This window comes from Borostomias antarcticus (genome assembly GCF_949987555.1).
Source record: "Borostomias antarcticus genome assembly, chromosome: 3".
NCBI lineage: Eukaryota > Metazoa > Chordata > Actinopteri > Stomiiformes > Stomiidae > Borostomias > Borostomias antarcticus.
This window is the reverse complement of record NC_140236.1, coordinates 24,045,272-24,117,360: the sequence shown is the minus strand read 5'-3', so window position 1 is coordinate 24,117,360 and position 72,089 is coordinate 24,045,272. Positions and strand designations below refer to the sequence as shown.

General features: G+C 45.5%; 1 protein-coding gene across 1 annotated transcript; it reads left to right on the top strand.

Annotated features, from left to right (window-relative positions):
* Window positions 1–57,279: 57,279 nt before the first annotated feature.
* Window positions 57,280–65,399, top strand: gata5 (GATA binding protein 5; the record flags this gene model as incomplete). Its single annotated transcript, XM_084462051.1, has 6 exons — window positions 57,280–57,796; window positions 59,996–60,165; window positions 62,496–62,624; window positions 64,493–64,577; window positions 64,726–64,856; window positions 65,271–65,399. 6 exons carry the CDS (start codon window positions 57,280–57,282, stop codon window positions 65,388–65,390), a joined length of 1,152 nt encoding a protein of 383 aa, XP_084318177.1. The 3' UTR covers window positions 65,391–65,399.
* Between the last annotated feature and the right edge of the window lie 6,690 nt (window positions 65,400–72,089).

Here is a 72,089-nt window from a genome sequence, read left to right as displayed (position 1 = left end):
ACACACTCACCAGCCCAACACTGTCCACACACTCACCAGCCCAGCCCTGTCCACACACTCACCAGCCCAACACTGTCCACACACTCACCAGCCAAACGCTGTCCACACACTCACCAACCCAGCCCAGTCCACACACTCACCAGCCCAACGCTGTCCACACACTCACCAACCCAGCCCTGTCCACACACTCACCAGCCCAGCCCAGTCCACACACTCACCAGCCCAACGCTGTCCACACACTCACCAGCCCAGCCCTGTCCACACACTCACCAGCCCAACGCTGTCCACACACTCACCAGCCCAGTCCATACATTCACCAGCCCAGCCCCGTCCACACACTCACCAGCCCAACGCTGTCCACACACTCACCAGCCCAGTCCACACACTCACCAGCCCAACGCTGTCCACACACTCACCAGCCCAGCCCAGTCCACACACTCACCAGCCCAACACTGTCCACACACTCACCAGCCCAGCCCTGTCCACACACTCACCAGCCTTACGCTGTCCACACACTCACCAGCCCAGTCCACACACTCACCAGCCAAACGCTGTCCACACACTCACCAACCCAGCCCTGTCCACACACTCACCAGCCCAACGCTGTCCACACTCACCAGCCCAGCCCTGTCCAAACACTCACCAGCCCAACGCTGTCCACACACTCACCAACCCAGTCCACACACTCACCAGCCCAGCCCTGTCCACACTCACCAGCCCAACACTGTCCACACACTCACCAGCCCAGCCCTGTCCACACACTCACCAGCCCAACGTTGTCCACACACTCACCAGCCCAGTCCACACACTCACCAGCCCAACGCTGTCCACACACTCACCAACCCAGCCCTGTCCACACACTCACCAGCCCAACGCTGTCCACACACTCACCAGCCCAACGCTGTCCACACACTCACCAGCCCAGTCCATACACTCCCCAGCCCAGCCCAGTCCACACACTCACCAGCCCAACGCTGTCCACACACTCACCAGCCCAGCCCTGTCCACACACTCACCAGCCCAACGCTGTCCACACACTCACCAGCCCAACGCTGTCCACACACTCACCAGCCCAGTCCACACACTCACCAGCCCAACGCTGTCCACACACTCACCAGCCCAGCCCAGTCCACACACACCAGCCCAGTCCACGCACTCACCAGCCCAACGCTGTCCACACACTCACCAGCCCAGCCCTGTCCACACACTCACCAGCCCAACGCTGTCCACACACTCACCAGCCCAGTCCATACACTCACCAGCCCAGCCCAGTCCACACACTCACCAGCCCAACGCTGTCCACACACTCACCAGCCCAGTCCACACACTCACCAGCCCAACGCTGTCCACACACTCACCAGCCCAGCCCAGTCCACACACTCACCAGCCCAGTCCACGCACTCACCAGCCCAACGCTGTCCACACACTCACCAGCCCAGCCCTGTCCACACACTCACCAGCCCAACGCTGTCCACACACTCACCAGCCCAACTCTGTCCACACACTCACCAGCCCAACGCTGTCCACACACTCACCAGCCCAGCCCAGCCCTGTCCACACACTCACCAGCCCAACGCTGTCCACACTCACCAGCCCAGTCCACACACTCACCAGCCCAACGCTGTCCACACACTCACCAGCCCAGCCCTGTCCACACACTCACCAGCCCAACGCTGTCCACACACTCACCAGCCCAGCCCTGTCCACACACTCGCCAGCCCAACGCTGTCCACACTCACCAGCCCAGTCCACACACTCACCAGCCCAGCCCTGTCCACACACTCACCAGCCCAACGCTGTCCACACACTCACCAGCCCACACACTCACCAGCCCAGCCTAGCCCACACACTCACCAGCCCAGCCCAGCCCACACACTCACCAGCCCAACGCTGTCCACACACTCACCAGGGTTGCCAACTCTCCCCAGACAAACAAATAACTGCAGCTTCAAAAACAAGCCACAATAACATGTGAAAACAAGCCCACAATAACGTGAAAACAAGCCCACAATAACATGTGAAAACGGGATACAAAACCAGGGCCCATATGCAAACTTTTATTTAGCGAATTGACATATTTCAAAATATGGACAGTGCCATAAACGGTTCTTTAGACTAAGACCCTGACAAGTTTGGTTAAAACAAATAAGTCAAAACAGGTGAAAGTAGTTGTAGTCCACTCCCAGATGAAGGCTAGGAGAGCCTAGATGGAATCTGTTCACTTCCCAGAGAAGCGCTCAGTTTAAGTGAACAGACAGAGGTTTCAAAACACAAAAGCTTTTATTTACAAACTAGTATGGATAATTGTACAGAGCATTTTAAAAGCGTTTAGGTAATAAACAAATGCAAAGAAACACTCATCCAACCTTATACGTGACTAAAACAGTGCCATTTAGAGGGAGCCATTCATGGAGGTGGATTATACAATACTTTGTCTACTCCACTTTGTTGGCTTGTTCTGTAGAATAAGACAGAATCGTAAGGATGCTAGTGACAAAATGGCATGATAACTCCTGATTCCTAAAAGTTATTTAATAAGATGGGAGGGTACAGGATAGGTCAACGTGGGGATTTGTTGTCGGAGGGCAAATTACAGCACTGATATTACTGGCTGTAAGCAAACAGCATCAGAGCTGTGCCTGTGCATAGCCTTGGCCGTGCCTGAGTGTAGCCTTGCCCCCCCCTGTACCCGGCCACACCCACACACCCCTGCCTGCTCCAGATGCTCCCAGTAGGCTGGAGGACCACAGGCAACACACTGCTTTCTCAGCTTGGGTCAGGGAAAGAGTACCGCACACACACGGTGAACACAGAGACACCCAAGAAGAGCTTCTTCCCCCAAGCTATCCGACATGTAGCGACAAGGGACATGGCGAATATCGTCCTACGGTGGGACAATCGCACAACGTGCCATGCTCAGCCAGTGCCATCAGGTTCTAATCCATGACCCTGGAACCCCAGGGAGGTCATGGAATAGGGCGCTTACTGTTCACTATCAGCCATTCATTAACAACCAACATCCTGCTGGGCCATTAGGCCAAAAGATCTAATGCAATCATCTTTCAGGACGCCTGTGACAAGATACAGGCCCCACCAGACAAGGGATACATACAGTACAGTTCCTTTGGGCCTGCTAAAAGAATGATCCTCTATCTATGAGAGACATCAAACACTCAATCAGACCAGCCCTTCTGGGTCTGAGAGGGACTCAATCAGACCAGCCCTTCTGGGTCTGAGAGGGACTCAATCAGACCAGCCCTTCTGGGTCTGAGAGGGACTCAATCAATCAGACCAGCCCTTCTGGGTCTGAGTGGGACTCAATCAGACCAGCCCTTCTGGGTCTGAGTGGGACTCAATCAGACCAGCCCTTCTGGGTCTGAGAGGGACTCAATCAGACCAGCCCTTCTGGGTCTGAGAGGTACTCAATCAATCAGACCAGCCCTTCTGGGTCTGAGAGGGACTCAATCAATCAGACCAGCCCTTCTGGGTCTGAGAGGGATTCAATCAATCAGACCAGCCCTTCTGGGTCTGAGTGGGACTCAATCAGACCAGCCCTTCTGGGTCTGAGAGGGACTCAATCAGACCAGCCCTTCTGGGTCTGAGTGCTGGAGTGTGAGATTGAATACCTGTCTCAAAATGCCCCTTCTCCCTCTCTCTCCTCCTTCCTGCAGTGACATTCCACAAATACATTGGTTACTCAGCACAAATGGAAACCCGGTTTTAAACTGCTAATTCAGTGATGGAACTGAGTTATTCCAAAGGGTAACTATTGAATGCATACTGTGAGGTCTATCAGTGTGGGTAACATGGTCCTGGGGACAGAATGGTTTTGTGTAAGTAGATAAATAGCTTTGAGAACCAATGGTTCTTGAACCTAGTGGCCCATAGGGCAGGAGCCTATCTCCTGATTATGTAGCGTGAGGCATCTTGATGTACAAGTACACCCCTGGACATGACGCTAGTATGTCACAGGGACTTACCCCCAATCCAACCCCTGATGCTGAGGTCCAAGCAGGGAGCCATTTTGGTACCATTGGCTGGAGATTGAACGCCCAATCTCCCAATCTCAGGCAAGGCAAGGCAAGTTTATTTGTATAGCACATTTCAGCAACAAGGCAATTCAAAGTGCTTCACATGAGACATTAAAAGCATCAAGGCAAAGTGCAAGGGTGGACACTCTTAACCACAAGGCCACTGAGCTTGCTGAATGGTTTTGTGTGACGTGATTTAATTGTGAATCCAACATGCTTGTGTGATTAAAGATGGCATGTTTGGATTTTATTTACTTGAAAAAAGGAGAGACCGGCACTCATGGTAGGCTATATTAAATTGCCATTTTAATTTTAATTTTAATGAAACGTTCTCTTTCTGCCCATTAAAATGGCAATTTAATATAGCCTACCATGAGTGCCGGTCTCTCCTTTTTTCATTTGAACTTCACCAACCGGGCACCGGGACACTGTTACTCATTCAGGAGTTGTGCACTTTACCTCTTTTTCTATGGATTTTATTTACTCCCACTACTCGATATGAATATGCCACATACCCCGATGTCTAATGTATCGTGAATATTTATTAAATGTTCAGGGATTAAATGATTGGGACAAAATTCTGATAGCTGGATATCAGTTATCAATTGATCCTGGGAGGGGCTAGTAAGGGAAGCCCTCCCGTACTAGAGTGACTGACCGATCAGATGGGTTTATTTCCAATCGAACCAACCCCTTTTCCTGGAAGATATAATCCCTAGACACAGTAGAATCGGCCTTGTGTTTAGTTTTTTCTTGTAACGTAAAGGATCAAGTTGACGAATTAAATCTGAATGTGAATCTGACTCTTCCCCAGGATCAGAGCCACATGCCTGGCCACACATCACAACTGCTCCCCCAAAGCCCAGATAAGATAGACAAGACAAGACCAGACTAGACTAGACCAGACTAGCCCAAGATAGACCAGACCAGACTAGACCAGACCAGATCAGACCAGACCAAACCAGACCACACTTGACTAAACCAGACCAGACTAGACCAGACTACACTAGACCAGACCAGATCAGACCAGACTTGACTAAACCAGGCCAGACCAGACTAGTCCAGACTATACCGTAACCAGACTAAACTAGACCAGGCCAGAACAGACTGGTTCAGACTATACCAGACTAGACTAGACTAGAACAGAGCTTACTAGACCGGACCAGGTCAGGCCAGGATAGACCACAGTAGACTGGACCAGGTCAGGCCAGGATAGACCAGAGTAGACCGGACCAGGTCAGGTCAGCCTAGTCCAGAGTAGACCGGACCAGGTCAGGCCAGGATAGACCAGAGTAGACCGGACCAGGACAGGATAGACCAGAGTAGACCGGACCAGGTCAGGCCAGGATAGACCACAGTAGACCGGACCAGGTCGAGGCCAGGCTAGACCAGAGTATACCGGACCAGGCCAGGCCAGGCTATCCCAGAGCAGGTCAGGCCAGGCTATCCCAGAGCAGGTCAGGTCAGGCCAGGCTGGCGCGGCAGCCCAGTGTGGCTCTGTTAACAAAGCAGGAATATCAGTAAAGATTCAACATTCAGCATCCTTCATTGGTTCCATCCATCATAAAAGTATAATAGCATTCCTGGTTCCGGCTCCTCAGCCTCGCAGCAATAACAGAATACAATACTAGATAATAATAAACAGTTCAACATAATACAATTGAACAATTCATGTTAGCATGTGTGTGTGTGTATGGACAGTGTGATGCACACACACACATGCACGCATGCACACACACACAGAAAAAGAAAGTCCTTCGAATTTACTTGATTTTAATGTGTACATCGGTCCCATATCATCAGAATGTAGACAACTAATTATTGCTTGTCAAACCAAAATTTCATTCACATTAGACTGTTACATACAAACATATTGTCAGTTACTGTAATATCAATTTATTGTGTAATATTAAAGTAATTTCATCTTGTCCGGGGTACACGATTTTCAACTGTAACTCCAACTTGATTTCTTAATTCTAATATTGGCCAAAGGTATTGTGTAACTTCAAATCAATTTCATTATGTCCCTAATACCCAAGTTAGGTCTCTAAATCTAACTTGATTTTTTCAAGTTAATTCTATACAAATGTATTATCAGTGTATTGTAGACATCAGGTTCCAAGTTTAAATGTGAGCAAATATAAAATGTAAAACAATTTCTTTGCATTGATGAAAAAGGCACAGAGTCAGAGTTCTGTACTAATATTTGCTTCTGTACATTTATTTTTGAAACATTGTTACATTACAGTCATATGATCGTTATATGTAACAGCCGCCATTTACACCAACAGCCATTTAAATCAGCTTGAGGCTTCTGGCAGTGGTATCACACTAATGCCATTTTGCAAGCCATGAGGGCAGACTGTTGGGAAAATATCAAATTAGAAAGGCACAGGCCCTAGCAGCAAATGTCCAACATGAGTGTTAGAGAGAGTTGCTAAACCATGGACTAGACTGCATGTACAGTATGGACTGTGTTTGTGTGTGTGTGTGTGTGTGTGTGTGTGTGTGTGTGTGTGGTGTGTGTGTGAAAGGTATGGGTATGGTAGGGATCTAGGTATGGGAGACTGAACACAGAGCAGCAAATGTCCAGAGTGTTAGAGAAACAGGGGTTGCTCTAATCGACTGCATGTATACACTATAAAAGCATTGAACATGTGACACGTGTGTAAAACCTAAACGTCAGCTGTTTATTTATGGCCATAAGTGTTCTCTTCTTCAACAATTGTGTTTTTATTGCAGTCAAGCTTTTTCTTTTTTTTTCTTTTTAAAACCATGAGAACGCCTCAAACTAATAAGTGTTCTATTGTAAATACACGTTTCCTTGGACCTTCTGTCTAGTGTTCTTGGTCTGAAGATTCTATACCTTTATGAATTCCTCATGTCTAACGTTCCTATTCTCTCACCCTAACACCAAAGAAACCATAGCAATACATGTGAAAACCATCCATTGAATGCATTCTGGAGTCAAAGGCTCTTTAATGGAAGTGTGGTCAAACATCCAATGATCCACTGTCCTGAGGGTGGTCTACAGAATATGGAACAGCTATTTAAAATGGACATGCTTTTTACATTTAGATTCCACTTTAAAACACAAATGCATACCCTTTTGTAGAAGATTTAAAGAAAAGCTGTGCCAGCGTTTATGCATGCTATAGCCTACTCATGTAAGTTTTGAATTTGAAACTGTTTCTAATTTGTATTATTGTGCCTGTTCAAAGCTAAATTAGAAAATGTATGAATGAGATTTGTATCCAAACGTATAAATTGTATTTATTGCAATCACAATGTGCTGGCTACAGCAGGCTTCATTATGCATTTTACTGCAAGTTCAGGTGAAGCGATGGTTACGTATTGTAACTCTAGTTCTATGAGTGGAGCGAAGCCCCACAGGGCTAGCTCCTATTGGCTTGTGAAACCTCGCCAGCTACATTTTACTGAGAAAAAAAAAACATACACGCAACTGTGTCCAACCAGGTCCGGTGCACCACTGTATAAATGGGCTTTGTCTGCACAACTGCTCCTAGCCAAAACTTTCAGCGAGCAGACTGGGGTTCAGCAAAGTCTGCGCCATGTGGGGCTTCGCTCCACTCATAGAGTTACAATAAATAACCGTAATTCTATTTTGCGGAGCTTCACCCCACAGGGCTAGCTCCTACTGGCATAAGCAGAGTTACACAACCGCACCATATACTCTTGCTGGACCCGTTAACAAAACTGGCCAGCCAGGACACAAGCCAGCGCTCCAAGGTTAGACCATACTAAAAGTTAGCCCAACCCAAGCACTGGCCCTTACCTGCCACACTCAGCGCATCCCAGGTGAGGGCAAGGAAAGGCATGTGAAAAGAGAGCCAGACGGGAAGCGGTTTCCCCGTAACATAACCCGTCCGAACCTCTCCCAAAGGACAGGAGCATACGTCCACTCACCAGGCGGCCCCGTCCTGTAACATCATGTATAACGGTGACTCCCGCTGGTAGCTGTGCCCAGCACAGACGACGCCACAGAGACAGACGACATAGATAAAAGATAATAGCGGACAAAAGGAGACGTTGACGACCAAGTCGCCACCGCACAAATGTCCGCCACCAACACACCATTGAACAGGGCAACCAACGTGGCCACGGCCCTCATATAGTGTGCCCGTGTAGCCCCAGGCAGAGGGCAACCCGCAGACTCATAAGACTTGGAGATGCCCTCACAAATCCTGTGCACTGAACGTGCCCCGGACCACTTTCGGAAAAAAAATTGATCCATGCGCAAAACAGCCTTGCTCTCATCACCCGTGATGAGAAAAACTGTCAGCACTCTCAAAACTCTGACCCGTTTGCCCAATCTCAAAGCGAGGACTAACAACGCAGTCTTGATAGAGAGACACTTGAGGGAAACCTGCTCCATTGGTTCAAATGACACTCCACATAGCACGTTCAGAACCCAAGCCGTAGCCTTGCACACAGGGCGAAGACGACAGTAAGAAAACACTTTACCAGGGGATGTCCATGAACCGTGGTTTTGGCAAACCCCTCATGACACGGAAATAGAGCATGCATACACTTTGATAGGGGATGCCGCTAGACCATCCTCATGATCAACCAAGTGTTGGAGAAATTCCAGAATCATCTCAACCGAGCAGGACTCGAGAGCGATGTCCCTCTCTCCACACCAGTGCGTAAAAGCGGCCCACTTACCAAAGTAAACCCTAGCAGTGGACCCCGCGCGCACTCTGAATAGTACTGATCACTGCTGGAGAGAATCCTCTACCAGACAATCTCCGCCGTTCAAGAGCCAGGCTACCAGCGGCCACCCCAGAACCGGAGACACAGAAATCGAGCCCTCTGCCTGTGACAGTGCGTCCGGCCACTGAGGGATGAGTCACGGTTCCACAGATGTCATGGCCATCATCTCTGCATACCATCTCGCCCAGTGCTGGTCCGGTGCTATCAGTATCACTGATATGACTCTGGCTAACAATGGTAGGATTAATCCCACTGGTGGGAAGGCATATGCAGCGCCTTCAGCCAGGGGGCATGTGCAAATGCGTCCACCCCCACCAGGCTGATCCCGCTGACTCAGAGAGAACCAGAGGGGACACTTCATGTTCTCTCTCAAAGTGAAGAGATCCACCTTGGCCTTTCCAAACTGAGCCTAGAGCTGAGCCACAATCAGAGGATGTAGGCTCCACTCGTTTGGATGCGGCCCACCTCGGGACATCAAGTCCACCCTCCACACAAATGGAGAAGGTCCTGGGGGCGAGCGCATATCCAAACAGGAGTCTGGTATTCGTACGCCACCCCCTGGAAGGCAAAACGCAAATACATCTGATGCCGAGGAGTTATCGGCACATGGAAGTAAGCGTCTTTCAGGTCTACTGTATACTGTATACAAAAGTCACCAGGAAGGAACGTTTCCAGCCTCTGCCGCACCGCATGTGGAAGTTCAATTTAGCCACCACCTTGTTGAAAAGGTGGAGGTCCAGAATCGGTCTCATGCCTCCTGTCTTCTTTGGCACAAGGAAGTAGAGGGAATGATATGCCTTGTTCCCCTGTTCCAATGGGACCACAGTCACCGTTCGTTTCGATAAAAGCTTTGCAATCTTTGCTGACAGAGCTGCGGCTTGATCGGGACGCGGCATCACAATCTCGACAATGCCCATGAAGGATGGAGGAGAGCAGTGAAACTGAATTGAATAACCTTCTGTCAGAATACGCTGTAACCAGCTGCCCAGGAGGCACTTCTCCTGCCAGACTGCTAAGCAGTTCGAGAGGCTGTGCCGGAGATTGTGGCATCAAATCGAGGAATCTGCCGTAGTCCACCTGGGCCCTGATCACCACCGGACAGCGGAGAAACTTGAAAGGGACATGAAAAATCCCCACAGGATTTCCCATGCCTTGCTTCTGTAACACAGGGAATCTTGCCACCTAATTTGCATATCCAATATGAAGGTAAAATGTAATGGGATACAGAAAGAGCAGCTGGACCCTCTTGAACATAGACATTTTCCCAGTCTTGAACTGTTGAGTCCAGTGGTTGTCACATCTGCTTTGATAACAGGGGAAGACACCGCAGCTCAAACTGGAGACATCAATGTTTTCAGATGGGGCAGTAGCTAATAGCTGGACCCATCATACTCACAACACAACCCCCCCCCCCTCCCCTCCGTGCAATGGAGCTACAGTACAATACTAGACTAGGTCAGCGACAACCACAGATGGCGTTATTGGACGACAGAGGTGGCCATAAGCCCATCGGGGCAGGCAGCGGAGGCTCTCACAAGCTGGGCAACACCCCCGTTGCAGGAAAGCCAGGAATATTACTTCATTCCAGCCGGCAATTAAGTAATTGCCAGCTTAATTGCCTGACTACTAGCTCATTTGGAGTCACGCGGTTGTTTTGAGGTAAGCGTTTTTTGTGTTTTGACGGGAGTTGGCCAGTGTTTTGGGGTTGCTGTTGGTGCCAGGTGGCGCTGATTTTGGTTAATTGGACACTCCCCTGTCGTAGGCATAGCGGCGCGTCCTCTTTAAGGGGCGTCAGTTTGTTGTTTTCTGTTAATGTTGTGGTAAGCGTGGTTGGAGACTTGCTCGGGAGCGCGGCTAGGGCTGCAGGAGGGTTGCCATTTATTGGTCGCTTTTCCGGGCCTCTGGTATTTGGTGCGTAAATACCCGCCATCGTATCCACGTGAAGACCAGGGTTGAGCTGGTTGGCAGGTTAGATTGGGTAGGCAGTTTAAGTAGAGGGGTGTGTGTGTTTTTTTGGGGGGGGGGTTGTTTGGCCCTGTTTTGCATCTCCTGACACCGCGTTGGTGTTGGTTCGCGTGCGCGCAGTAGCCTTTTTGGTAGGGAGCGTGTTTGATGTTTTGCCGGGTGGGGCCTGTGATTCTGTTTTGCCCTATGTGTTTCCCTGGCTGTTGTCTGGAGGTAGTGGTTATCGGTTATCGCCAGTGGACATTGTTATTCGTCGGGTCTTAACTTCCAGCGTCCCTCAGAGGAGGGCTTGGATAGTTTCACCAAGGGCCAGTTGTTACAGTTGGCCGGGCACTATAATGTGGCAATTGCAGATACAGATCTGCGGTTCAAGGACACGGTTAAAAGCGCATTCAAGGCCGGATTGATGGCGAGAGGCATTTTGACCATGGCTGTGCGCAAGCCGGTTGGTGATGTTGAGCGGGTCCCGGACTTACGGGGGTGGCCGGATGCAGAGCGCACGCTCATGCTTCAGTGCATGCTAACCGGGAAAACCCAAGAGGCTTATTCTTTGTTGTCTGCTGCCGATAGCGGGAAATATCAATTGGTTAAGGCCGCGGTGTTGAAGGCCTATGAGTTGCGTTTTAGGACATGGAAACGGAAGGATAATCAGACTCATTTCGAGTTTGCACATGATTTGACGCACCATTTTACGCACTGGCATGTCGCACTTGAGGTGAATAGTTTCGAGGGGCTCTGCGAGCTGATTGATTTGGAGCAGTTTAAAAATGCTGCTCGAGAAGGTTTGAGAAGAGAGATCGGGGGGGACTGAGAGGCTCGGATACAGTGTGTCATTTTTGTAACAAGAAGGGGCACATTAAGTCTGAGTGTTTCGTTCTCAAGGCAGTCTAAAATGCATGGCGCTCCCAGGCAGGCTAAAGGGGCCCGGTCAGCCTGCGGTGGAGGGCGTAAGGTTAAGCAGAAAGTGGGGCTACCTAGTGAGTTGGGAGTGTTCTTACCTTTTGTCTCTGACAGAGAACTTCCCTGACCTGGTGTTGAAGGTGGCGCACAATGATTCGGGACACTCAGGCGTTAGAAAAACCTATGATGGTTCTTCGCCATTTCTTTTGGCCTCGGGTTAAGCGAGATGTAGCCACGTATATCAAAACCTGTCACACGTGTCAGCTAACAAGCAACCTAACCAGGTTATAGCCCCGGCTCCACTGTCCCCTATTCCCGTTAGTAGTGGTCCTTTTGAACAACTGATTATTGACTGTGTAGGTCCGCTTCCCCGGTCTTGTTTCGGGGCGCTTTATCTCCTGACGGTCATGTGTCAATGCACGCGACATCCCGCGGCGTATCCATTACGCATGATAACGGCTTGTTCAGTGGTGCAGGCTTTGACACAATTTATCTCCACATTCGGTGGTCAGGGCTCAAACTTTACCTCTCATCTCTTCGCGCAGGTACTTAAACAGCTTCGGGTTAAGCACAATAGGCGTCCCAGGAGGTGACGCAGGAGAGTACAGGGTTCAGCCCAAACGAGCTTGCGTTTGGACACAAGGTGTGTGGTCCATTGACTCTGCTGTACGATCAGTGGAGAGAGGCAGAGCCTCCGGCAAATATCCCAGAGTATGTTCATGGTTTCCGGCGTAAGCTGTATGCCGCGGGAGAGCTAGCTAAACAACGTCTAGCCACCGTTCAGGGAAATATGAAAAAACTTCATGACCGGCAGGCTGAGCGCCGTGTGTTCAGCCCGGGGGACCAGGTTTTTGTAGACTCCTTTTCAGGCCAAGTTCACGGGTCCATATGTGGTGGTGGAGCAATCATCTGACCTTAACTATGTCATTGCTACTCCTGGACATAGAAAGGCAATGTGTTTCACGTGAACTTGTTGAAACCGTATAACGGGCGCGAGTCGAAACTGGGCCGTGGTATCCCAGTATTTTTGGGGACACTCCTACTCACACACATACACCATGCTGCCACTCATCCATTCACTTGCTCCACACTACTGACATACTGATTTACACACCCCATCTGACGCACTTTAAATAAACTTTTGTTACTTTTTTTTTATCTACAACCGTGTCAGCTCCATTTTTGTCATTGGCCTTAGAGCCGGGTCATCATCAGACGGAGGGAGGGACATCTATGCAGGCTGCTGAAGCGAAACGCCGCCATCTTCACCCCCGTTTGAGCTGGTACAGGATCAGGCAATTGAAGAACTGTGCCCGGCGATGCCTCTCCAGAGGCTCACATTGAACGCAGGTCTGGCAGTCAGAGGACGGCACCAGACCCGCCCTGGTGTACTGCGGCCCCATGCAGCGGAGCAGAGTGGATGTCCCACGTCGCTATAGAGGGCAACGCAACCTCAATTTTTCAGGCAGACTAGGCAGCGTCAGCCGGGGTGTCCCGAGGGACACTGCTGGCTCTACGGTGAGTTGCTGGCTAGTCATCTTCTTTCTTCTCAGTCGTCTTGCGAGCTGAAAGTTTTTAGGAGCAGTTGTCCAGGCGAAGCCTGCTCATACAGTCGTGCACCGGACCTAGTTGGACACATGTTCGTGTATGTTTTTTTTTCTTTACTAAAATGTAGCTGGCTAGGTTTCACAAGCCAATAGGAGCTTGCCCTGTGGGGCGGAGCTCCAAGAAAAAGAACCATGGATATAAGGTGAGAGGCGAGCAAAGTTATTGAGCAAAACTTTGAGCAGCACTCGAGCGCAGTTTTCATGTTATCGACGCGACCCTGGCGCGTGTTGTCAGTGCTCGCGAAATCACAAAGGCTCAGTCAAACCAACTTCCCATGACTAAGTACTAAAAAAAGTTTTCTTGATAGATTATTTCAGGTAATGTTAAATTTGTAAACAATATAGTCAATATATGTAGCTAACTTCACACTTCACATTAAATAGCGCTAGCGAATGGCAACCTATGTAGCTAACATTACTAAGAGGCAGCTGTAGCTCAGTTGGTAGAGCGGATCGTTCAATGATCGAAGGGTCAGCGGTTCGAATCCCAGCTCCGACTGTCCACATGTCGAAATGTCCTTGAGCAAGACACCTAAGCCCAAATTGCTCCCAATGAGCAGGTTAGCACCTTGTATGGCAGCTACCGCCATTGGTGTGTGAATGGGTGAATGAGAGGCCATTGTAAAGCGCTTGGAGTGCCGCTAAGGTGGAAAAGCGCTATATAAGTTAAGTGCAGTCCATTTACCATTTACATGTTATATTTACTGTGAAGTAGCTAGCTACCTAACGTTAGCTAACTTAGCCAACTTAGCTATTTACATTACAGTCTTGATATCGTGCTAGCCTCTTGACTGCCTACCGGCACCACTGGGGAACGAAGATCTAGCTAGATGTCAGCTCGGTATCAAAACAGTAATGATATCTAGTTACCCGGAGGGCCATGGCAAATCCAACTGTATGTCAAGCCCTGCGTAGTAACGTTAACTGTGCCACAGTTGCTTTTTCCTCTCTAATGCAATCCCCTCCCCTCTCTAATGCAACTCCCTTCCCCAGGCTCTGCACGTCTCCCTCATCCCCTCTTAGTTGCTATGTTACCCGAGTAAGTAATAACTACATTACACAAGTATAATTAAACATTTATTGTAGCATCCCGGAGGAAATTGGACTGCATTTTCTAGCATGTCCCGTGCAAGAGGAGGGGTTGATGGGGGAAAAGGTGAAAGTTGTGTGTTTGACTAGCTAGTTTTGAAGAGGTTCACTGTTCTGTGAGTTGAATGTATGTTTATAAAAAAGAAAAAAAAACACTTTGGTTTTGTATTCAAGCAGTCCGTGACAACATAATTTACAATATACTGACAGTGAAACTAGTGCTGTCCATTGCATATTGAATCCATTTGTACTGTGGATCTTAAAGGTGATTATTTATTTCCATACATTGCATTGACTTCAACTTGGTTGAATTCAAGACAACACAATCTGAAGGTAATGTGAACTTTTTCTTCTATTTTATATATATATATATATATAAATAATTTAAGAGCTCGAATGTTTTATCTTTGACAATGAGCCATCTCTGTCTTTGTTTTACTGCAGCTGTTCCTGTAAATATTTTTTTGAGCCCAGAATTAATTTAATTTTAATAACATGCTAATATTCAAGTCGATCACATACATATATAGGTGATACCACTCCATTGTTCATGTGTTTTCTCTCAACATCAATTCTAAGAAAATTCAAATCTCATATAGTTATAACTCACAGACATGACCCAGATTTCTTTGAAATCTGAACAATTTCTAACTGTAGCAATGCTACAAAACGTTGGAGTGCATACAAAGCACATTTATGAAGAAACATAAACACAAACAACATGAAATAGACCCTCAAATCGAAAATGAGCCCCAGAATGCAATTATCGATGGATGGACTGAAACAGAGGAAGAAGAGCAAACCCCAGATCCCCCCAGAGCTCTTGGCTGGGAAATATGCAATGGCACTCAATGCCAGACACAATGTCGCTGAAATGGCATGGACAACATAATAGCCGCAACAACATCCATGATTAAAGGAGAATTCAAGTCTATGATTTTGTAGCCTCTAAACACATGTAATATGTGTCTTGTTTACAATTAACTTAAACCAAATAATTTCATAATTTTTTAGTAATACGTTAAATAAACAGAACGTGGTGGTTACAGACAGTTATTTATATAAGACTAAATTAACCAGCATGCATTGTGTGAAACTGAGCTATCGGGAGGAGGCAAACAGTCGGAATTTGCCAGAACAGCGGTAGCCATCATTATCTCTTGAGCAAACATTTGTCACTCGGAACATTTGTCAGACCTTGTATCTAGCTATATTTGCTATTGAAGAAAAACACAGACAATGCCAAAATACTGTGCAATTTGTGGAATCAAGGATTCACCTGGACTGGCGGGAGTGAGTTTCCATTGGTTGCCAGAATGCCGCAAAAAGTCCAAAGCACTCTGGTAAATGAAACATCTGTGCGTCGGTTGTCATCTTGTGTGCGATCGCATATTTTTTTGTTTTGTTGAATTAACTTTATATAGTAGGCTAGAGCTAGAGGGTTAGCATGGTGCAGCCGCCTTGAGTCGCTGCCCTCCATTTTTGTTGTTGTAGTCCGCATTATTCTTGTCGGCGCACTTTCGGCGTGGAAAACCTCCGGAAGTGCAGACTTTGTGAACATGCTTTGTTTACATGGAGCAACTATATTCAAGGAAACCACATTTTTCTTTATCGTTTTGTGGGTGTCTAGTTGTTGAGCCCAATGTTGTTCTAGGGTGGAATTCAACTTTAAATGTCACCTTAGATTTGTACACTGATCGGATCATCCAACAAATTTAGAATGGTGGACCTGTTGACAGAGATGCGCTATGGACATTAATGCCAAAATATATGTTTTTTGACATTAACACACAAAAAACAGAAATTCTATGAGACAAGATTTGGCCTACCTAATCCAGAGCCAGTGTACCTTGGGTCTAAGATACCATGTGAAAAAGGTTATTTATTAAATGATTTTATGGCACACTGTGCCATAAAGGTTTAAAGGCATTCCTGGAAATACCAGAAATTTGGCGTCAGACATTACATTATTGGGTGTTGTTAAAACAAAAGACATACGGGAATTTGGTATTAATATGCTTTTACAGAACTTCACCTATACAAAAAGTAGACTTCGAGGGATACAGATTTATATCCACGGGTCACAGCATAACATTGAGAGGGCACTTCTCTTCGTGCCGTGTGACACTTTGGCTGCCGAGTAGGAGAACGCCATCCCAAGAGATGAGGGGGAGCACAGACAAAAGTGCCATACATTAGATGGTCTAAGCAGGCAGGACCAAATCAAGCAAGATGTGGGGTATTAACAGTAGAAGCGCTTTACTGGACTTTCCAGATTTTCCAGTCTGCAAACGGCTGGTTCACGAGCCCATGCATGTGCTTTTAGAAAGTCTTCTGCCATATGAGTTACAGGTCATGCTTTATCAGTTTATTTATGTGAATGGTTTCTTCACTTTAGAAACACTAAATTCCTGCATTACTAATTTTAAGTACACACAGACCAGTAAAAAACAGACCATCACCGATTGAAAAAGTGCACATCTTCAGAGAGAAATGACTACATGACAGCTGCAGCCACACTCACCCTTTGTCTTACTTTACCCTACATGATAGGACAATACAACCCTACTGAAAACGATCAATGGAAGAACTTCCTGCGGCTGGTGTTGATCACCATCCTCTGTCTCAGCCCATCAGCAGATCAAATGACCGTGGCTCAACTAGATCAGATGATCCATACACACCCTATAGTGTTCCAAAGAGAATACCCAGTGGCAAAATATCATCCAGAGGCATGGGCGATTTTATAGGGGGGGCAAGTGCCCCCCCTGATTGGCCAGCCCAACTCTGCTCAAATTCTTAAAAAAAATAAAATACATTTAAACTGATTAACACAATTATTAAATACATAATTGTGGTTTGTACCAGTTTGTGTTAGGTCATCATTCATTTTAAAAGTGTATTTCTTACTTAAACTAGGCTACCTTTAAAAAATATATATTCATAATCCACCAATGGCACAACTGGTCTGTCGACCTCAACTATTTCCGGTTTGATCTGTTACCGCAAAAAAATGAGATCTGACTGTAGGCCTACTGCTCAGTGCCCAACAAGCTACAACTAGCCAACCTGCTCACAATGGCGAAAAGAGCTCTAAAAACAATTGACCACTTCTTCATAAAAAAAAATAAAACTGGCAATGCTAATGAAGAAGATACCACTCAAAATGACACCGCAGCAGGTGCAATCGAATGCAGAAGTGCTCCAGAGGCTATCGAAGCTATGCTTAAAGGTATAGTATGTGGATTAAAATAAACATTTTTTCAAAAATAATACATCCATAGGGCTTTGCGAAGGCTGCAGAGTAAAAGTATTGCTTTTCCATAAAAATAAAAAAAATTGTCTGAATTTATTACATTATGAAATTTTGACTGCCCGACAATGACACTCTGTTGATATCATACCAGCCAATAGTATTACAGTGTTGGTACTGCGCGCTGGGTTGCCAGGTTCTATTCTAGCTTCACCACTGTGAGATTAGCAGTAGCCAGCTAACGTTATATTTCCATGAATTAGCAGCATTATAGATGTTGGTTAGTGTGTGTGCGACTATAAAACGGCAGCTTTTCTGTCCACTTCCGCTCACTCTTTTCAGCTAAACGTTAAACGTCGGCCGGTAAAATGGCCAAGTTTCATCGTCCTGCTTCTCCGCCTGACCCCAGCGAACCGTGCGATACGAATCTCAAAAGCTCAGTGACCCAAGAAGGAGCAAAAGTCGGATAGATATCGGGCCACCCTTTGCTTGTTGGACGGAGTTTATGGAGTTTCATGGGATAAAGTTGCATGGTGACATGGCTACTTTTCTACTAGACCGGTAAGATAGCTAACTAGCTATCGTTATCTTTCTTGGAATCTGTATAGCCAGACCTAACTTTATTTCCACACTACAGCATATAACATAACTTATTACATGGTACTCTGAAATACTTGATTGTGATTACTGATTAGTGTAATGTTATGTTCCTCTCGGAGTGAAGATCTTACCAATACGTTGTGTTGTTGCAGTTCTTATCTTTAGACACAAGATGGGGGAAATAATCCACATATTACATATTATACCTTTAATTTCTACCGACATGGCATAGCCTATTTCGAAGGCTGCAGGACTGCCTGTGTGTGTGAGAGCCTACACTCACTGCTCTGCTACGTGCGCAGTTGCAGTTTGATGTTGTGATGTTGGGTATGGCCTAGTGTTCGGTCATAAAGTCATATTGACATGCTCGTGGTGTCTAGATGAAGTTTGATGCGTTGTGCATATTGAATTGTCAGACGGATTTCTTATTAGCATACTGTTCACAACTGGCATTCTTTGCAAATAGATGGGACGGGACGGGACGGGATGGCAGAACTGTTTTTTTTTTTTCTCACGTCAAAATGTTTCCCCCCCTACTCTCAGAGGGTAAAATCGCCTATGTCCAGAGGTCATTAGGGATCATGAGTTACGCTGAGGTGCCTACGAACTGTCCACATAGAGTAGCTTGACAGATGATATCACTGACATTAAGTTATTTATTTTGTTTTAGGTGAACTGCAAATGCTCGCTGTTCTGGAGGCCATTGAGGAGGAAACAAAGTTCTACAGAGGGAATGAGGTTAAATCGACCTCATTACTAATTAATATCATTTAAAATGCATAAGAAACATATTAGTCATCAGCAATAGTACTAATTTGAAGTAGCAATCTCTGGGTTTTTCCTATAATTAAATGTCTGTGTGGCCGCTATCTTTCGCCGATTGAGGTAACACAATACTGATTTAGCCTATTCCCCATTCATGAGAAACACATGCATTAAGTTTTGTGAATTGGTTGTCTGTGGTGACATTCCTGCCCAGTATTTGTTAGCAGTACACAGTTGACTCATGTTTGGTTTCAAAAATGAATACTGACAAAAAATTCATGCTCCTGCAATTACCACTTATTGCCAAAGGTGGCATCAAATGGAACAATAGAAGTGAAATCCTTAAAGTCCCAGTTAACCAAAATCAGAGATTTGCTTGAAAACACATTCTATGTGTTAGTGATGCATTGCTGATAACATGTAAAAATGGGATGAACCATGTGTAGTACTGAATTGTGAAGTTAGACCAGTTTTGTGTTTTTGACCAGTTTTGATTTCTGGATTTTCTGGGCGGGCTTAAAACGGTACCGGATGACGTAGAGCGGTGTTCTTAGCATATCCCCGCCCTAACACTATATAAAGCTTGAACGGATTTGAATCTTCGGTTCTCCTGCTCAATCTTGAGTCTAGAATTAGCTAGTTTTAACCAACAGTCTAGAATTGGCTAGTTTTTCTTAGTTAGCAATGCCTATGCATAAAACTAAACGAAAATGCATCCTTCCTGGATGCCAGCAGGAATGGGATGATAAGGGCCCTTTTCGAATCCAGCTCCTCTTCCCTCGCCCTATGCACTCCCCCTCGGTTTGCGCGTTCACGCGGAGGCCGCGCCATATTAAGTGCCATCCGAAACCAATTCGCGCCGAGTGGAAGTGGCTTATAACACCCTCGGTAGCGAGTCTGCAACGATGCAGGCTCGATTCACATGTGCAGCTGTTTTTATTGTCCGAAATGGAAAATGCGCCATACAAATGTAAGTTCCTCACAAATTATACGACATTTGCATTGTATTTCTCATCAAATTCCGTTCTCCAGTTCAGAAAACGCTAGATTATGTTCATTAATTGTAATGTAAAGTGGTGGCTGGTGGATATTTACCAGGACTGTTGTTCAGACTAAACAGCTGATCAAACTGAGAATGGAAAATGAAAAGTTGTCCACAAAAAAACGAAACAGCACTAAAGAAGCTTGGGAGTACGTTTTTTCACAGGTTTAGTCCATGAATGGCCTGCCACTCACCACAAAACACATATTTTTTACACGTAATGTAGACACTCAACCAACAAGCAACATTTCAGTGAGATATAGGACAAGTGATTTGTCTGTAGATAAATGCATCTTCTTCCAAAGATTAAGCAAAGTTTAACTTCCATTGGCAGATTTCACTGATTAGGCCTACAACCAAAAACACCTTAATGTTTAAGATTCTTTGAAAGAAGATTAATTGTGTGATTGTATCCCATTACTAGGACTTGATAAATGATGTGTAGGACTACTACTTGGTAAGATGTGGAGTGATTGGAGGAGTCACACAGCACTCATTCTGACCAAAACATTTTAACCATCTTCCCGGACATATTTCTTAACAGCTTCATCATAAAATAAATTAACCTGGAGGGTAAGGCAAGTCCAAAACAGGCCTCAAAGAAATGGGTGAATTTAAAGAAGTACACAGTAAATGTGTTTCACATAACATGAATATAGCCTTCTAGATGCTGCAGATATCTCATGCCACTGTTTGTTTTAGGAGCTGAGAGCTCCACCAACTCTGCTCTGGGACTGACCAGGGAGAAGAAACCCCTGCTACTTGGAGCTTCTATGATGGCATGCATGAGGCAGTGGGGTCAAAACAATCTTTGACTCCACCTGTCCTCATTGCCTCATGCATGTCGAACCCCACCATCAAGGCCAGTCCAGATCCATCTTCCCTCCTGGGCACATCCAGGTCCAATCCACTGCCTCTCCCAGGCACATCCACGTCTGATCAACCATCCCTCCCAGGCACATCCACGTCCGATACCCCATCCCTCCCAGACACATCCAGGGCGTCCTCTCTTGAACCCCCCCTCCCCTGCCAAGAAAGACAGGGGTCCATTGATGGGGATTAATAATTTTCAGTTGTGATCGGTGCTGCCCAATTTTCAGTTTTCAATATTATTTTATTTTCTATAAATAAGAATTGTGGAAATCCCTGTGTATCCTTTATACAGAATCTGGAGACAAATATGTGAAATCTCTGGTTGTCATATTAGTGGTATGGTCTGCAATCTAAACTAGCCTATACTTCAGACCACAGGTGAACTCAGCTCTGGAAAGGATGAGATCACAGCAACATCCTGGTTTACTATTTATGGTTTACTATTCATAGATGTTTTTGAGTAAGTGCACTTTCTATATACTACTTTTCCCAAAAATTTAGAATGTCAGACATTATTTGCAGAAAATGACAAGAGGACAAACAGGTTCATACGGCCAGCTTGTGCAGTTTTTATGGGCTTGTTTTAATAAACTGTATAGCAACTTTCAACACAAAACGAATTGCAGCCCAAAGTGCTTCATAACAGTGAAGATGAAATGAGCATAAAATCAGGACAAACAAAATCAGGCCTGCTTTGTTTTAATGCAAATAAAAACAAAAATACAAACAAAGAATACACTATTTGCCTACAAATAATCGTGCTGAAGCAGCAGCGGTGGAAAAATGACAATTATTTTATTGACAATAGTCCTAATAATAATAATAATGAAATAGGGTAACGGTGAAATGAATAGGTAAGAGTTCTTAAAATGATGTATAAATATAATTGAATGCCTTGGCCATATTGTAATTGGGTTATTTCCACTTAGGACCTAGGTAGGCTATCTGATATAGGCAACCCTCATAAGCTGTAACAAGGAAGATACGAACGATGCCGCTGCAAAGTGCTGTTGACGCGAAACCATGGTAACCGTTGTGGTTTGTGTTTCCTGTTTCTGCTGGAGTGAGGGGAGTGCGTCCCTAAGGTTTTTATACCCTACACCCTAATCAAGGGAACTACATTCAGCTGTGAGGGGACTACAAAACGGAGTGCACTCGGTGACTGAGTGCGAGTGGGGAGGGACTGGATTCAGAAAGGGCCAAGGTCTCCTTCTTTCACTCCCGAGTAAAGCTGAAATGAGAAGCAAATGGTTAGCATTTTTGAAGAGCCATGGTGTTACAGAGTCTGTCACCGCTAGCGCCCGCCTCTGCAGCAACATTTCACTCCCGAAAGCTTCTGCAATTATAATATGAGGCTTTTGGGTTTCACGGACTCACGACTGGTCCTGGTGAATTCGGCGGAGCCAACCATCTCCCTCCCCGGCCTCCATTCTCCTCCTGTCGCATCAACCTTTGGTGCCGACACCGCTGCCTTGTGTGCTTATAGCTAATTAACGTTATACCGTTAGCTAGATAACGTAAGCAATAGGAAAATACACTGCTACGTTAATCTACAAAATGTGTCTTGACATTTATGTGGTAATGTCAGCTATGATGAATTATATGTAATCTTAGGAGGAATTATAGCTAACATTAGCTATGTAGCTTGTTGCAGATGGGAGTGTGTATATAACCTTAGTCTAGCTAACATAGCTAGCAGCACCGACCAGGCGACCACCCACCAAATAACGTTACGGATGATATATTATGACTATAAGCGTTAACTATACAGAAACTGCCTGCCATATTTGTGGCACCTGATGTGCGTATGGGTTCACCGGTAATGGTTACAGTATATTTCTCCAGCAGGAGACCGGGAGGCGGGAGCGAGGGGGATGGTTAGGTAGACCAGCTGCAGCTGGAGAAAGACGCACCCTCTCCCAGTGAAGCGGTGCTCGGTGGCTACTGGCTGAACATTCCAGTTCTGTTGGATATGTTGCGGGAAAGTTGAAGCCGAGTGCTCGTTATTCTCACACATAACATTGCCAACGAGAGTGGATTAGTCTGTCCCTATTATCAACTCCGGTAGTGTACGCTTCTTCGCGCTATCAGCGCTGTTCAAGCCAGTGACTAAAAGGTACATTTTAAACAACTTTTTCCATTGATCCCAAGGGACGACAGGATCGCCTGGGAGGGATAGGAATGGGTCCGGAGGTGGCAGTGAGAAAATAGGGACAGACTCATACATTCCTCGTTGCCTGTTTTTGTATTTTGCATCTAAGGGCAGTAACACTGGGGCGTTGGTATAGAGTAGCTACAGTTTTATCTGTGTTGTTTGTCAGGAGGTAGGTTAGGAGGAAGCATCTGTGCGTTTGACTCATTAGACAAGTGTAATTTCAACTCCTCTCTGTTTTCACAAAGCTGTGCCTTCCTACCACAAAAGAGACGGCGTGCCAGTGTGACAATATGCAGACCAGAGAACGGTACTATTTGACAGGTTCTTCCCTCCACACCCCCTCCCCACGCAATTGGGTGTGGCTACGGTGCCTTCAGCAGACACGCCCCCACAGTCTCAGACCAGAGAATGCTACTGATTTTTAACCGATTTTGAAGCCTTATTTTATATACTTAGCGACATTTTTAATCACTCAGATTTGGCTGGGCGGTTAATGACATGTTTTCCTGTGGTGTGTGAAGCTCATAACAAAAATTTGAACTGGGTTAACCTGGACTTTAAGATTGGCACTTTAATAATAATAATAATAATAAATGTATAGCTGCAAGCACCAATACGGGGGCCAAGCATCAAGCTTAAAGAGTGCATCAAAGGTAAACAGGGAAACACGCCATAGCCACATTTGAGCTACGTGGTCATTGAAAATGTCAGTGAAAATACGATGAAAGCGCAATGGAAGTGGCTTTGAACAAAAATGCATATATCCACATTAAAACTGAATCTACCAATTTTGTGTCCAATTAGTAAGATGTAGAACATGCAATGACCTACTCATACAAGCAATTTGAACCCCATTCGGCCACCAGGGGTACTACAACAATCGATTGGATTTTTGCTTTTAAGCATATTAGCTTGTTTTAGTGCCCCCCTATGGCCAATCAGCTTTATATTTCTCCTGTGACCATTAGGCATGCCTGTGCAACAATGTACAAAGTTTCAGAAAAATTGGCATAGCAGTTAGGCCTGAGCCGGAAATGAGCTCTCTAGCGCCCCATTTTGTTTGATCGGGCCAATAATGGAGGGTTAGCCTCAGATTATGTGTGCTGATATGCATACAAAGCTTAGTGGTGTTCCATCCAACTGTTCACAATTTATACACTTTTAGGCTATGTGAAAATCCATGCTCTCCGCAATTTTCACTACCACTATCTGGGGTCTTGCATGTTTCTGACACGTGGAAATAATAATTTGAGAGATTCATCCAGTTTTGAGTTAGCTATCATAAACTGTATACCGAACTACCTCCTCCTTTATAAACTTGTGCACTTCATTCTAGATAGTGGAAGTGCGCAGTCAGAAGTTGCATCAGCTGCTTTTCAAGCGCACGCCTCCCAGAAGGAATTGCGTTAGTTAGAATAGGAGGGGGTACTCACTCCGGTCTGTGGAAATAGTTCTGTTTGAAATGGCCTAGCTGTTGTTTCAAGATTCAGTTTGCACCTTCATTTCACAGGAAAGCATTGGTTGAAGATTACACCCTGTGATTCCCAACTCGGATATGCACGTTTATCATATGTTTTTACAACGTCAAATAATTGCCCCCATCACTCCCATTGTAGCTGGTCGAGCGCCTGTAAGAAGTAGTTAACTCATCATAGTTAGGTTTAGGGTTACGGGCTGTGTCCACTAGCCAGCGATGTCACGCGAAACATATCGGCTCCAATTCAAAATTAATAGAGAGCGGTTGCTGTAAGGCGAAGTGAACGATCTTCTGGTGGCGGGCGAATCCGCTATGGTGACATGACGCAGATTCACAGGTCAATTTGTATAAAATAGACTGCGATCCCATTTTATGAAGATTCCAGGCTAATTTTGCATGGCGGTGTCCAATCGGGAGAAGTCAAATTAGTACACCACCATTTCCGGTTTTTGGTTTCATTTCCATTTTTGGTTTCAACCTGTCCAGACATTTATGATGCATCCCTGCCAGGATATAAAGACACAAACATAAGAAATGCAAATTGGAGATTTATTTCAGCCGGGCTCGGTCTTGGTGAAGTATGTTTGCATGTAAGCTAGCTAGCTACAGGACTGAAAGGGGCTAACGTTACTAGCCATAGCTCCATGCTACTAATGTTAGCTGTCTAGCATTGCTCATTAGCCCAGCATGTAGATGGGCTATAAAGTCCAAAGTTTTTGGCCGTCTACAGGGGCTAGCTAGCTGTCTGACATATCCAGCTAGCTAGCCCCTTTCGCCCCTGTAGATGGCCAACAATGTTGGACATATCTACATGCCAGGCTAGTTAGCTAGATATGCTAGCTGGACAGCTAGCCCCTTTCAGTCCTGTAGACGGCAAATAATGTATGTCTGGATAGAGGAAAAAATATGCAAATTGTGTTGCAGCAGCCCCATGTCATTATATTAGAAGTTAAGAATATTAATCCCAAGTAGGCTACTGTCACATACAGTTAGTAGCTGTAGCTTCAATCATATACCATACCATGTTGCCTGTGGTCTGTGTAATTTACCACCTGATGAGTCATCTAATTTCTATGGAAGTGAGTAGTGAGTAGCTTAACTTTACATGGGATTTCATGCTTTAATGTGATATACAAACATGTGAAGAATTGTGTGATGTGTGAGAAAGATACTTTGTTTTAAAATGAAAGTGATTTAAAAGTATGCTTTTTATGCTACTCTTCAATAGAGGCAGAATGCCGCAAAAAGTGGAAAAATCTCAGAGACGCAGATATAAAAAAAAAAGAAAAAAAAAAGAAAGAGCAGAAAGACACAAAGAGGAGTGGCGCAGCAGCGACAGACCAGCACCCATGGCGCTATATGACAGTCATGTTGTTTTTGGAACCACATATACAGCCCCGAGCCACATCCAGCAACATTATAAGAACCGATACCCCCAGCCAGAGCCAGACCCCCAGCAAGAGCCAGACCGCCAGTCAGCGCCAGAACCCCAGCCAGAGCCAGTCCTTCAGCCAGACCCCCGGCAAGAGCCAGACCGCCAATCAGTGCCAGACCCTCAGCCAGACCCCCAGCAAGAGCCAGACCTTCAACCAGAGCCAGACCTTCAGCCAGAGGCATACCTTACATTCCATTAGTCATTTAGCAGATGTTTTTATCCAAAGTGACTTACAATTGCATTTAACTTAGGAAGTCAGTGTACTACTAGTCAGCAGGACACATGTGTATCTTCTACCTTCAGTCACTGCCCCAGCCAGAGGGAGACCTCCAGCCAGAGAGCCAGAGGGAGACCTCCAGCCAGAGCCCCAGCCAGAGGGAGACCTCTAGCCAGAGCCCCAGCCAGAGGGAGACCTCCAGCCAGAGAGCCAGAGGGAGATCTCCAACCAGAGCCCCAGCCAGAGGGAGACCTCCAGCCAGAGCCCCAGGCAGAGGGAGACCTCCAGTCAGAGAGCTAGAGGGAGACCTCCAGCCAGAGCCCCAGCCAGAGGGAGACCTCCAGCCAGAGCCCCAGCCAGAGGGAGACCTTCAGCCAGAGCACCAGCCAGAGGCAGAATGAGGGAGAGAGTGTAGTAGGGTTAGTGTAGTAGCAGGACCCTCATCTGAGATCACAGCTGTACAGCGCCCCGATGCAATCCCAAAGAGGATCAGGAAGAAGCCATGTGGGTTTGAGGAAAAGCTTATTGGGGCATTGGAACTTATTATGTCACCCACTCTCAAACCCCCTGTCACTACTGATGAAGATTAACTTTTTTTAAAGAGCCTCTTGCCAGCATTTAAAATGCATGTCCATCGCCAAAAAATCTCAAGTCAAATTGAAAATACACAGAATTGTTCATGAGGCAGAAGCAGATGAGTGAGTGTAGTGAGAGGGCTTATTGTTCTAGCTCATCATTTTACCTGTTATTGTTGTAGCTCCACTAAATTGCTCTAGCTCAGAGAATTGTTTACAGTTCATCAATAATGTAGAGATCATAACCCTAAATGTCTATTTTTCTTTTAAATAAGAACTTAAACTTGAAAGATGTCATTTGATTTTACAATGCCTGAAAATATGACTCTGGTCTTGTATATGTAACCCGGGTTAAGACTACCACAGGAAACAGTCTAAATTTAGGGTCTTTATTCCCTTAATATTGACAGAATTGTTATGTGCATTCCAAAACAAAATGAAGTAAAAACAACGAAAAAACAACCGTAGTGGCCTGCCTCTGTTACATCAGAAAACAATGAAACCAAAATCACAGTTCACCCCAAAACTCCTGTATTACACAATGTAAAGTAAAATGTTCTGTTTTGTTGGCTAGGCTACTTACAATCTCTTATATTTGTGCAAGCTAGATTCGGATGCATGTGGCAGGACTCCATTCATGTTATGCGCAGCACTAAGCAACAAACGGAAACTTCATTAAAGATAAAAGGTGCATTCACCGTATTCTTAAACATCTAACTTAATGATAAACTCAGTGTCATTGGCAGTATGTGATCTTTAGGGAATACTACTAAATGATCTACATTTTTTCATTAGATCTGTACGGTACGGAATGTGCTATACTGTATGTGAAATATAGGACAGTCGTAGGAACAACAGATGAAAATGGTAGAATATTGGAGTGCTGTTCTGTATCCCTGCTGGCCTGACCTGGGGCCTCATTTATCAAAGAGCGTGTAAATTCAGGTGTAAAAGAGGGCGTACGACGAAAACGAGGAAAATGCGAAAAGTAGCGTACGACGAGAATATTTACACGCTTTTCGGATCTATCAAAAATGTCGGACACGCTGCTGCGCCATTTCCTGCACGAAAAATCCGACGCTGGCGGAGAAGAGAGCGGACGCGCTCAACCATATATGGTCAAAACTATGACAGCGCACAACGTGGATACCCCGGAAGGAACCGACATAATATAGCGTGGAGCATAGGAAAGACAAATACGTTTATGGAAAAACGCGGAAAGAAGAGAAACTTTTCGGAGACGGAGGTGCATGTGCTTGTTGGTGAGGTCCACGCGAGGAAAGAAAATCATCTTCGGAAGGTAAGCTATTTGTACGAGCCTACATTTGTCTGATTGCTCCTACAGTTTAGGTAGCCTACTGTACGTTTCGTGCATCCTGTATTTGGCGTAGGCTAAACGGACATGCTGTATTATGTGGCTGTGAGGAAAGCAAACATTCTGTGGTAGGCTATGATTGATTTAGGACCAAAAACAGGGAACGATAACACAGATGACCACTTCATAATGTTAGACCACATTAAACATTTTCCCCTCTGGGAAATTAAGACTCTCATCTAAATCACCCGGTAAATCACACTTAAGCATTTATTTGGCTGCCAACAGAAAAACATATCAATTGAATATGGCTACACAATAAAATGTTTAATGCATAATCAAGTTAACAGACAAACTCAAAGAAAATGACTGAAATTGTTTCTCCAGACTCTGACGTGGGGTGGGACTCAGAGGGGGAGTCTGCAGTGGTCCCTGACCTGACGGTCGTGCCCCCGCCGGTTGCAGCCTCTACATCCAGCGCCACGACCTCCAGTGCCTCCACCTCCAGCGCACCGGCCTCCACCTCCAGTGCCATCTCCAGCGCCTCCGTCTCCGTCTCCACCGCCCACGCCTCCACCTCCGGCTGCCAGCGTCCCTGCCTCAAGGGTCCCTGAGGGCTGGGCTTCCTCTCAGACGCTGTGCTGGAGGCTCATGACCCTAGAGGCCCAGAGGGAAATGACAGAAGGGATTGGGGCAGTTGTGCAGCAGTTGGTGGAGGTCACCACACTACACCACCAGAGCCAACAGGACATCCTCACTGCACTTCATTCCCTCACACATGCTGTCACGGACCTCACACTGTCACTCACTACCACACTCACGGACCTCACACAGTCACTCACTACCACACTCAAGGACCTCACACAGTCACTCACTACCACACTCACGGACCTCACACATTCACTCACAAACGCACTCACACACCTCACACAGTCACCCACCAACAGACAATAAAATGGTAGAAATGTGAACCTTACTTGTTTGTGTCTTCATAGCTGGCGCATGACCTCAGTGTGGGCCCTTTGGCCCCGCTGGTAAACCTCATGACGGGGAGGGGGCTGAGGGCTTGGGTCCTCATTTTGTGGTGGGGTCTTGACTGGTTCTCATTCTTATCAGCTTTGAATATACATCTTGGCAAACATAACAGAATGATGTACAAGGAGGGGACAGATACCTAGTGAAAGTACTATTGGTTGCTAGTAAAAAGACAATAATGAGGGCTTGGTATAAGGTGGAACCCCCAACCAAGGAGCAGTGGTGGGTGTTGTGGAGGAGATTTATGAGATGTATTTATGCATTGAGGATGCAGGAGGAAAGTTTGAAGGGAGATGGGAAAAATGGATGGATTATAGAAGGAAGTGTGATGATACCACTAATATTAAAATTGTCATATTTGTGTAAGAAAAAAAAGCTGCATGGATGGAAGTACCCATAAGCTGTTATTGTAAGTTTTTATGTTTTATTGTATTGTCGTTGTATGGATGGAAAATGCTAATAAAGATTAAAGTAAATAAGACAAAGAATATGTATCTTGGCTATGCACACACCAACAAGCCAGCCGTCACGCGCAGCGCCTGCCTCCAGTCTAGCCCCTACCCTGCTGTGCGCCAGGATGAATGAGTCATGCGTGGAGCCAGCCACCGTGCCACTACACTTGGGATGAGCATGTCGGCGGCACATATGATTTGGGTATTTATAGTGTGCACATTTTAGCGATTCACATAGACGTATTCATTCACTGATGGTGCCCTTATGTGGGTGCAGTCGCCATCGCCGTCACCTCTTTGGAGTTCTATCTCGGCCAGTAGGCCGAGTAGCGCCGGATTCATTTGGGCTCGCATTACGCACAGGAGGACTGTCATTTATATGCTTACCAAACAGCAAACATGATCACATATTAATGACAATCTAATTGGTCAATTATTGCCGTTTGATGGAGTGCCTGCATTAGGTGTGTGACATATAGCGCGGAAAGGTTTGGGACAGCGCATAGGTTCAGTTTGGGGAACAAATCCATATCGGACCATGAATGAGCCGGTTAGAGGACACGTCTAATCTTGCATTGCGATATATGTTTGTGCTGAATTGGGCTATTAGCCTACATGATTGTGCGTTCAGAAACTGTCGCTCTTATTCTCTCCATCAAACATTGTAATTCACCAACGCACCACCTGCGTCGCCAGTTCCCCCTGTGTTCAAAAAGGGTGTAGGAAACCGTGTAAATCGGTACGACAACCTGAGAGGTGTCCTACAAAAGCGCGTAGAAAGGCGACTAAATTTTCGCCCTTTCGGCTTGATAGATCGCAATGTGGGGGGGGGGGAATGGCGTACGCCTGAAATCGTGAAAAAGACCGTATAAAATATGGCGTACCTCAATGATAAATGAGGCCCCTGGTCTTTAGACGCTGTTGTCACCATCTTGGATCTTCCTCTCTATCTCAGACCCGGCTGACGTGCAGGTTGGCTCCAATGATGAGGTAACCCTAGGGTCAGAGGTTAAGTGAGAACTTGGAGATCTAACTAGCTTGTCACCTTTGTATGGATAGAGGCTTTTTGTTGAGACTTACATTATGAATGGGGACCAGTCCAGGAAGCAGCATCATTACCATGACAATAGCCGTCACGGCAACTGTCGCTCCCAATGTCTTGATGGTGATGTGGGGCGCTGATGTCACATGCTTGTGCAGACATTTTAGCTTGGAATTGCTCTTTTATAGATAAATGTGGGTGACTCTTAAAAGAGCCTTTGGATTGTGCACTGCACAGACTATGGGACGCGGATGGCCTCCCGAGCGGAATAGCTTCCGAAACTGGCAACGCCCTGTAGAGCAGCAGACCTCTCCTCTGGCATGGAGCAAGCTGTTACCATCCTGGTCCCCCTCGTGGTCCTCTTCATATAGTTGTGGAGGATACAGGTGGCCTTCACGCATGCCACAGCGTTGGCCGGGTTGACTCCTATGACGTGCCGGTACATGCGCCGCTGGGTGGCAAGCTGACCAAAGCTGCATTCTACTGTTATCCTTGCACGGCTGAGGCGGTAGTTGAAGGCTCTCTTCTCTTTCGGGATGTTGGATCCGGGGAAGGGACGCAGGAGGTTCTACCGCAAGGGAAAGGCTTCATCTCCCACGAAGACATGAGGCAGTGGTCCACGGTGTTCCTGCTGTATAGATGTATAGAATAGATTATGTGGCAAATAAAATATTCTAGAATTCTCCATAGCCTTTCCAGAATTCAAAAAATCTGGCCCCGTCTGCGATTAAAAATTAATACCATTTGCATGGTTACTTTAACCTCTTGTCACCAGGCTTAGGTTATTTGCTATACAACAGCGCCCCCTAGAGTCTGGCCAGTCTCCATAACGACACTAATCAATTCCAAACTGGCTAGGTAGATTGCGTAGGCTGAGGAATCCAATGATTGATTGATTAATTGATTTAATCGATCTATGTATATATTCCCGCAATTCGTCAAGTTCCAATAGGAAGTACTTGTCTTTGCACAAAATCATTTAAGTGACTAAACAAAACAAATACAAAAGTATGTATTTACTTTTCATTCGTGGACTAAGGGACAAAAAGGTGTCCCTCTAAGTAACGCATATCTACATAAGCAGTATTACAGGAACGTCAGTGTTGTAGAGCCAGGTGAATACATTATTGATGCTAAAGACACAGTTTCCAATATTTTGCCCCAATATTGAAGTCCTTACAGCAGCTGTTGAGTAGAAGATATATAATTGATAAAGTTGTTGAGGCTTTAAAATATCCCCGGATTTAGGCACTGGGATGATGTTGATGAGAGACCATATACCAGGCTTGTTATTTTTCATTGTTAATGAAAAATTGGCGTTAATGACCTTCCAGTTTGCCGATTACTCACCTACACTGTGTATCTGGCCTGGAGGTCCAGTCTTACTGAGAAAGTCTTCCAGTCATGCCGGGTCTTCAGGTTTAGCTTGGGGACCCTCAAGCTCAGCCTTATCCTCATGGAAACCATTCAGTGGTCTGAGCCCACAGTGTTGGACATGCTGTAAGGTTCTACATTTGTGACTGAGTTCCTCCACTTTTGCCTCACCAGTATGTAGTCTAGCTGTCTAAACATAGCTATGACCTATGAAAGAAAATATTTAGCATCAGTGAGGTGAACTCAGTGCTTTGCCTCAACCCAATGAAAAGACCACAATCAAATATAACGAAAGCAAAAATGCAACAGACATTAACGTTGGTGCAATGTTGGACACTATGGCCAACTAATATGTGAGGGCTTAATCTCACTTTGTTTGAAGTGAAGTAACTAGCTAACCAAACTTTAACCTTCCAAATTCACTTAGGTAGTCCCTGAGAGAGTTTGGATAGCCAAATTGTAATTAAATTGTACAGTTAGGTTAGATATCTTCCTTAGTGACTTAACTAGCTACAGTATAAGCCACATAGGTGATATGTAACGTTAGTCAAGTTAGCTACAATAGTGGTGTGATGATTGTGAGCGAGCTAGATAGCTGTAGAAGTTAGTCAGACATTATATAAAATTATTGGCTATTACACAGCAGAAAATGTGCAATAGTCATATACCAGACACTTTTATCCCAGGCGACTTAGGCCACAGTAGCTAACATGGTAGCTAAAGCTAGCTAATGTAACAAGCTAGCTAGCGATTGTATTGAAAAGCAAAACATATAGGCCTATTGCATATACAGACAGTGAATAGACGGTTGTAATTGCTACAGCAGTCTTGTGGGAATGTCACCTATTCTTGAACACATCATAAATCAATTTGATGAACACCAAATTTCCCCCTAGGGGGTTCAATAAAGTATCTATCTATCGATCGATCGATCGATCTATCTATCTGCCTGCCTGTCTGTCTGTCTGTCTGTCTGTCTGTCTGTCTAACTAACTATTTCACTGGTCTCTTGTCAGATGTGCGTGGCTGGCTGCAGAGAATCTTCCAGAATGTTCACGTGGGCAACGACACTTCTTCCCCTTCTGCAGTGATCAACATGTCCTGGCACCCTTTGAATATATTCCATTTCCAGGGGTTACCAAACTCAACTCAATCAATTTCAATCAGCGTGAGAGAAACCAGTCCTTTCAACATTCTCCATAAACAATTGAATTCTGCTTGATTAAACCATGTTTACAAAGGGAATATAAATGAATGCTGCAAGCGGATATACGGGGTCAAGCTTCAAGCGCATGCAGCAACGAGCGCACGCACCAACAACACATCAAGCACGCATCAACGAATGAGAGCCGCAATGAGCACACGCAGCAATGAATGAGCACAGCAACAAACCCAACAACAGGCCATACTATTACAGCACATTAGAGTTATAATGAAATCAATGAAAATACAATGAAAGTGTGATGGGCATGGCTTTGCACATAGTGCATAATGTACTCCCGTCCCACCTGCACCCCCACCAACAGCGTGGACCTGAACCTGACCATGTAAGAGTCACGCAAATGCTTTGACGTGGTGCAACATGGTAGTACCTTCTTTGTATCCAGTGAGTTTAATTTCCCTAGATTATTGTTATACAAAATTATAAGCACTTGAACTTTGTAGCCCAATTTTTTTTTTTTTTAATGTTATTTTTGAATTCCAGTTTCTCCGCCATCTTGGATTGGATTAGCTGTTAACACCATATAGGAAGACATGCACCCTAAACATACCTGAGAAATTTCAGACCAATCTGACTTGTGGTTTATGAGGATAAACTTTTAGTAGGTGATGTGAGGAACCTTGATTAAAACCTTACTGATCAATGAATGTTGAGAAGATAAATCTTTCTGATGTTTATTTAACAGAGAATAAGCATATATCAAAACACAATACAGCAACCAAGCTTTAGGCATGGTTCAATATAGATTTGACACGTAGCTTATTGCAACACAGTTACGTAACAGGAATAGACAATTTATCATACCGTGGCAGACGAGCAGACGTGGACAACAGGTGGAGCTAGCATGCTAACATGCTAGCTTGCTAAACTAAGCTAACAGCTTAAAGCTACAAAGCTACCAAGTTAATGAAGCTAATCAAGCTAACATAATTAACCAAAGCTGCTCTTCAAATCCGTGGTCTCCAGTTTATATATTGTTTACAGTGGGTGTGGCCAGCCTGCCTGCATGTCATGGACAGTAATCAGTTCCAACTTGTGATTGGTCATTCTAGGTTTTCCCTATCAGGAGCGACAAGTGTTGTATTCTGCCGCATCAACCTGATCCCACACCCAGATTAGACTCGGGGACTGACCTATCCCAAATGTCTGATTAAGCAATGGTACAGCTGTTTGTTGACGGCTCTTTTGCTGACCAAGTCAATTGAGACCCCTCTGACCTTTCCTCAACTTCCATGACCTATTTGGTCACAACGGCGGGCAGCTTATCTAAATATACACTGGTACAGAGTCACTGTAGCCTGATCTAGCTTTTATATGGACAGTGAATGAGATTACTGAAACTGGTGGCATTCTGTCTCAAAAACCCTTACAAAACCCACATCAGATACCCCCGTCTGGCAGTCTAAAGACTGTCACAGTGAATACTTCACCATCGGATGCTAGCTTAACTCAAAAATGTCAACAAAACAACAATTAACATTAAACAATTACTTCAGACAAAAGATGCTAACTCAAAAACACAGTCAATTTTCAAAAGAATTGCGTTTGTTATTCAGAAAACATTAGCTTTGTCTGTAGGTAGGAGTAGGGAGCGGAGTCCTGCGTCTTTGTCAACGCCAACTGTCCCTCAATTTGCAGGGGACAGTTGGCGCCAGTCTCCACTGCCTTGTCCACATCCCACAGCCAAGCCATCTCGCGAGAGAGAGAGTGTCTCGAACACATGTGGAGAGGAAACCCACATTTTAGTCACACAGTTCTTAACCATTTTCTTTTTGAAACTTGAAACATAAAACGGTTAAACACTTTTAAGACTGTTAAACAAAACAAACAAAAATTCGTACATTGACAGATAAATAATCTGCTTTGTCCTGTTACAGATAACTAATGACAATATGTATATATTAGTGATTATTCATTAAGACAAGTCATTCTCACGGACATGTTTTTCTGCCTCCTCGCGATGTCCGTTGAGGTCCTTCGTTCTCCTCCTCCCCCGTCTGATCCATTGGCACACGTCCAGTCTTTTGCCACCCGTCTGATGGTCACCGTCTAATCCTCTGCTACTCGTCTGATGGCATCCATAGGAATGTCCTTTACCACCCGTCTGATCCTTAACACCCACACTCCCTGGCATAGGAGTGTCCTTTGTCCGATCAGTCCAGTAGAGTGTAGAGGAGACTGGGTAGACTGGCACTCCATAGACGCCTTTCCTTGATGGTCTTTGGCTCAAGAGTCACTTTGTTCCATTGTTACTGGAACTCAGCACAATGGAGAGGTTACAGATGTCCACATTCACTTTTGGGTAGAGGGGAGACTGGAACTCAGCATAGCGTAGGAGTTAGGGTACAATTCCAACCACATTTACTCCTTTTCCTTATCAGCAAAAACATTTGCAATTTTTTTGTTCCAATTAAAAATTAACGCTATTATACATTTCTAATAAAATTGTTGTGCAGAAATTTCGGACCAGCGCCTTGTCTGTACATTAACTTAAACTTGCTGCTTAGTTGGTATCAAAATAAAACTTATTTAAAACTTTAACTTGAGTTTAAATAAACCTTGCCAAAATTAAACCACACCTAAAGCTGCTACGCAACGATGAGGCGTGGCCAGGCAATTTCAGGCAAGTTTTGGAGCAATGAGCAAGAGAATATGAAGACAACAAGAAAGTTGACATTCCAATGTTCATTTTGCATCAGTTGAGGATTGAACTTGTAACTTCTGACACCAAGCAACATCCTCTATCTCACTGAGCTAATCAACAACAACTGACGTTTGGTTTTACAAATAGACTAAGCCGTCTGTGTCATCATAAAACACTGAACGTGTGGTATATGCAATAGCCCATGAAATATCGTTGTTGATTAAAGTATACACTGAAACAAAGGATACAACAATAGAAGTTGCATCATATAATGATGATCTGCTCTTTAAACTGTGGATGAGTGGCCTAAGTGATCAGCGTCTCATAATATATTCAACAAATTAAAGAGAAAGCTGTTGACAGTACTTTGTATTGTAAAACATTTTGATGCATTGTCGCTCAATTTTAATGACAATCTGGTCACTGAGTTTGTGAATGACAGTCTGAAGATCTAATGTAGCCAGTTTGTTTGCTTTTCTTCATAATTTAACATTAACTTCAGCAACAGTCGCTCAGTTTGGCCAATCAATGAATTCAGTCATTGTAATCCTCGGCAGGGGCTGGGTAAGGTTGCCAACAGCGATGTCTCCGATTGGTGGAGCTTGCGTTGGATTGTGGGTAATGTAGTGTTGGTTTCAGAGGACAGAATTAAACATTTTCCAAAAATTCAATTTGTGAGATAAAATTCTGAAAGAAATCACACTACATCTATCCTTTATGACAATTTTGCCCTGATGTGTTGTCCACGAGAAGTTAGACTTCAGTGGAAGATGAATAAAAATAATAACATAGGCAAATACAATAGGGTCCCGGCAGCTACACTGCCTGGCTCCTAAATAAACCAATCCCCCCTTTGGACACGGAATTATCAAAATAATGCAGTGGACAATTAATGACAAGTTTTAACTTAATCTATCCTGTAGGGGACTGTAATCAATAATTTAATTTCTTAGTTGAGCATAAAGCATTGACCACTCATAGCAGAATCAATGTCCATTCTCCTGGCGTTCTAGAGCTATCTTTCTTCACTGTTTCTTTTCTTTTATTTTTATTTTATTTTATTGTATTGTATTATTTTTATTTTTTAAAACCCCATCCCCTGGCCTTTCCTTTGTGTCCCTCCCAGAGGTCTGGCTGGGGGTAAGGTGCCATTCTCCTTTCTCCTTGCCCCGTGCGGCATCACATTCCATGTTCCACGCACCTGAACTATAGGCCTCCTTTCGGAACCCTATCGTCCAGCCGCCGGAACCCCACAGTCCAGCCGCCGGGCTCACCCGTCAATCACCTCCCCCGTCTGGCGCCAGCCTCGTTGGGGTACACATTCTTTTGGGCGATGACCTCAGCATGTCTCATGGTCACACCTGGCCTTTGGGGTATGATGAGATTTCACAAACAATGAACTGTCGATAATTCCTGACGCTCTCTACTCTACCTGCTTCCTGTAGCTGTGGCCTGTCTCCATTTACTACTGCCTTGACCCCGCCCCCTCTCTGTAATGGAGAGAGAGACAACATTGGTCAACAATCACACTTGGCTTTTCTCCAGTGGTAAATGCAGGCTAGAAAGAGATCTAGTTTCCTTTCTTCCAGGACAATTTCCGCATGTGTGCTCAACACTTGTCTTGGCATTGGTGTATTGCTCTGTTTTGGTTCTGCCATGTTGCTCTATCTTCCTTTGGATTAAAAACCACACAAATTAACACCACAGTATAATACTTTGTTAGTACAGCTCTAAGATGAAAGTAAAAATACAACCATCTCACTGGTACTGATACTGATGATAATTGATTGCGCTTAAATCTTAATTACCATACAGAGGTTCATGTTGGTATTCTGACCTCCATTGCTGCTCGACTGGTCTGGTTCCAATTTTATTTCTGCTGCACACAGAGACTTTAACAACAGATTAACAAATTCCTTATTCAATAGTACAATTGTATAACAACAGTGTAATATAACAATTTGTTCAATTTCTCATATAGTCATTGATTTTCTCTCCACATACCTTTCTCTCATTATTTCACCCACATGTCACATCCGTCACACGTTCCTGCAGATTCATGCTCTACAACATCAGGAGGATTCGCCCTTTCCTCACTAATGAAACGGCGCAGGTACTCATCCAGGCCCTGGTCATCTCCCGCCTGGACTACTGCAACTCCCTCCTCGCGGGGGCACCGGCGTCAGCCATTAAACCTCTGGAACTTGTCCAGAAAGCTGCTGCTCGCCTGGTGTTCAACCACCCCAAATTCTCCCACACAACTTCCCTCCTCCGTTCCCTACACTGGCTCCCTGTAGCGGCTCGCATCCAGTTTAAAACTCTGGCGCTAACCTACAGGGCAATGAAAGGAACAGCCCCCTCCTACCTCCAGGCCATGGTCAAACCCTACATCCCCTCCCGACCACTACGCTCTGCTACCTCAGGGCGACTGGTTGCCCCGTCACTCCGAGGCTCCTGCGGTCGATCGACACGGTCACGGCTCTTCTCTGTCCTGGCCCCGCAGTGGTGGAATGAGCTGCCCACTGATGTCAGGACAGCAGAGTCGCTGCCCATCTTTCGTCGCAGGCTCAAAACTCATCTCTTCAAGAAGTACTACAACAATCCTCCCACCTAAGCACTTATTATATTATATTGCACTGTACTTTAGATTGTGATTCTTGCACTTTGCCTTCAGCACTAGATTATGCTCTTAGTCACTTGTTTGTTTTAGAAAGAAAATGCACTTGTGAGTTCTGGCAAGTAGTAGTACATTGGCTCTTCCTACGTTAAATGCAATTATTGTTAGTCGCTTTGGATAAAAGCGTCTGCTAAATGACTGTAATGTAATGTAATGTAATTTCCTGGTGATAATAGTGAGTAAAAATCGACTGATTATGATTTGGACAGTTCAATTAAAAATTTCAAAAATATAAATTATTCTAGCAACAATTCAGCTTATAAAAACTAACGCTATTATTCTAAAAAACATTCTATACCTATTTCTAATATTTTACATCTATTTCCTAATAAAAAATATAAATTATACTAAACAATGTCTTGCCCTGCTTTGTAACACTACCCTGGCTAAGAGCAAACACTAATTGGGCCAATGTTTTTATTAAAAGAATGGTTTTATAATTCTCTTTGCTAAATGGCTTTGCTGGAAATAAAATATTACTAATTTTCTTCCCCTGCAGGGCACTAGATTTCCAATGAGTCTTTCGCTTGGGATGGTTAGTCTAGAATATAATTTAGCAAATAGTATTTACTCTCTCTTCCTTGCCCTCCTATACTACTGAGTTTAAATAGTTCACTTGATTACTGCTTCTTGCTTTCCCTATTACTCAAATAAGTCAGCGCCTACTTTCCCATCAGGGATATGTAATAGTCACTATAGTCGTCCCTATAGTCACTAAGCTTCCCCTATTACTTTTTAACAGTAAATTCCAGTCAGGTTAAGCTTGTTACTTGGTTAATTGGCTACTCACTCACAGCTCACCTGATCCTCTCTTCAGTGTACTCATGATGGTTAGTCTCCAGCTCTCGGACGTCAGGCCACGATGGACAATACAATCCCATCGTAGAACGGACCTTGGCTCCAGAGCACCTCACAAGTTAGTTCAGTCATTTATTAGATTGTATGTCAATAGAAATATTTATCTCCAGTGGAGATAACATTTCTTAGGTAGTATTCGCTTGACCCAAGGGCTGGTTCACCACGGCCGCTCTGTCCATCCTGCAGGTAAAAATACACTTCACAGATGTTAACCAGCTACGTCGTATTATTAAAGTTTTGATCAGAAACCTTAATCACGTGCCTTCCTACGAGCCTGCAAGATGGAAGACGTGGAGCGGTGGCACCCAGGCGATTAACCAATTAATCACTGGGTCAGTTATTTGTCTTAAATCTGCGCGCCATTCACCACTGGTGACGGCGTTGGCCCAATCAAACGACGTTGGTAGACGCACAGGAATCGATTCTCCTTCACGACTTCGTCACTCCTTACTCTTCACGACTTCATCTCTCCTTACCCTGGAACAATACTCTTAGGAAGTCATATTATTGTTATGTTGTACACACATTACAGCAATATTTCCTTAAGTAGTTTGTTGCTCTGTAGATTCTGATAACGTTGGTATTGTTACGTTACTTTATACACGTTACAGTGCCAATTCTTAAAACAGTACTGTATATCGCTGTTGTGGCCGCTGAGTGTCTTCCAGCTGTGCTGGGGGGGGTATACTTTTTCCTTCTTGGTTCATGACAACCGAGCCATTTACAAAATTTCCTGCAGAACACCAGGTAAGCTGATGATCTGTCCTCCCTTTTGTTTCTCAGGACAATAGGTGTCCCGAGCGTCTGGGGAGACAAGGCCCATTATTGCAGACAGTACTCAGTCATCATTAGCAAGTTCCCTATTATTTTAAATAATATATATATATATATATATATATATTCAGGGTATTTCAAATTGCAGTTTCAATAGTTTCTTCTCATAATTTGCTAACAACTAATCATAGTTTTGGCTTAATTCAATATTACTCTCCTATGATCTTCTTTGGGATACTGTAGTTTTGACAGAGAGAGGGAGAGACAGAGAGAGAGAGAGAGCAGCAGGGGTGGGGGCTACCCGCCTGAGCCGGTGCTGTTAATAGCTTCTTGGTGCCTTAAGAAGTGTGTGTAACTTTCCCACCGACGCACACACCGACCCGGCAGATTCCTGCTCTTCCCACCAGCCTCTCATGAGACACCCTCACTCTCATGAGTGCACTCTCTCCTCATCTCAAGCAGTCAGAGCGATTCTCAAAAGCGTTATAATAGCACTTTACTCAGATCAGCTGGCTTTTAGTTCATGAGTAAGTTTCAGCACATTAGCATAGCTGTAGCGCTTAGCATTTTAAGCATCGTTATAGACATTATCGCATCATTTTTTTCAGCACTCACACATGCAGTATTAGTTTTATTCACAGAGTGTTCCTTCTTGGAATGTCTTGGCTCTAGTGAATATGTTTGTACGTGCGTAAACGCCCGTATGTGTGTGCGTTACATCTAGGTGTGTGCGTGCGTGTATGTATGTGTGTCCCTTTTAGGTTATTATTCTTGATCATGCAACTTGTCACTCTGCTGTTTCTGACTTTTTCTGACACTTTTCAACTAAAATCATTCTCTATTGTTTACCATAACCACTATCTCACTGCTGTTCCCTAATTCCGTGTCCTGGTGTTTGTATCCGTGAAATTGTGGCTAAAACTGTCAATTAGGTCGCTTGAGTCTTTCGGACCTCCCACCCAGGGCGCAGTCCTGGGCTAGACCCCTTTCCCTTTTGACCCGGGCTCCCCCAGATTGAGCACTCAACCTTCTGCTTCCCGGTGTCTTCTTTTCAAAGCCCACCGATCACAGAAGCACTACTTGCCTACTAACACATTCGCTTTTGGCTTGTAGTGGCCTGACTGTACATTGAGCCGAGCGCGGCGGCCATCTCGTGGTCTTACTGCCATCTGCGACCCGACCGGCCGGTGACCCAGTCGATAGCGATCCCGGACACTGTAATGATTGTTAGTCACCCAGCTCAGAACCGACGGTCTGATCCTAATTCCACTTGGCTATGGACATTAGAACTTTGACCGTTTTCACCAGCCTTGCCTATTCACAGAGGTCGTCTATCACGCCCCTCTGCTAGGTGTGGACTGTCATCCACGTACCACACAGTGCCAACCACCCTTAACAGCGACACAGTGCTGACTAGACGGTACCAGAGCAGTATGTTAATTCATACTTCACCAGACACGGGGGCCTTCAGTCTTCTCCCCAGCACTATAACAGGATTTAGCGTGCCCTCGGGACCTCGCGGTTCCGCTCCCGTCTGTTTACCGCTAGGTCCAGGGGTGCCCAATCCCCCTCCCTAACGGTATACCTGTACATTATTTCCGACCGAATGACTGCTCATTGTTTTTCCCTGAATTCAGATCCTTCTTTTTATACATTCCATTTACCTTGGAATCGTATTTATTCGACTTATGCTGCCAAGGAGACACGCCTCGATCCTGCAGTGGTCGTAACCAGCTTATCCAACGAGTACTTAGTCACTTATTTTCTGAAACCTTTTAAAATTTTACATTCGGCGCAGGGAACGAACCCGCCAGTCATCACAAACTCCGCCTTTAGGTCATCAGTTCATTCCCTAGTTTTTATCTCGCGCCTGTATCTCATTCACTCCTGAGGAATATCTTACTAATCCACTCATTTCAAATCTATCGAATTTCTGGGAAATAGCACTGACTGGCGGTCTGATGCTCATTTATACACTGTTTAGCATCAATTTTCCTGTTTGGTTACAGTGACAATTTTTACACATATTCATTGAAAAACCCATGCACATTCCACACAGCTGAAACCTGGCATTTTTCTCGTTCAACATTCATTGACCATTTTTTAACCAGTTCCATATATCAGGTTCTTTTACTGATTAAGCATTCTTATACTTGACTCTTGATTCAGCACATTAAAGCAGATGCCCTATACAATTGTTATTTTGCGCGCTGTTTGCATAGGTAAAATACTTCTTCTGCGCCTTTATCAGAGTTTTCAGTTTTATAATAGCTTTTAACATTTTCAATTCTTGCCAACAACGCCATTTTTGATGTGAGGAACCTTGATTAAAACCTTACTGATCAATGAATGTTGAGAAGAGAAATCTTTCTGATGTTTATTTAACAGAGAATAAGCATATATCAAAACACAATACAGCAACCAAGCTTTAGGCATGGTTCAATATAGATTTGACACGTAGCTTATTGCAACACAGTTACGTAACAGGAATAGACAATTTATCATACCGTGGCAGACGAGCAGACGTGGACAACAGGGGGAGCTAGCATGCTAACATGCTAGCTTGCTAAGCTAAGCTAACAGCTTAAAGCTACAAAGCTACCAAGTTAATGAAGCTAATCAAGCTAACATAATTAACCAAAGCTGCTCTTCAAATCCGTGGTCTCCAGTTTATATATTGTTTACAGTGGGTGTGGCCAGCCTGCCTGCATGTCATGGACAGTAATCAGTTCCAACTTGTGATTGGTCATTCTAGGTTGTCCCTATCAGGAGCAACAAGTGTTGTATTCTGCCGCATCAACCTGATCCCACACCCAGATTAGACTCGGGGACTGACCTATCCCAAATGTCTGATTAAGCAATGGTACAGCTGTTTGTTGACGGCTCTTTTGCTGACCAAGTCAATTGAGACCCCTCTGACCTTTCCTCAACTTCCATGACCTATTTGGTCACAACGGCGGGCAGCTTATCTAAATATACACTGGTACAGAGTCACTGTAGCCTGATCTAGCTTTTATATGGACAGTGAATGAGATTACTGAAACTGGTGGCATTCTGTCTCAAAAACCCTTACAAAACCCACATCATAGGTTTTGCCAAATTTTCACCTGCAGCCAAATCCTTAATGGCAATCATGGGTCCAAATGGCAAATTTGTTCCACATAAGGGGTGACGTAATTGTGCCTGTTCGTCCATCAAAGATTGAACTGGACTCCAACTTTCCCCAACTGGCTCGGAGATTAAGTGGTTGTGCATGGACGTTGGCGGCTTTAAAAACGTCAACGTCTACAAGCCTCCGCCCTCATGAATCACACGAGTGCATCTCCCAGTCTTCCCTCACCCCTGACTCTATGCTGGCTTCAACTGCCAGCACGAGGACTGGGGGTACAACACCAATACATCCAGCGGAGAAAACCTGGCTGCTTGGGCAGCTAACAACAGCCTGGCCCTGTTGTACGATCCCAAGGGCACAGCCAGCTTTGTCTCAGGTCACTGGAAAACTGGGACAAATCCTAACTTGGCATTCGCGAGCGTCGACATTGATAACCGGCTCCCTGAGAGACGCGTGCTAGGAAAGTTCCCGCAGTCCAAACATTGACCATCGCTGATAACCATGCCTAAACTCGTGGACCTCATCCCGAGCAAGCCTGTGAAGCAATGGAACGTCCGAGAGGCCAACTGGAAACGCTACCACCTCCTTACCCATAGATCCACAAGGTGCCTTCCACCACCTAACACCAACAACGTGGATGAGGTGTACCAGGAACTCTGTGGCATACTGGTGAAAGCGACCAAAAAATCCATTCCACGCGGACGTCACAATAGCTACAAACCGTGTTGGGATGCGGAGTGTTGTAAGTCTCTACTGTGCCTTCCTCCGGGCCCCCCCAGGAGCTGAGTCAGGCAGACTTGCCTGAGCCCTGCTTCTAGACTCAGCCGAAGGAGACAAGAGCGCTGGGAAGAGGCCATTAACTTCATCGACTTCTCACACTCCGGCCGCAAGGCATGGAGCATCCTTAACAACCCACTGGTAGGTCTAGTCTCTCCCCGTCACTGCCCCATCTCTGCAAACAAAATCATATCACAATTTGTGAAAAGTGGGACATACAAGGGCAAAGACCGCAAATCGTCATGTCTCGTGGCAAAATAAGTGTCTGACCTCTGGAAGGCCACAACTCCTAGTGGCGGTAACATCTCCGGTGAATTCAAACTGGAGGAGTTTGCTGCTGCCCTCCAGCATTTAAAGCCAGGGAAAGCTCTGGGGCCTGATTCTAGCTGCCCGGAGCTTATACTCTTTGCTGCGCCTGCCTTGAAGTCCTGGTTAAGAGCGTTCCTCTGCTCCTGCTTGCGCCAACTCAAGATCCCCAAAATCTGGAGAAGAGCCCTAGTGGTCGTGATCCCTAAGCCGAACAAGCCTGAAGGGGACCCCATCTCTCTGTTATGTATCCCCTTCAAGATGCTTGAGCATCTCATCTACACCCACATGCCCACAGGAGCAGGCCGGGTATCGACACAGTAGATTGACCGTAGATCAAGTCACTTTGATGACTCATGAGATCGAGGACAGCTTTTCGGCTTAAAAGAAGGCCAGAGCCGTCTTTATAGACCTGACGGCTGCCTACGACACCGTATGGCATCACGGCCTCACCTGCAAGCTGCTCTGCCTGCTGAAGGACAAGCACATGGTCAGCATGATCATGTAGCTTGTCGGAAACCGAAACTTCACCCTCACCACTAGTAGCGGACGGCGAAGCAGGTTGTGATGCCTTAAGAACGGCGTCCCCCAGGGATCTGTCCTGCCCCCCCCTCCTTTATAACATCTTCACCTACGACCTGCCGACCACAGTCTCCAGGAAGTATGCCAATGCAGACAACCTTGCGCTGGTGTACCTGGAGACTGGCAGGCCGTGGAGGAGACACTGAACGAGGACATGCAGACACTAGTGGCATACTTCCAGAAATGGAGATTGAAGCTGTGATGGTATTTTAAACTGATCTAGTCAAAAGATTTACCAAGATACGTTCAAAAGGTTAAGTCTGGTTTATTGTGAAAAACAATACGAGCGCAAGGACTTCCTGAAAACGCAACAAGGGTGGTTTCGTCAGCGAAGTGCCGTTTATGGGTTTTGCTGTGGCTTATATGCAATCAAAACAAAGGTACGGTGCTTCCAGGATGTGATTGGCTACTCCATTGTACGTCATGTGAAATGGCAGGCGTGGCCAAGAGTACAGGCATGTGACATGAGAAAAAGGGCGGCAAATGAACAAAGGATGGCTATTCTATTGTAGACAGATGGCCTTCTGGAAGCCATTTTGAATGTTAGCACAGCTATGTGAATATTTGGGGGGTGGGGATGAATTACAAGAGAAGTGAGAGGACAAAGGTTTAAGGTGTTTGGATGTAAATTCCTCAACAATCCCCCATTTGTGCCTGAACAGGTACACAAAAATAAAATATAAAATCCAAACACAAAGTGTAAACAGTCAGCTATGCTATACATGTGGAAAGGAAATAATCTCTCCACTAGGTGGAGCAAAAAAAAAAATTTTTTTTAAAATTATTTTCTTTCCACGTGCAAAATCACGCACCAAAACCCCTTGTTTCAGAAATTTGACAGGAAACAAGGTAAAAAAGATGACATGATTATATACTATTTATAGTCTAAGAGTGGACAACCATTCACCAAAAAACTTGATTTAACAAGGCAAAAAAGATAAATGGTTACCAGTGTAAGAAGGGCAAAAAACCTCTTGGTCAATTTAGAGGAAAAACCCAAACTTATTTATCAACTCATGTTTCAACCATTGTAACTCTTGTAAACAAATATGATATTTTTCAGATTATTTCAAAGTTCATTCACTCTTGTTGTGAATAATCGCATGTGATGTCCTATGGAACATAGCTTCCATGTGTGCGTCTCTGAATGTTTAATGTAGGTTCCAGTGTGTGCGATTAGAGGTGCAGTCATTGCTCTTGAGATTGTCCACGTTGTCATACCACAACCACAAGAAGGAGGTAACCGGCAAGGTCAGTCTCCGATTGCTCATCAGAGGAGAGGAGAGTGTGGCGGTGACTGTCAAGGTCACTCTCCGATTGCTCATCGTCTTGGATTTTGACATCTGTAGAGTGTAACAGAGTCCAGTCATTCTTGTTCACAGTGTATATCCAACAGTCATTTAGGTGACACTTCTCTTTTTGGCAATAGAATGTCACTGGGGAATGCAAGGCGTCTTTTCTTCTAGATCGCAACTTCAATGTCGCGTTGTTTGAATCAGTTATGTTCAATGTTAGTTGCAGTGTGTGCAGGTGTGTGTGCGTGTGTGGTGCATCTTGTGAGGTCATGGCTGTGGAGTTTCTCCATGTTGCCATCATAACGACCATGAGAAGGAGGTGACCAGCAAGGTCATTTTTCCTCTGATTCCTCGTCAGAGGAGAGGACAGTGTGATGGCCCATGGTTTTGGCCTCTGAGCCCTCTGGTTCAGCTGCATCCTTGATCTCCTGGTGTTGGCGATCCCCTGGTGGACCGTCCTCTGCTGCTTGGACCCGTCGGCAATGGCTTGCATGGATCCACGAAGTCCTCTCAGCTACTTTGACCGCTGTCTGCGTGGTGAGTAGAACCTGGTACGGCCCGAGCCACCTCGGCGAGTTCCAGCTCCTTCGTCTGTGGTCGCGGACCAGGACCCAATCCCCAGGAGAGATGTGATGCAGGAACCCCTCCTTAGCCTCAGGAATGGCGGTCCTCACTCCCTGTTGTTGGAGAGTGTCTTACTTGGTGTGGATCTCCAACCCAGTCAGTAGCTTCCATTGCCGTCTGCAGCCACATGCCTGTCTCCTCCTTGGTAACAAACTCAGAGACACCCAGTGAAATGTGTGGGACACCTTGTTTTTCATCATACAGCTGTTTCTGTGTCTCTGTCAGACACACAGAGAGAGCTGCATGGTCAGGATCTACATACAGCATAGCACATTCAAGAACCTCACTACTTTGTGGTTGTAACCAGACTTTCTCAAAATCATGATCTTGTTGTAGTGGGGATACATTTGCAGTGCAGTGTAATGAAGTCTGTGGTGTGAGAGGGGTGTCATATGAATAACAGGAGTTAATTTTTGAGAACAGCTTAGAACGTTGGAGTGACATCTGATCATTATTTTCAATGTTCCAGGAATATGTCCAACTTGTCATATGTTCTATAAACATGAGGTCGCGCAGTGGTGTTACCTGTTTAGGCCGGATAATGGTGACCCCATTTGAGTCACAGCACATCTGAAACCCTAGTTTGCACAGCAGATCTCTCCCCATTAGGTTAACAGGACAACAATGAGAATAGATAAATTGGTGTTGGAATTCAGCATCATCCAACACAACAGGAAGTGACGTAGTCATTCTCTCCGATTTTTCAATACCTGCTGCACCAATGGTTTTTGCAACTTCATTTGTTAGTTTAGGAACAACATTAATCTTTGAGGAGCTTAGGACTGATGAGTGTGCGCCGGTGTCAGCTAAAAACATGAGTTGCTCTCCATTAACTTCTAAAGTTACTACTGGAAGCTAGGACGGTGTTGTATGCAGATTAAGGTATTGACAAATATGAACAACCTTCTCTTTATCCTGTACAGCTGTACTATCTGACGGTCCCTCAGCAAAACTCTCTGTCTGTTCCTGGCCTAGTCATGACTGTTGCTGTGGGTTGTTCAGGGAAATTCCAGCAGGTGGCGCCGAACCCCAGGTTGCAGGATTCTTTCTCTCATTTCGCCTGCGGTAACTGTGACAGTCTTTGATCCAGTGACCAGTTTTACCACAATGAAAACACGCGTCAGTTCTGTCTCCGTTTTCGTTTCCCTCCCTCGGTTTCCTCCTGTAGTCCATTCTGTTTCTATGCCTGCTATTCCTGTTCATGTGACGACCCTGTGGTCGTTGTTCTCTAGACGGTCGGGGATTAGGGTTCGGGCATCGTATCATTGGGGCTAGGAGTTGCGGTTCCTCCAGACTATTACTAGCTATTTGTAGTTGTTCCAAATTTAACTTAGCCTCAGATATGGCTCTAGCCAATTCTTTCTTCCTGTCCTGCTCTTGCTTTGTGTAACATCTAGTCGACAGAGCTATAGAATGGACGGGAGAAGAGGGTGGTCCTGGAGGTACACTTCGGTCGGGGGAAAGGGGCGCATTTAATTCGTATTGCGGAGGCGCCTGCATGGGTGGTGCAGAGGCAATACTGTGAGGGGATACGGCAGAGAGAGAAGGGACGTGGCTAATAATGGCGGGGGCATTGTTAGGGGGTGTGATCACGGCGCAACGAGTCGAGGGAGAAAAATCTAGGTCAGAGTGATTCGATGGGGGAAGCGGCGGAGACGCCGTTGGCTGTATAGCTTCATTGTATCTTTTCTCTGACTTCAAAAACCCTTCCCGCGCTACTGACTCCCAAATTTTAAACGCTGCCCAATCGATGGCATTACCACTTTTCTTACCCAACTTAGTCTTCTCAAATGCTTCTAGTTGAACCCTAATGTTGGCCAAAGTTTTAACGCTAAGAGTACCAGATGGAGACGGAAAACTGCTATTCTTATTCCATAACTGAATCTGCCAACAGGCACTAGCAGAATATTTTAGCGCAACAATTTTAGCCGGACCAGACAATTTGAGAATATCAAGTGGCGAGCTAGTAACGGCACCCATTTTGCACCAAAATCGCTTACGAAAAAAACAAACCAAAGGACACTCTCCCACACTCCTTCGTAACACGGAGATGAACGTCTCTCAGACTACTCACTAGCAGTTATGATTTACGGTCCTTAAAAACAGTGTTGGCAAAAAAATAAACAGTACTTTTACCTGGAAAAAAAATAAATATATATAGCGCTTAACAACACATACAAGACAGAGCCGAAACTCCAACAGTAAAAACAGCAGACTAACAACCGTGCACATACAAGAGAGAGCCGAAACTCCAACAGTAACACAACAGACTAACACGGGAACGCAAAACAAAGAACGACCAAAAGACGACCAAAAGACGACTAACATACGACTTAACACACGACAAGCATGCTCGAACTGCACCAGTTACTTGGTCAAGGCTAAACCTTAGTCTAGATCCACCAACCACTGTACAGCCACTTGGTCAAATCTAACTCTCGTTAGGTTTACCAAACCACCCGGGATCAAAGGGACAAACGCTTCTACCAGAAACGCGGATTGCCAAACTCTCAATCACTCCCTGTAGCTACCTCCGTTGAGCAAAACTCTCACAACGGCTCTGCGGTTTTAATCTCACCCGCGACCGGCCAAAGGGAAGCCTGTTCTGTGCCAACTCTTTGGCGTATTTAACTAAAAAAAAACCGTTCTAAGCTGCAACCGATAAACAACCTAAATTGTACATCAACTACAGGGGAACAAGATTCACGAGACCAAACACACTTCTTCTGAACAGCTTATACCCTCGTAACGAAACAAGGACGAAGTCAAAGGACAATACGATATAAATATATATTGCTCTCCACAACTTCCTTAGATAGTTACTTACTAAATACGTACTAAAAATACCCACGCTGGGGTTTCTGTTTTCAATAATCTAGACCAACACAAGCTGAACCAAAACCCAAGGCAAATAACAAGCATAAAAGGATTTCGTTTTTCAACGTACCGTGAGCTTAGCCGAGTGGAACCAACGGCGGGGCTTCTCCAAAACCAATGCGCATAGACGCAACGAGAGAAGCTTTCCAAAGCGGCTACCGCTCCGCACGTCTGCGTCCCTCGCTTCCACCCCGGCGAATCTCACAGCAGTCGATCCCATCCCCGTCGCCAATTGTAGTTGATAAAAATGAAAGTATTTGCCAAAGCCAAGGTTCGCTCAAAAATATGTTCAGTCAGATTTATTAAGAAAACAAATACGATTGCAAACGGACCTCAAAGTAAAACACAGAGTGGTTCTAGCAGAAGAAGTAAATCAGATCGCCAAATCTTCTCCTTATATCTTGCTCAGACCAACGAGGTAGTACAGGCGTCATTTGATTGGCTGAGTCGTCTATACGTCATCGTAAGGTGACGGATATCACACAGTGGGCGGGGGATGAAACTCACTTTGAATATCACTTTGAATATAGACAAAGAAAACAAAAGGTCTGAGCCAGGGCAGGAAGGACATAAGGTGTGGCCCTTCTGACTTAAACAAAGAAAGGAGGAAGAGCGAGGCAGAGGAGTTGTTTACAATTACAAAAGAGAGGAGAGAAACTAAAGGTTGCAGGGGACTTGATGAATAGGTATTGAAAGAAAAGATATGAATCTGAATAGTCTTGAGACTATGTTAAATTCCATGACAAAGCTCAGCGAGGCAAAGATGTTGTCGGTGGCCTTCCACCTTAACAACAACGAAGCCAAACATGAGCTCCGAGTGCATACTGACGGAAAACTCCTGCCACACAGCGCCGAAACAACCTAACTCGGCGTGACATTGGACAGGTTGCTCACGTTCCGTCGACACCTCGAGTCACTGCGCAAGAAGTTAACAGCTCGTGTGGCGTTGATGAGGCGACTGGTCTGATCAGGCTGGGGTGCCGGCGCAAAAACACTGTACGGCAGCCCTAGTCCTGGTCTACTCGACCAGTGAATATTGTGCACCGGTCTGGTGTCGCAGTGCTCACACCCGCCTTATCGACCTGCCTATCAATGAAGCCTTGCACATCGTGACAGGATGCCTGCATCCCACTCCTGTGGACAACCTTCCCATCCTCGCAGGCATCCAGCCCGCTGGCCTCCGCCGCACAGGAACCACAGCACGTCTCGCCTGCCAGGCCGTGGAGCCTAACCACCTGCTCCACGACAGGCTCACTGCAACAGCGGAGCCTCCCCAGCGTCTCAAGTCGAGACACCCTTTTGTGCCTGCTGCACGGGATCTCCTGCAACAATGCAGAGATCTTAACATCAGCGTGGCAGGATGTTTGGACCACATCTGGCGTGCAGAGTGGGAGGCAAACACCTCCAGACTCCGTGATTTCATCCCGGCCGCTGGTCCTTCCCCTCCCGGGGATGGACTTACCCAGACTGGTGTGGGTGAGGCATCGGACGCTTTCGCTCATCGATGCACCGATGGGGCTTAGTATCCTGTGCGGCGTGCAAGTGTGGCGCTGAGGAAAAAAACGCAGACCACGTCATCCAGGACATACCGGACACCTAACGGAATGCATGGCCTGATGGTTTTGGATGACGAAACGGTGACATGGCTCCTGGAGGTGTGCCCGGATATATAGTCCAGGTGACCGCTTACCCAGGCTCGGGGCGGTAAAAGGATAGCGCCTAGGCCCCGAGCCTGGGGAGGAGAGGAGAAAACAACACCTAATAATAGTAATACGTAATAATAATAGTAATAGTAAAGTAAATAATAACCTGTACGAAGAAGATTGTGCCAGGTTTCATATATGTTTGTCTTAACAGCGTGGAAATGCCAGCACTTTGAAATTTGCATTTTAATTTGTTGACTGTAGCGCCACCTATGGTTGAATCTGCAAATGCTTAGACATGGCGCAACATGGTAGTGTCCTCTTCGTGTCCAGTGAGTTTAATGTCCCTGGAGCAGGCATTCCCAAACTGTGAGGCGGGCCTCCCCTGGGGGGCCCCAAAGAAATTCAGGGGAGTCGCTGGTTAATTTAAATTAATGGGATTGAAATAAATAATGGGAGAGTTGTATACTAAATTTGTGGATAGTGCAAAGAGAGCATCCCCCCGCAGGCATGAATGTATTGTGCGAAAACATCATAACGTTAACTAGCAACAGGTGCCACCAAGCTAGCTTAGTTGTGTAATGTTATGGGCTAGCTAACGCTGTCTTGCATAATGGACAAATTTGGGGGGTTGGGGGGGCGTTGGTGTGTCACTGTTTTCAGAGGGGAGGCCCACATTGATGGAGTTTGGGAACCCATGCCCTAGAGTATTGTTGTACAAAATTATAAGCACTTTATCTTTGTGGCACAATTTCTTTAAATTTTAATTTTTGAACGCCAGTTTCTCCGCTATCTTGAATCGGATTTCTTAGCCGTTAACACCCAATAGAGAGACATACACCCTTAACATACATGTGAAATTTCAAACCAATCGGACTTACGGTTTATGAGAAGAAACTTTTTGTAGGTTTTGCCAAATTTTCAACCTGCAGCCAAATTCATTAAGGCGGAGACTATGGCAAATGGCAAGTTTGTTCCGCATGAGGAATGACATAAATGTACAAAGTTTCATACATTTTTATCCAATGGGGTGGAAATGGCAAGCATTGTATACAAAATTTCACATTATAGCATCACCTATGGGCGAATCTGCAAATGATTCGACCTGGTGCAACATGGTAGAGCCATATTCGTTTATTGTGAGTTTCATTTCCATAGATTATTGTTGTACAAAATGATAAGCACTTGCAGCTTTGCAGACCAATTTTTTAACATATTTTATTATATATTAATACATATATTAATATATGTTTTAAATGCCAGTTTCTCCGCCATATTGGATTGGATCACTTAGCTGTGAACACCCTATAGGGAGACATGCACCCTAAACATATAAATGAAACGTCAGACTGATCGGACTTACGGTTCAGGCGAATAAACTTTTTGTAGGTTTTTCCAAATTTTCAACCTGCAGCCAAATCCATCATGGCGGAGATCATGTGTCCAAATTGCAAAGTTGTTCCTCATGAGGAATGACGTGTGTCTACCAAGTTTCATATATTTCCGTCAATCTGTGCGGAAATGGCAGCATTGTACGCTAATTTGCTTATTATAGCGCCACCATGTGCGAATCATGGTGAGTCTTTGTGGCGTAGTTACGCATGGTCTGTAGTTGCGACATGCCGAGTTACAGCATTTTTAGTTGAGGACTTCAAGAGTTATTCGAGGGCGTCAAGGAAAATAATAAGAAAACCAACAATTACAATATGGTTCTACGCACCTTCGGTGCTTGACCCCTAATTAATTGTGTTGCATATACTATTATAACATATTATCCTACATTACATAACAGTCATTTAGCAGACACTTTTATCCAAAGCGACTTACTAAGTAGGAAGTCAGTGTACTACTACTAGGCCTTCTCTCTCTCTCTCTCTCTCTCTCTCTCTCTCTCTCTCCCTCTCTCTCTCTCTCTCTCTCTCTCTCTTTCTAGTGCCCAGATGCTATGTCTTGCTGTCTCACTGTTTTAATCCATCCATTCATAGACAATAAATAGTAGGCTACCTCTGTGAATTCTTCGGCTATCTGCAGCAGTAGCCTACGGAAAATGAAGATAAAGTCTGAGATTCCGTTGAGGTCTAAGGAATGCGACCGCAGAGGACAGTGACGTCAGGCGTTAGCCTGTGATCAAAGTTAAAACGTATTCACCACGAGCTGTCTCACCGGTGGATGTCACAGAGTTACGAAGAAGAAGCACATTATACAAACTGACATACATTTTACCACATACAGAATGCGCTGCGGTGAGCATCCTAGATTTTATTGACATAACCAGAGACTGACCGGCGGTCGGGGGACCGCGGGCAGGCCGTGATGGACGGCTTTAACGTGGCTTGCTCCTAGCGGGCCTTCATGCGGCACCTCATTCATAAACGCGCTATCAGCCGCTTGTAGTGAGAGACGAGAATTTCAGCGCGCGCAAACCCACTGCCCGTTGTCGGCGAAGTAAACCTATTGGGTTTATGACGGACGAGCGCTCCGCGGACGGATTGACGTGGGGTCGGTAAAAAAGGACCAAATGGTCAAATGTATATTTATACAGTCACGGCGACGGGGCGTGATAGCATAAATAAGACTTGAATTCAAGGTCTAGAATTACAACCGCAATGGCTAATTAGCCAATTAAGAATAAGTTAAGATCAGTTTAATCTTCGACCTTCAGTCTAATGACTCATCATCCATAGATTTAAGAACTATTTCTACCTGTAAAGTCAGTAGCCTATATCGGATATTGTCATAGGCCTGTCCTGTCCAATCACTTTTCGGTTTTCATGTTAGGCTATTAGCAAGAATAATTAATTCCTCTAGCTAAAGCATTTTCAGTTGAATTCAAGTCAGTGCACTAAATTATTTTTTGACAAGGTGAGACGTTTTTTGATCTCTCATTGAAGCCCATGGGAATAGGAACTGATTAGTAGGCTACTGATAAGATAGCCTACTGTAAGGACAACGGATACCAATAATTCCAAAGTAGGCCACATGTTACACACGGCAAATACATGCTATTTTCTAGTCTAGCCAACATTAGGCTAATCAAGGTCCGTTCTAAAGAAGAAAACCAAGACGAGAGACTGTGATGATGTAATATCCCTCCTGAAAATTAACAGAGCTGAGATTAAGAGTCACAGGTCGTTGGACCCTCATCAATGATCAAACAAAGGGACTTTTCCTCTGTAGCCGACACACAGACAGGCAGGCAGACAGGAAGGCAGGAGGACAGACGGTATAAGCTATAGGCCTGGCTGGGAGGACACAACAGGAATGAGACCACAGTTTGAAACATCAATGTCTAATCTCGTTAGTTCTTTCAAATAATTAATAATAGGCCTTATAAATACACACACACACGTATACATAGGCATATAGGCTACAGCACACTATAGACTACTGTATAAGAGAGACACATCAGAACAGCAATTAATAATCAATACCGCCCCAAGATGCCCAATACCAAACCTAAATGATGCCTCTAAACAGAAAACAAAAACTTGTAATGATCCGTGATTTATATTTCATATTTATATATTTCCGTCCAAAATAATGGTGTAGGCCTATATTAAATATCAGACTGACATCATACATAAATACATACATAATACATACCATGTTTGCTCATTCGTAAATATAGCCTAGTAACTATTAATATAGTGATAATCTAGCCTGACACGTTTTTCTATCAAGTGACATTATCATATAGGCCTACTGATAATTATAAAAGTGATAAGAGGAATTAAACCATTTATCAGAATTATGTTCCTGTCATTGTGGTTGTTGTTGTTGTTATCACTTATTGTTGTTATGCTTGTTGTTATTCACAGTAACCTATTATTATTATTGTTATTATTATTATTATTATTAGTAGTAGCAGTAGTAGTAGTATTCGTATTAGTGTTATTATTATTATTATTATTATTATTGTTATAATTATTATTATCCTAGTAGTAGAAGCAGGATAGTAGTAGCATTAATATATTATTATTATTATTGTTGTTGTCGTCTTTGTTGTTATCATTAATATTATCTGTATTATGTTTTGTTTTTTTGTTTTGTTATCAATTGTTGTTGATTTTATATGTTTGTATAGCTACATTTAATACTAATAGCAGTGACGTTTATGCCTGTTCTCACAACTCAAGTACAAGCCTTGTATTATCGTATTTTAGCGTAATGATAATCGTATAGGCTACATTCTGTTTTGACGGGGTCCGTCGTTTAGATAACCACAGCTCCAACCGGCTGTAATGACTGTGATTATAGTGGTATCATCAAGCCGAGTTATTGGTCGTATCTCTTATCGCAGGCCTTTTATAGAGAACTCATTCAGATTTACCTGCCCATAAAAACCTGCACAACTTTCTCTTCCAGATGGAAAATGATTCCTTATTATAACCTTATGTAGGCTATACATATGCCTGAAGTAGGCCTAAATGTTTCCCTTCAAACATGATTGATCAAATCAGTATAAAATTAAGTGCATTAATTAGTTCACAATTTATAGGAGGCCTAGCCTAACTATAAAATGCCAAGGCTTATAATGCGAAGCCATTTTACCTATTTATATTTATGTTACTTTTATAATGTTCAATTAATACACCGTTCAAGTATTTTTACATTCTACCACATAGGCTATATCAAACTGAATGCGGTGCAATAATTTATTTGGCCAGTTTACTGTGGATAACGCTTCATTAATAATTAAACCAATCCGAATCAATCAGACGGGTTGCATAGTAATTTAAATATTAACCCCAATCGATTACATCAAACAACCAAAGACAGCAAATTCAGCAAAGGTGGATGTCTTCAGGCAGCGCTGCTCGAGTTGGTAGTAGTCAGTTCCTCCGTTTTCTCTCCTCCTCACCGCCTCCTACCTACCAGCGCGTCACGTGGGCTCGGCCGTACAAATAACTGATCTGAAGTTTTCCAGTAGAGAGCGAATCGGAGCACAGTTATATCAGCAATTATCTGCGAGAGTAACTATCTTCAGATACCGAGAGGAAAGAACGACTCCAACCAAGGAAGTGCCTTTGCTGTCTGTTCGACATTTTTACGCATAAAGGTGCTTTTTGGACATCTTCGCGAGAGCCCTGGAAACTGTCTGCGGTGTAGGCTACATGAGAAGGAGTTCGCTGTTCAGCTCCAGTTTAGTTGAGCCCAAGCAGCCTTTATCGGCCGACCGTCCTTATCTGGGTGAGATAATAGCCTACAGCCCTTGGATGAAATTGTATTCCTCCAGTGCGCACTGCTGCTATCAACGTTTTATGTGATTTGCGTTACTATTGATAGAAATACAGCCATGGCAGATACGACCCTGGTCGGCCATCCGTGGCTTTGTTTGATTGAGTTCCTGCTCGCTTATGATTCAGTGATATGGGCAGAGTAGAGAGAGTTCCCGATTCAGTCTGGGTTCACTCCTAGTTAGCTCTATCTGGAGATATCAGAGGACATTACTGTCATTTTAATCCATTATCTGTCAGTCACAATGACACATGAAAAATATGATTGCTGATAGGCCCACTGATCAATTATTTTCTTCTTTTAATCGCATTAATCTTAACGGGCTGTTTATATTAACAATCGACCTTAATTGGAATGTAATAGACACAGTTTTATGTACTTGGCCGTGGCCACGTTATAGGCTATGTGAGAATTATGCGGGTTTTTTAAGAGCATAAGGCCCTATGTGACAACACTATATGATTATGGAAGAACAGACACTCGCCAGGTCCTGTTTGAGGGCATGTTGGATGGGGAGTTATCTATCTGCACAATAAGGTCCAAACGACTTACTGTGTGCTCTCCCCTCTTTAGGACTGGATTTCTTTGCCACCGGATAACGGAAACTCACCGGAGATTCGCAGTGAGCAAAAGTGCCTTTACGTGACCAGGACCGGGGGACATTTTAACGAATATAGCCAACATATATTTTAAGGTTAAAGAAGAGACGTCAAAATGTATCAAAGCCTGGCTTTGTCCTCCAACCAGTCCCCGTACGCGCACGACACCGGGAACTACATCCACTCCTCGGCGAGCTCTCCGGTGTACGTGCCCACCACGAGGGTACCGGCCATGCTGCCCACCCTGCCATACCTACAGACTTGCGACTCGCCCCATCAGCCTCACGGCCTCGGCGGACACCACGGCTGGCCTCAGACCGGGGCGGACAGCTCGTCCTTCAACCCGGCCAGCCCCCACCCTCCCCCCGGGTTCTCCTATTCGCACAGCCCGCCGGTGAGCAGTAACACCGGCAGGGACACGGCCTACCAGAACCCGCTGGTGCTCGGCAGCGGCGGTCGGGCCGACCAATACGGCAGCGCGTTGGTGCGCTCGGTTGGAGGGTCGTACTCGAGCCCCTATGCCTACATGAGCCCGGAGATGGCGAGCTCATGGACGCCCGGTCACTTCGAGAGCGGAATGATCGCACTGCAAGGACGGCAAAGCTCCCTGACCGGGAGGCTGTCCACTTTCGGTACGTAGAAAAGTTCCTCATATTTGCCTAATAGCATGCTGCACTTTAAATCAAGAGAAAGATAATGTTACACCCTAATTTTATTGACAATTTAAAAAAGGCTATTCAATATAGCCTAGTCACTGAATCAATATAGGCCTACATCAATGAAATAATATACGGTTGCAAAGCTAATGCATGTAGCCTAATTAAGAAACATGAAGAAATATCCTGTAATTAGCAATACATGTAGGCCTACTAATTAGCCTGTATTCAATATTTTGGGTATATATTTTCTAAACAACATAAACTGATAGATCTAATAATCTGGCCCACAATGCAGACTTAAAGCATTTGACTAAGCGGCTTTAACCCCTTGTTAATCAGGAGCTGAAAAGGCCAGCCCTTGTGGAACTCTGATATCGCATTTTACAGCCGTGTTTCTGTTTTTTTTTTTTTTTTTTTTATTGTAGTGATTGAGAGCAGCGGTACATTTGAACCATCGATTGAGCCATAGTCCTCAACAAAAGACAAGATTCAATCAACCTTCAAAAACAATCCAACACACAATACACATTCTTTAAACCGGAGGGCCGCTAAACCCGATTCATTACGATGCTAATTTAATCCCCAGCAGCGGTCAGTTTTCTTTTCCTCTGTTTGATAAAATAGTTCAATACACACTCTGAGACAGAGAAAACGATTCACGGTCACAACAACTATGATGCTTCTGACCGTCTTGATGATGCAGTGTCCTAAAGGAGCAGGCTGGTCTGGGCTGTTTGAGACTGTGTGAGGACAGCAGACCTACACCCGTTTATTAATCATCCGACACCTCCTTTGAATGGACATAAATAAAGGCTCTATTAAACTGGTAATCACCTGGATAGGTGGATAGCTTTTACGCGTCTGTCCACCTGGCCTGCCTATCCAGGCGTGAGTGTGTGTGTTGATTAGGTTTAAACGTTTCACACCTCTGTGGTGACACGAATACATGCTATTGAAATTAAACTGCATTTTTAATTAACATACAGACATACAAAAATTAAATAATCATAAAGAATGTTAATTGTCACGGAGAAGCTGTTGGGTAAAAAAAAAACATTTTATTTATTTCGCGCATAGCCTACATTTTTGGAATTAGGCTGGCGTAGGTCTAACTGAGCAAAATGGTTTCTGGCCTATTCGTTTATTACCGGTTTGGATTCGTGACGCGGTGGCCCTCAGACATCTGAGTGATGAGCTCACACTTTCCACTAGAATAGGCTAATTAGATAACAACACACACACGCACGCGAAGGACTAAGCCACTTAGGCTACACCGCTCAGTAGACTACCACTCATAACAATGAGTCGGCAATACAAATCCAGTCGTTTGAAAATCACTGTTGTTACTTCTCGTAATGGTGGGTTCTCTTAGCCTATCGTTCTCTTCTAATCCGGGGAATTAGGAATTCCAGCAATTAATGGCAGGAGGCTGTCGCGTGTCGGCCAGGTGATGGATGGGGAACCCCTGGATCCCCAACACTGATAAGATAGCCATTGACATTCCGCCCGGCTCCCCTACGCCCCGCCGGACGGCCCCGCGCCACTGACCCTGTCTGTCTGCGTATTGATGCATTCGTTTCACATCTCTTTTCATCACGGAGAGGCTTTTAAACTTCTCTCTCCAGCGACCTAGGCGGAGGAATTTATCACGCGTTATATAGGCCTACGGTTCTGTCGTCTTTAGAGCCCCCAATGCGTTGATGGCATGCAAGACTTGAAATGTCCCATAAATTAATTAAACTTTTTTGACACGTACCTAGGCTATTGTGTGCTCAATTATTTACATTAATTGATAAAGCGCTGTCACATTAAACGCAATTCCTGGTATTGAAGGGAACTTCGGACTCCCTTTCGGAATCACGAGTAGGCTATTGCTCAAAACTTAGTATTAGGCTATTTCAAGCAAATAATAAAAAATGGAAATTAATATAGCTTAGGAGCCTCAAACGGAGACTGAGGACCACGAAGGAAAAAATGTTTTGGATTAATGAAAACATCAGAATTATTCAATATTATTATATATATTATCAGAATTATTACAACATCAATATTATTCATAATATTTTCCCAAAGCACGTCAAACGTTCCTGCTGCTCGATGTTTTATACCTGCTGTTTGTTTGTTTGTTGTTGTTTTTTACTGAGTAGGCCTGTAATTGTTTGTTTTTTTCAGACATGGTGGAAGAGATACCTGGAGAGGGGCGCGAGTGCGTGAACTGCGGCTCCATCTCCACGCCGCTATGGAGGAGGGACGGGACCGGACACTACCTGTGCAACGCCTGCGGTCTGTACCACAAGATGAACGGCATCAACCGGCCGCTCATTAAGCCGCAGAAACGCCTGGTAAGACCCGCGCCACGTGATTCACTGTCAGCATGTGAGAGAGAGTCGATTGGCTGTAATATAATAGGCTATCTTATTAGGGATGTGTCAAAAGTTCAATATCAAAATTATACCGTCTTTGTTTTGTCGCAAGAGGTATTCAATTGGAAATTACCAAGGGCTACCCACTCAGGTTGGGCTGTAGAGTTTAAACAGACACTGAGAGAGAGAGAGAGAGAGAGAGAGCAGGAGGGTCAGGGAGTTCTATTAGAAGGTCAGTAGACAGAGAGAGACAGAGAGAGGGGGGAGAGAGTCTGAGGAGAGACCTTGCTGTGTGTTTCTCAGGAACTAGCCTTTCCAGGGCAGCTGCACTAGTTCCCATCCACCAGTCCTCCTCTCCCCTCCCCTCTCCTCCTCTCCCCTCCCCTCTCCTCCTCTCCCCTCTCCTCTCCTCCTCTCCTCCCTCTCCCCCCTCTCCTCCCTCTCCTCCTCTCCCCTCCCCTCTCCTCCTCTCCCCTCTCCTCCTCTCCTCCCTCTCCCCCCTCTCCCCCCTCTCCTCCTCTCCCCTCTCCTCCCTCTCCTCTCCCCTCTTCTCCTCTCCTCCTCTCCCCTCTCCTCTCCTCCCTCTCCCCTCTCCTCCCTCTCCTCCTCTCCCCTCTTCTCCTCTCCTCCTCTCCTCCCTCTCCTCCCCTCTACTCCCTCTCCTCCTCTCCACTCTCCTCCCTCTTCTCCTCCCCTCCTCTCCCCTCTCCTCCCTCTTCTCCTCTCCTCCTCTCCCCTCTCCTCCCTCTCCTCCTCTCCCCTCTCCTCCCTCTCCTCCTCTCCCCTCTCCTCCCTCTTCTCCTCTCCTCCTCTCTCCTCCTCTCCCCTCTCCTTCCTCTCCTCCCTCTCCTCCCTCTCCTCCTCTCCCCTCTCCCCTCCCCTCCTCTCCCCCCTCTTCTCCTCTCCTCCTGTCCAGGCCGGCCGTGCTGTTATTTGTCCTTCCCAGTCCTTGGCCTTGGATTGGCTGTTTTTAGACAGATCTGTGCCAAGCTCAGGAACAACGTGACCACAGCCTCTCTGTGTCTCTGCTGAGAAATCTTACCCACATCCAATAACAAGCAGATAGGTTCAGCTGCTAGGGTACGTTGGAAACAAGCTTCCTGTTAGTTGGGCCATCTCATTGAATTCTGTTGGTTTTCTGCACCTCACATGACTGCTATCTCAGTGAACCCCAGCCATGCACATGCAAGCCTTTAGATTGTGTCAGCAAACCACCTTTGTCACGCAACACAACATGTGTTTAAAGGTGCAATAGATAACATGTTTATGTGGACAAATCATTTAAAATAGAATGATACATCCACAGTGCTTATAGAAAGTATTGCTTTCCCCCCCAAAACGACAGGTCCAAAATGCAGATGAGATGTCTGTTTGGTTCCCAGCTCTAGTGAGGCGTGTGAGCCAGCGGTATTACCACCACCTCTGTGTCCAGCTCTAGTGAGGCGTGTGAGCCAGCGGTATTACCACCACCTCTGTATCCAGCTCTAGTGAGGCTTGTGAGCCAGCGGTATTACCACCACCTCTGTGTCCAGCTCTAGTGAGGCTTGTGAGCCAGCGGTATTACCACCACCTCTGTATCCAGCTCTAGTGAGGCTTGTGAGCCAGCGGTATTACCACCACCTCTGTGTCCAGCTCTAGTGAGGCGTGTGAGCCAGCGGTATTACCACCACCTCTGTGTCCAGCTCTAGTGAGGCTTGTGAGCCAGCGGTATTACCACCACCTCTGTGTCCAGCTCTAGTGAGACGTGTGAGCCAGCGGTATTACCACCACCTCTGTGTCCAGCTCTAGTGAGACGTGTGAGCCAGCGGTATTACCACCACCTCTGTGTCCAGCTCTAGTGAGGCTTGTGAGCCAGCGGTATTACCACCACCTCTGTGTCCATCTCTAGTGAGGCTTGTGAGCCAGCGGTATTACCACCAACTCTGTGTCCAGCTCTAGTGAGGCTTGTGAGCCAGCGGTATTACCACCACCTCTGTGTCCGGGACAGTCATTATACTATTGGCTCACAAGCCTTGTTAGAGTTTTTTTTCAAAATGATTTGTCTACATAAAATTGTTATCTATAGCACCTTTAATTTCACAGAGAGATTCCACAGAGAGAGAATGCTATTTGTTGTAATTATCAGAATAGTGTATCATTCCTGACCAAGCCATCCCTTTCCATACCCTCTCTAATCCTCTCCCCCTCCTCCTCCTCCTCCTCCTCATCCTCCTCCTCTCCTCTTCCATCCTCCTTCTCGTCCTCCTCTCCTCTCCCTCTCTAACCCTCTCCTCCTTGTCTCCTCCCCCCCCCCCCCCCCCGGTCCACAGCAGACCACCTCCCGGCGTGCGGGTCTGTGTTGTACCAACTGCCACACCAACACCACCACGCTGTGGAGACGCAACGCTGATGGGGAGCCGGTCTGCAATGCCTGCGGACTCTACATGAAGCTACATGGGGTAGGCACCACCACAGACATACTGTACATGAAGCTACATAGGGTAGGCACCACCACAGACATACTGTACATGAAGCTACATGGGGTAGGCACCACCACAGACATACTGTACATGAAGCTACATGGGGTAGACACAGCACAGAGGTACATGAGACTACACAGGGTAGACACAACCACAGAGGTACATGAAACTACATGGGATAGACACAACCACAGAGGTACATGAAACTACATGGGGTAGACACAACCACAGAGGTACATGAAACTACACAGTGTAGACAAAACCACAGAGGTACATGGAAGTACACAGGGTAGACAGCACCACAGAGGTACATGAAACTACCCGGGGTACACACAACTACAGAGGTGCATGAAGATAAATAGGGTAGACACAACCACATAGGTACATGAAAGAATATGGGGTAGACACCACCACAGAGGTACATACAACTACCTGGGTAGACACAACCACAGAGGTACTTGAAACTACATGGGGTAGACACAACCATAGAGGTACATGAAAGTACACAGGTTGGACACAGCCACAGAGGTACATGAAAATGCACAAGGTAGACACCACCACAAAGGTACACAAAGCTACATGGGGTAGACACAACAACAGAGGTACATGAAACTACCTGGGGTAGACACAACAACAGAGGTACATGAAACTACCTGGGGTAGACACAACAACAGAGGTACATGCAGCTACATGGGGTAGACACAACCACAGACATACACGAGGACTGACCTGTTTTCCATCCTATTCTATCCTGCTCTATCCTGCTTCTATTGGTACAGCCACCTGGAGGGCTTTAGTGGGGCACTACTGAGCCCGCTACATTCTCCCTGTAGACTACGTTTGATAAATAAACCTGCTTGAACACACACAAACACACTGCTTCAGTTGAACCTATATAGTCATGTTCCCGTGGCCTGACCTATACTTAGCCAAATTACTATTGTGTCCCCTGCCGCCCCGCCCTCATCCCCCCCCCCCCCCCAGCAGAGCAGTCTGTGTGTGTGTGTGTGTGTGAGTGTGTGTGTGTGTGTGTGTGTGTGTGTGTGGGGGAGAGAGGCCTCCAAGAGCATGCTGGTCATTGTTATCAGGGGAGGGCAGAGTGGCTTGGCTGGCTGGCTGGTTGTGGTGTCCAATAAGCAAATAAAAGCAGTGACGTGTTTCTATGGTGTGTGATGGTAGCTGTGTTTCTATGGTGTATGATGGTACTGTAGCTGTGTTTCTATGGTGTGTGATGGTAGCTGTGTTTCTATGGTGGTGTGTGATGGTAGCTGTGTTTCTATGGTGGTGTGTGATGGTAGCTGTGTTTCTATGGTGTGTGATGGTAGCTGTGTTTCTATGGTGTGTGATGTTAGCTGTGTTTCTATGGTGTGTGATGGTAGCTGTGTTTCTATGGTGTGTGATGTTAGCTGTGTTTCTATGGTGTGTGATGGTAGCTGTGTTTCTATGGTGTGTGATGGTAGCTGTGTTTCTATGGTGTGTGATGGTACTGTAGCTGTGTTTCTATGGTGTGAGATGGTACTGTAGCTGTGTTTCTATGGTGTGTGATGGTAGCTGTGTTTCTATGGTGTGTGATGGTAGCTGTGTTTCTATGGTGTGTGATGGTAGCTGTGTTTCTATGGTGTGTGATGGTACTGTAGCTGTGTTTCTATGGTGTGTGATGGTACTGTAGCTGTGTTTCTATGGTGTGAGATGGTACTGTAGCTGTGTTTCTATGGTGTGAGATGGTACTGTAGCTGTGTTTCTATGGTGTGTGATGGTACTGTAGCTGTGTTTCTATGGTGTGTGATGGTACTGTAGCTGTGTCTCTCCTCCTCTGTGACGGTAACCGTGTCTCTTTGGCCTCCCAGGTACCCCGGCCTCTGGCCATGAAGAAAGAGAGCATCCAGACCAGGAAACGCAAACCCAAGATGCCCAAGACCAAGTCCTCCACAGGTGTGGTAATGCACAGACAGACAGAGAGAGAGAGAGAGAGAGAGCAAGAGAGAAAGAGAAAGTGTGTGTTGGATTTGGCCATGTCCTGTCTGTATACCTGACCCTCACCCTGTCCATCTCTCCGTCTGTCCATCTGTCTGTCCACCAGGAGGTTCAATGGCCTCAGGCACCAGCTCCCCGTCCTCCCTGTCTGTCTCAGAACATGCCTCCACTGTGAAGAGTGAGACCAGCATGGCCCCCTCCCCCTACGCTGGCCAGACCGTCGCCGCTGTCTCTCAGGTGAGGCCCCTGGCGCTAGTCCTAACCCTAGCCCTAACCCAAAACCTAACCCTAGCCCTAGCTCTAACCCTAGCTCTAACCCAAAACCTAACCCTAGCCCTAGCTCTAACCCTAGCTCTAACCCAAAACCTAACCCTAGCCCTAGCCCTACTCTTCTACACCCACATCCAGTCAGTTTCATAGACAGTTTAGTAACTCTCTCTACCTCTCCCTCATCTCTTCCTCCCTCTCCCCCTGTTTATCTCCATTTCCTGTCTCTCTCTCTCTCTCTCTCTCTCTCCCCCCCTTCTCCTCCTGTCTCTCTCCCTCCTCCTCCTCCTCCTCCTGTCTCTCTCCCTCCTCCTCCTGTCTCTCTTCTCCTACTGTCTCTCTCCTTTTCTCTGTTGCTCTCCCTCCCCCTGTCTCTCTCTCAAGGCCTCCTCCCAGCTGACCAGTACAGTTTCAGGACATGTGGACATCAAGTATGAGGATTATCCCTTCACCCCTACCTCCATGGCTCCACAGAACTCCTGGTGTGCTCTCTCCCAGGCCTGAGTACCCGGACCACAACCAGACCACAACCAGACCACAACCAGACTGCAACCAGACCGCAACCAGACCACAACCAGACCACAACCAGACCGCAACCAGACCACAACCAGACCGCAACCAGACCACAACCAGACCGCAACCAGACCGCAGACCAGACCAGGAGATGGACCAGAGTTGCATCATGCTTCACCTGCTCTGGTCACCTTGACCATGTTAACTACCTACAGACCAGCAGGACAGGACCACACACACACCAGGACCACAGACACACCAGGAACACAGACACACCAGGATCACAGACACACCAGGAACACAGACACACCAGGACCACAGACACACCAGGACCACACACACACCAGGACCACAGACACAGTTAACCTGAGTGGGCTCTTGCTGTGCCCAGGCGGAGGGTCGCATGAACAATTTTCACTTGAACCACACCAGATCCTAGTCTCAGTACAAACTGGACCTACGATACCTGCACAACAGCCTGGTCACATGTCCTGGACCACAACCACCTGGATTACTCCTCACCAGAACCACAACCACATGTAACACTGCTAACTAGAACTACAACCATCTGGGCTCAGATCACCTGGACCATTGCTAACCAGAATCACAACTACCTGGATCACTACTAACCAGAGCCATGACCAACTGGTCTCAGATCACCTGGACCACTGCTAACCAGAACCTCAACCACATGGACCACTGCTAACCAGAACCACAAACCACCTGGACTGTGACATCACCAAGCTCAGCTGGGCCAGATCCGGCCTACCTGGCTAAAGACTTGTAATGAGAACTACCTAACGAGCTGTCTCCCGACTGTTAATGAGAACTACCTAACGAGACATCTCCCAACTGTTAACGAGAACTACCTAATGAGCTGTCTCCCAACTCTCCTCCCTGGGGAGACACTGGCCAGAAATAACAACCTTTTATTGGTCATTAATAATACTGTTATTAGTTTTAATTTGTCGTTGTTGTCATGGTTGATATTTAGTGGATATCTCCATCACAGTTTTACGTGGTGTTTTGTACGAGATAATGAGAGACAGTGTAACATGTTATCATCACAGTTGACCATGCTGCGGATGCACAGAGCGCATGGTTTACCACCTCAGGAGCCTGTCTAATTACCCGCTCGTCGATGATTAACTTTTACACAGGCATTATTTATGTCCAGATAAGCAGAGCTGCATCCATGAAAGCCAACATGTCACAACCCGTAACACTCCACCCTGTTCTGCTTTTGACCACAACTCCCACTCTGAAGTGGGGACCTCTCAAAATATGAAGTAATACCTGTACATTGGTTTATAATCACACACTTAACGGTGTCCATGAATCCATTGTTTATTGTAACAAAAGACATACCTATTCCCATATGCATTATCTTGATCAGTATGTGCCTTTGTATTCCAGACCGTTGTGACGTTCGGCCTACAGGGTTGGTTTCTCTCCTACTGTATGTGCCTGTATCTTCTCCTGACAGACATGTCTCCTGATCATTTAAAGTGCAATGACTTAATGTTCTAAAAAAAAAGAAAGAAGGCAAAGAAGAAAAAAAGAGGCTTTATTTGTAATTTTTCTGAGTATGTTAATCTTATCTTGTTGGCTGTATTTAGTGGTAATGTGAAGGGGCTGTTATTGAGGGGCTGTCTGTCGTTGTTGTGCGTCTGGGAGGAACTTTAGCCCTCCTGGAGTGACTCAGTCGTCTTGGTTTTGCAATGCTCTTTGAAATCTGTTTAGTTTAATAAACTGATTAAGAAATCACTTTGTTTTTTGGAAAAAATGATCTAAAAATATAAGTGGCTGAAGTGAAGCTAAGTCCATGGCTGTGTGTATATTTAGTATATCTAGTCAATTTAGTTGATAAAGTTCTGTGAAGCCAGTATGGCGTGTTGGGTTATTTCCATACCTGTGTGATGTTTACAGCTGAAACAAGTGTCTGTCTTTATCACTCACGTGATCATATTACAGTGTTTGACTATACATGGAGGTGGTTTGATGGCTGATACACAAGAAACACATGAATCACACTTGCTCAGACCAGCATGGCCTTCTTTGCACACAGTATTTATCTGTGTGCTTGCATGTCTGCGTGACTGCCTGAGCGTGTCCCTATGCATGTGTGTGTGTGTGAGAAGGGTGTGTGTGTTCGTCTTTGACTCTGTGTGTGTGTGTGTGCATGCCTGTGTGTGTAGGGTGTGTATGCTCCTGTTGGCCAAGCTGGCGTAGCTGACCAAAGGTTGTGTTCCAGCTCTTCTTTATGGCCCTGGTGCCGGTCCTGGCTGGTACGGGCGGGTCTGTGGAGAATCCTGGGCTGCGTTCCGAATCGCATACTTCTACTTCTTACTACCAGTACCTACTACAGCTGCCCTTAGAAAGTACGTACTTTGCAAGCAGTAGGCATCCAATTGGGACATACTACCTTGTCATAACATTGCGCCTTGAAATTAGCCCACATCCGTCGCTGTCCATAACGCGACATTCGTCTACAGCTGTCAACTCGCGCATGTGACGCACATTACCGCTGCGCAAAGGATTGTGGGTCAGAATAGCCAGAAAAGCCTGCTGGCGTGCATACTGCAAAATACGACCGGATGTAGTAGGTCATCCTGGTACTTTTGCCATACTGCATGTGGCATACTATGTATTGGGACATACTACATTCTGTTTTGGCATACTATATAGTAGGGTAGTAGGCGATTCGGAACGCAGCCCTGGAGAGACAGCATAATTGCACGCTTTACTGCAGCACCCGACGCTTTACTGCAGCACCCCATGCTTTACTGCAGCACCCAACGCTTTACTGCAGCACCCAACGCTTTACTGCAGCACCCCATGCTTTACTGCAGCACCCAACGCTTTACTGCTAGCCGGGAGGCCAGACTTCCTGGCAAAAAATATATGTTTTTGTGATACAATCAGGAGTTCTAGCCGCCCAGAACGTTTTCCAGAAATTACAAAATAACGGGGCAACAAGGATTGCGTAACCGCTGTTCTGCGCCCCAGTAGAATGTAGAATGTGCGATTGGTTACCGTAGTTGATGCGTGAATATGAAATACAAGCCGCTGGCAAAACAGTCTCCCCAGGCAACGAGTGGTAATGTTAACGTGAGTTGAATAAACATTAACGTGAGTAGAATAAACACAGCTGTAAGTGCATTTATTGCAGAAATAGACTCAATAATAACAATCAAACAATAACAAGAGCATACACTAGCAGAGTTTCTCTGAGTAAAATATGTTTTTGCCGTTCTTTCGACAGGATTTGGAAAACATTTTGTTACGCTGATTAGCCAAAGGAGTAAAGGCGAGTACTCCCGCCCACGGAGATTGTTCTGGGCAGTTAGAAGTCCAGACTGTATCGCAATTGTTTTATTGTGTTTTTTTGCCAGGAAGTTTGGCTTCCAGGCTACTTTACTGCAGCTCCAGGCGGTTTACTGCAGCTCCAGGCGGTTTTCTGCAGCTCCAGACAGTTTACTGCAGCTCCAGACGGTTTACTGCAGCTCCAGGCGGTTTACTGCAGCTCCAGGCGGTTTACTGCAGCTCCGGGTGCTGTGGTCTGGGGCCTCATTTATCATTGAGGTACACCTTTTTTTACACGGTCTTTTCCGCAATTTCAGGCGTACGTCCTCTTCCCCCCCCCCACAGCGCGATCTATCAACCAAAAAGGGTGGATATTTAGTCGCCTTTTTACACGCTTTTCTACGACACCTCTCGACTCGGCGTACTGATTTAGATGGGTTTTTACACCATTTTTGAACACGGAGAACTGGCGACGCCGGTGGTGCGTCGGTGAATTACAATGTTTGATGGAGAGAGGAAGAGCGAGAGTTTATAAACGCACAATCATGTAGGCTAATAGCCCAATTCAGCACAAACATGTAGCCTATCTCAATGCAAACCTTTCAGCGCAATATGTCACACACCTAATGCAGGCACTCCATCAAACGGCAATAGTTGACCAATTAGATTGTCATTAATATGTGATCATGTGGACCCGTTTGCTGTTTGGTAAGCATATAAATGACAGTCCTCCTGTGCGTAATGCGAGCCTAAATGAATCCGGCGCTACTTGGCCTACTGGCCGAGATAGAACTCCAAAGAGGTGACGGCGATGGCGACTGCACCCACATCTTGATAAGGGCACCATCAGTGAATGAATACGTCTATGTGAATCGCAAAAATGTGCACACTATAAATAACCAAATCATATGTGACGCCAACATACTCATCACAAGTGTAGTGGCACGGTGGCCTGGCTCCACGCATGAATCATTCATCCTGGCGCACAGCAGGGTAGGGGCTAGACTGGAGGCAGGCGCTGCGCGTGACGGCTGGCTTGTTGGTGTGTGCATAGCCAAGATACATATTATTTTTCTTTTTTTCTTTAATATTTATTTGCATTTTCCATCCATACAACGACAATACAATAAAACATAAAAACTAACAATAACAGCTTATGGGTACTTCCATCAATGCAGCTTTTTTCTCTTACTCAAATATTCAATATTAGTGGTATCATCACACTTCCTTCTATAATCCATCCATTTTTCCCATCTCCCTTCAAACTTTCCTTCCTGCATCCTCAATGCATGCGTGAACTTCTCTGTAACATAAATCTCCTCCACAACACCCAGCCACTGCTCCTTGGTTGGGGGTTCCACCTTATACCAAGCCCTCGTTATTGTCTTTTTACTAGCAACCAATAGTACTTTCACTAGGTATCTGTCCCCTCCTTGTACATCATCCTGTGTTATGTTTGCCAAGATACATATTCTAAGCTGATAAGAATGAGAACCAGTCAAGACCCCACCACAAAATGAGGACCCAAGCCCTCAGCCCCCTCCCCGTCATGAGGGTTACCAGCGGGGCCAAAGGGCCCGCACTGAGGTCATGCGCCAGCTATGAAGACACAAACAAGTAAGATTCACATTGTTACCATTTTATTGTCTGTTGGTGGGTGACTGTGTGAGGTGTGTGAGTGCGTTTGTGAGTGAATGTGTGAGGTCCGTGAGTGTGGTAGTGAGTGACTGTGTGAGTTCCGTGACAGCATGTGTGAGGGAAGGAAGTGCAGTGAGGATGTCATGTTGGCTCTGGTGGTGTAGTGTGGTGACCTCCACCAACTGCTGCACAACTGCCCCAATCCCTTCTGCCATGTCCCTCTGGGCCTCTAGGGTTATGAGCCTCCAGCACAGCGTCTGAGAGGAAGCCCAGCCCTCAGGGACCCTTGAGGCAGGGACGCTGGCAGCCGGAGGTGGAGGCGTGGGTGGTGGAGACAGAGGCGCTGGAGGTGGAGATGGCACTGGAGGTGGAGGCCGGCGCGCTGGAGGTGGAGGCACTGGAGGTCGTGGCGCTGAAGGTGGGGGCACGACCGCCAGGTCAAGGACCACTGCAGACTCCCCCTCCTCTGAGTCCCACCCCACGTCAGAGTCTGGGGAAACAATTTCAGTCATTTTCTTTGAGTTTGTCTGTAAACTTTATTTTCCATTAAACATTTCATTGTGTAGCCATATTCATTTGATATGTTTTTCTGTTGGCAGCCAAATAAATGCTTAAGTGTGATTTACCGGGTGATTTAGATGAGAGTCTTAATTTCCCCAGAGGGGAAAAGTTTAATGTGGTCATTATGAAGAGATCATCTGTGTTATCATTCCCTGTCCTAAATCAATCATAGCCTACCACAGAATGTTTGGAATGTTTGCTTTCCTCACAGCCACATAATACAGAATGTCCGTGTAGCCTACGCCAAATACAGGATACACGAAACGTACAGTAGGCTACCTAAACTGTAGGAGCAATCAGACAAAGGTAGGCTAGTACAAATACCTTCCGAAGATGATTTTTTTCCTCGCGTGGACCTCACCAACAAGCACATGTACCTCCGTCTCCAAAAAGTTTATCTTCTTTCCGGGTTTTTCCATAAATGTAATTGTCTTGCCTTTGCTCCACGCTATCTTATTATGTCGGTTCCTTCCGTTGAACCACGTTGTGCGTTGTCATGGTTTTCACCATATATGGTTGAATTTAGGCGTGTAGAAGGCGTAACATGAAGCGCGTTCACGTCCGCACTCTTCCAGGACACCGTGGGAGAGAAATCGGCGCAGCAGCGTGTACGCCATGTTTGATAGATCCGAAAAGCATTTAAATATTCTCGCCATACGCGGCAGTCCGCCCTTTTCTCGTTTTCGTCGTACGCCATCTTTTACACCTGAATTTACACACTCTTTGATAAATGAGGCCCCTGGTCTGGTCTGGTGTGTTGTTGTTTTTTTTTTTGTTTATTGGGATTTTCTACAGCACATAAGTGAAAAAAAGTTTCTCAAGTGTCAAATGAGCCCTTTAAGTTTCAATAATGAAGCAAATATATAAAACGCAAAGAGAAACTGAATGTAAAGTGGAGGTTGTAAAGTGCACAAGGATATTTAAACAGAGCAGTGGGAAACGCAAAAACAGAAGAAACAACTCTAAAATAAAACAATAATAATGATAATAATAAAGAAAAATTGAAAATGGTTCACAATCAGAAGTTCACAATGGTTCTGGTTCACAATCAGAACCAAATCCAAAAAACACAAGATGGAGAAAAAAGAATATAGATAACATTCCAAACCACAAAGATACAATGAAGTAGTCGGACCCAATTACATGAAACTATTATTACTCTGGTATAGTTGTAAATACTAATTT